The 72,089-nt window shown below is 41.0% G+C and overlaps 1 protein-coding gene and 1 pseudogene across 1 annotated transcript; both read right to left on the reverse strand.

Moving 5' to 3' along the window:
- Positions 1 to 8,204: 8,204 nt before the first annotated feature.
- Positions 8,205 to 32,338, reverse strand: LOC131401244 (nuclear RNA export factor 2-like; annotated as a pseudogene).
- A 19,252-nt stretch (positions 32,339 to 51,590) lies between these two features.
- Positions 51,591 to 54,538, reverse strand: LOC131401247 (melanoma antigen preferentially expressed in tumors-like). Its single transcript, XM_058536365.1, is given in 4 exon segments — positions 51,591 to 52,104; positions 53,185 to 53,669; positions 53,671 to 53,788; positions 54,249 to 54,538. Coding segments are annotated over 4 exon segments (1,407 nt in total).
- Between the last annotated feature and the right edge of the window lie 17,551 nt (positions 54,539 to 72,089).

Here is a 72,089-nt window from a genome sequence, read left to right on the forward strand (position 1 = left end):
CTTCAGCATTTGTGAGAAATAAGAAGGACTTTCAGTAAAGCCCTGAGGTATTACTGTCTAGGTGAATTGTTTTTCTTCCCAAGTGAAGGCAAAAAAGCATTGGCTCAGGGCCGACCTGGTGGCATAGTGGTTAAGTTCATGCACTCTGCTTCGGCAGCCCGGGGTTCATGGGTTCGGATCCTGGGTGCAGACTTACACACTGCTCATCAAGCCATGCTGTGGAGGCATCCCACATACAAAATAGAGGAAGATTGGCACACATGTTAGCTCAGCAACAATCTTCATCAAGTAAAAAGGGGAAGACTGGCAACAGATGTTAGCTCAGGTCCAATTTTTCTCACCAAAGATGGCTAGCTTCATCAACTAGTATACTAAATAATGTGCTGCATAAATCAATTACAGTAAAGAATTTTCCCTCAGTTAGGATGGATGTCAGCAGCATATTAGGGTTAGGAACAACCTGGTGCCATGGGGTGACAATGTTATTCATTACTCAGAGGTCCTGGGCAAACCTCCATCCTTGGGTATTGGGTTTTCTCACACACAAAATAGGAGTGTTACAGGGATTAGTGCATGGGACAGTAAGGCCTTGAGCCTTATAGTCCTCTTTTTATCAGCTTAATGCCCTGGAGGACCTCTATTTATAGGTTATTGATTAATTCTGGGAAGAGGCTTTGAGGGATCTATTTGGATCTTAATAGGAGGTGCACTGTGGATTCTGCCAATATTGGTTGTGGATTGTTCCCATAAAGAGGGTGCTTGCTGATCTAATAGGGACAAATGACTAATGTTTTTGGAATTAGCTTTAATTTCATCAGAGATGGAGCAAGTAAAAGATGTTGAAGGTCCATTTAATTCACCTAGTTGAATTTTGGTTGTTGCCATCAGATTCTAGAATTATTTCCTCCTTTCAGGAGAAAGAAATTCCAGCATGGCATTCTTCTAAGAAATCTCAGCTCAGTAAATGAACAGGAGCAGAGGAACTAAGGAGAAAAGGGTGGGTATCTCCCTAAACACAAGGGAATGGGTTTAGAGACAGGGACCTTTTGAGGTTTGTTTGAGACTCCTACTATCTGAACTGTTTTACTACTCTGAGGCAGGGGCTGTTTAATAACAGTGGGGTTCAGTACCAAGAGTGTGGCTCCAGTGTCAATAAGTAGAGGGAAAAATTCATTCCCAATCTGGAGAGTGGTTTCCCCAAGTTGATTAAGGGGAAGGATTAGGAAAGGCCCTGTGTTTCTTCAGAGCCTCATCATTGGGGATTAAGAAGGCATTGGAAAGGGTGGTTAGAGGGCTGAAAAACCCTAGAGGGCTTGTGCTTGAGGCAATCTCTCTTCAAATGCTCTGGCTTTTTACAATAATAGAATAGACTAGAAAATTTCTGGTTCTGTCTAGGGGCCTCTATTTGTTGAAATTGAAAACTAAGGATTTTTGTGGTCCTCCTTTTAGATGAATCATCTAGGATGTGAGTGAGCTGATTTGCTGGATTGACCAAATCTGGAGTGGACAGAGTCTCCCATTTTGTCCTAGTCCTTTTGACTAGAAGAGAAAAGTCCTGGTTCAGCCCACTAATAAAGATAGAATTAAAGGCTACCAGAGTGGACTTAACATCCATGGGAAGGCCAGAATTTTTTCAAAGCAATCAGAAGCCAATTATAATAGTTATGATCAGGTTCATCAGGTTTTGTGTGCAAGACTGCATTTTGTTTCAATCAACAGGCTTAGGAAAAGCTACTGTAATTGTTCAGTGAAGCTCTCCAGCGAGTGTTTGAGTATCTTGCTAAAAGCTAGGGGTCTGTTTTTCTAAATCCCTTTCAGGGTTTTTCCGTCAGGCAAATTTCATCCAATGTTGGGCCTGACCTTCACCAAGAGGCTTGTGGACTAATTGATATAAATCTGAGAAGCTGTGTTGATAAGTTTGAATGACTATGTTAAATTTTTCAGCAAACCTATGGGGGTCCTCAGTTACTTTGGGAAACTCTTTAACTATGGCTTGCAATTCAGCTTTAGTCCAGGGAATGTAAGAAATTTGGAGTTTATTTGGATCCTCAGAAGACTTAACTTTAAAGGGTCAGGCACTGATAGGTTCAGAGGAGGAGGGAGCAGGGAGAGGTTCAGAGAAGAAGGGAAGTTTGGCAAGAGAATTAAAATGGGGAAGCAGAGGTGAGGGCGGTGCAGAAGGGAAAGATGACGAAGATGGCATCAGAGGTGGAGCCTGAGACAAAGAAGCCAGGGGAGGGGAACACAAGTCTTCGGAAGCCATTTTGTTCTCTTTTAGTTGTTGGTTGTCTCAGTTAATTTAGATATGGTGTTTTGCAGAGAGGCGATTTTAGAGTCCTGAACATGTTTGGAGGCCTCAAGGTACCAATTAAAATAGGCATCCCATTCAATCTGTTGAATTTTAGCACCACAGCTTTCTAATTTAGTTCTGAGAAAAGCAAGTTTGGGGAGATCAAAAATTCTCCAAAATGGCCATTGGTGTTCTAAATCATTTTTGGCTAAATTGGTCTATTTATTTAAAAATGCTCGTGAAGAGGGACCATAGTTTTTAAACATAAAACCACCAGGATCCCTGAAGGAGGGCTGCCCTTATAGCATTTAGATGACTGGGATTCCGTTTCTCAATTTTTTCCAAGAACAAGAAAATTCCTAGCTAGCTTGACTCCAAAAGGAAACTTACCAAAGTTTCAGTGCACTTCTGAAAGGAAAATAACTGAGTACTCACCAAGGATGAAGTTTTGAAAGCAAGGACAAAGCATTGAACCAGAAAGGACAAAGCCTTTAATGATCCGGAAAAAAGTCAGAGAGCTCAAAACGCAAGGAGAGCAGAGCTCGGAATCTGAGAGGAGACTTAGCAACCAAAAAGTAGGCAGCGACTCATGGAAGTGAGGAGCACAGAGGCTCAATGTGAGTACCTCGCTTGATTCCAGGAGTCACCATCACTTGGGGGTCACCTTCCTTGGATCTCACTTTCTGACACCATTTAATGTCAACTTTAAAATAAAACAGCCATTTACCTTACCAACAAAATAAGCTTATTTGGAAATAGCCAGAGGAATTGCAATGCAGGAAATGCAAACTACAGCAGACCATAGGCAAATCCAGAGGGCAAAGGAGGGGAGCTTGCTTTTATAGAAAAAAGGGGGAAGTTGGGAGGGGCTGTTCTAAATGAAAATTCATTGGAGGAAAGTAAGAGTTCAGGGTGGCAATGGATTCTCATGGGCTGAGCTGAGGCGCTTCTCATTGGCTGGGCTGTTGCTGGGCAAAGAGAAAATCTTTTTTCCTCCTGCTGGAGTGCTAAAGTAGTTGCACTTCCTGCCCAAAATTGTAAAGTAAGTTTTGGTGGAAGGTGTGGGTGTGAGAGCTCCCCCTACAGGGTTTCCCAACTCCATGTTATTTTTTTTAATTTTATTTTTTTGTGTGTGAGGAAGATCAGCCCTGAGCTAACATCTGATGCCAATCCTCCTCTTTTTCCTGAGGAAGATCGGCCCTGAGCTAACATCCTTGCCCATCTTCCTCTACTTTATATGGGATGCCGCCACAGCCTGGCTCACAAGCAGTGTATCAGTATGTGCCCGGGATCTGAACTGGTGAACCCCGGGCCGCCACAGTGGAGTGCATGCACTTAACCGCTTGTGCCACCAGGCCGGCCCCCTCCCAACTCCATTTTAAATGAGGTTTCCCTTTATTGATTTTCACACTATCCTTCAAAGATGAAGGAGAAATTAAGACATTCCCAGATAAATAAAAGCTGATGGAGTTTGTTGTTTGTATCCCAGGCCTACAAATAACACTAAAGGGAGTCCTTCACACTGAAATGAAAGGACATTAGACAGTAACTTGAAGCCATATGAAGAAACAAAGAACTTTAGTAAAGGTAACTACATAGGTAAATAGAAAATCAAGTATTATTGAATTTTGGCTTTGTAACCCCTGCTTTATTTCCTATATGATTGAAAAGGAATTCCATAAATCAATAATTATAAATCTATGTTAAGGGTCACACAAAGTATCAAGAAGTAATCTGTGGGAATAACAACACAAAGTGGGTGGCATGTGTCTATACAGAAACAGACTTTGGTATGCCGTTGAAGTTAAGCTGGTGTCAATTCAAAGGAGAATCTTTAAAATTTAGGAAGGTTAATTATAATACCCATGGTAACCACTAAGTAAATTACACACACACACGTGACAAGTCAATGAAAAAGATAGGCTAGAAAAAATCAATCAACCACAAAATAAGCCACTTTAGTAGGAACTGAGGAACAAAAAAGATATAAGAAATATAAAAAACAAATAGCAAAATGGCAGAATATTCCTTCATTATCAGTTATCGCTTTAAATGTAGTGGCATTAACTTACCAATTAAAAGACAGAAACTGGCAGAATGGATTTCAAAAAATTATACTGCTATATGCTGTCTACAAGTGACTGTCTTTAGATCCAAAAAAAAGAAATAGGTTGAAATTGAAAGAATAGAAAAAGGTATCCCATTCAAATAGTAAGAACAAGAGAGCTGAGGAGGTTGTACCAAAATCAGACAAAATAGACTCTAGGTAAAAAATTGTTAGAAGAGACAGAGAAGATCATTAGATATTGATAAAAGCATAAATTAATCAAGAAGATATAATAATTATAAACATATATGCATCAAACAACAGAGACCCAATATATATGGAGCACACATTGACAGAGTTGAAGGGACAAATAGATGTTCCACAAGATAGCTGATGAATTCAATATCCCACTTTTAATAATGGATAAAACATCTAGACAGAAGATCAATAGGGAAACACAGGATTTGAACAATACTATAAATCTACTGTAATTAATAGACATGTATAGAACACTTCACCCAACAACACTGGAATACACATTTTTCTCAAGGGTACATGGAACATTCTCCATGAAAACCATATGTTATGCCACAAAAGTCGCTCTCAATAAATTTCAAAAGATTGAAATCATACAAAGTATCTTCTCTGACCACAATGGAATGAAGCTAGACATTCATAACAGAAGGAAAACTAGAAAATGCACGAATATGTGAAAACTGAACAACACACAGTTAAACAACCTATTGGTCAAAGAATAAATCATGAGGGAAATTTAAAATACCTTTAGATAATTGAAAACAGAAACACAGCATACCAAAACTTGTGGGATGCAGCAAAAGCAGTGCTTGGAGGAAAATTTATTAATTGTTAGGTAAGAGCAAATCAAAACCGCAATGAGATGCCACTTCACATCAACTACAATGGCTATAATTTTTTAAAAAGGAACATAAGAAGTGTTGGTGAGGATGTAGAGAAATTGGAACTCCTGTACATTGCTGATGGGAATGTAAAAGAGTTCTGCTGCTACGGAGAATGGTTTGGTGGTTCCTCACAAAATTAAAGACAGAAGTACCATATGACCCAGCTACTCCACTACTAGGTGTATACTCAAAAGAATTGAAAACAGGTGCTCAAACAGATTCTTGTACACAAATACTCACAGCAGCATTATTCACAATATTTAAAAGGTTGAAACAACTCATAGGTCCATGAGTTGTCATCAAGGGATGAATGGATAAACAAATTGTGGTATATACATACATTGGAATATTATTCATCCAGAAAAGGGAATGAAGTACTGATATATGCTTCAGTGTGGATGAACTTCAGAAACATTATGCTAAGGGAAAGAAGCCAGACACAAAATCTCACATACTGTATGATTCCATTTATGTGAAATTTCCAGGAGAGACAAATACATAGACAGAGAAAGCAGATTGTTTGCCAGGGGAGGCAGGAGAGGGGGAAATGGCAGTAACCGCTTAAAGTGTATGGGGTTTTATTCTGAGGTGATGAAAATGTTTTGGAGCTGGATAGAGGCGGTCATTCCACAACATTTTACATGTACCAAACACCAATATATTGCTCACTTTAAAATGGTTAATTTGGGGGCCAGCCTGGTGGCATAGCGGTTAAGTTTGTGTGCTACGCTTTGGCTGCCTGGGGTTCACAGGTTTGGATCCTGGGTATGGACCGACCCAACACTTGTCAAGCCATGCTGTGGCGGCGTCCCATATACAGTAGAGGAAGATGGGCATGGATGTTAGCCCAGGGCCAATCTTCCTCAACAAAAAGAGGAGGATTGGCTACAAATGCGAGCTCAGGGCTAATCTTCCTCTCACTCACACACACACACACAAAATGGTTAATTTTATGGTATGTGAATTTCACCTCAATTTTAAAAAAACACACCACTATAGATCCCACAAAATCTTAAAGGACAATAATAAGCAAATATTATAAACAAATTCATGTCAATAAATTTGACAGCTAAAATGGAATGCATACAAAATGTATCTGCATTATAATTCTCTTTATATAAAAATGAGTGTACATACATGTGTGCATTTATGCCTAAATTGTTCCAAATCATTCTAAAGAATGGCTATGCCAATTTACATGCTCAGATACAGTGTATAAGAGTAACTGTTGCCCCTCAACTTCAGAAATAATCTACCAAAGCACACATTTTGCCTCAGCGTTTATAGTTCCAAAAACTTGTCCTGCAGGACAGTTTGCACAGACACCTGTGTATGAGGAGGAAGACAGCAGGGTTAGCTTTTGCCCAGGTCATGGGACCAAGGGAATTGAGGGAATAGCAGGAGAATGAGTGACTGGAAGACCATGGCATCTGAGCTGGCTAGGGAAGGAGTCCAAAGATGTGGAAGCCTGATGACGTACAGAGAGGAAGTAGAGGGGCCATGTGATGGGTTCCATGGTCCCTGCCCACGAGGGAACTCAGACAGCTCAGAGAGCCTGAGTTGAGCCAGACACTGCGACTGTTCGCTAACATGTGAGACTGCCTTTATTCCTCACAGTGCAGCTGAGAGGTGTGCACTGTGCTCTCTGTTCTCTAGGTGAGAAGGCTGAGACTAGTCTTTGATCATTGAGGTACTATGTGGAATAACATGGGATTATTCCTTACATAACGACAATTATCCCTTAGTTCATATTTTTAAGACATGCACATGCCAATATATGGATCCCTCATGTAAATATACATAAAGAAAGGAAAAGTGGCAAGTGGTAGAAAATAACACATACGAGACCCAAAGATAGAGGCATAATTTGTAAACAGGTGGTACCTCACCTATGTCATCATTTATAGGATTGTTAAGTTGAAATTTGGTACTACTATTATCTTAATTTCAAAAATTATGCCTGCTTGTCATCGGAAGTGCAAACATCAAAGAAGTGTGGAAAATAAATTATGCAGGTGTGTGTTTCGACTCTTGCCTGCAATTCTGAACTACTATCTGCCAGTTGATGAGAAAAGTCCCACAGAACTGACCAGAATGTGAGATCAGGTGCCACTGTGGTTTGTGTGGAAGTGAAAATAAAGCACATGGACATGGAGCACCCGGTGTCAGCTCTCTGAGAAAGGCACTGGGCAGACAGGCTGCCTCTCCCACCCTCTCAGGCGCTAAAGCGAGATCCCTCCCACAGGGCACCTTCAGAAAGGAGGAGGAGGCAATATAGTGGATGGATGGATGAGAAGACAGATGGAAGCATGGTGAGAGCTGTGCAAATCATGAAATTGTTCACGGTGTGGTCTTTGAAAACATTCAAATGACTGGGAATAAGAAGTGAAATATGTGAGTCCTCACCTTCCTTCCTTCCACAGCCCTCACCAGCCAGTAGGCATCCCTTGCAAAGCCCCTTTGTGCCAGGTCACACGCCTGCTTCTGGGGGCCTCCAGGTAGAGCATCAGGCTGAGTCACACTGTCTCCAGAGGCCAATCCCTGGAAGCAGCACATGTCCCTTCTCATAGGATTTACTGACAAACTACCTATGGAGTCAAGCCTGATGTATCTGCTAGGGACTGCCAGGGTGAATGGAGGGCGGGAGGAGAGGGCAGGGCCTTTCAGTCCTGGATCCATTGGCTCATGGTTGGGGCAGGGGAAGAGCGATCCAGGACACACAACATACAACATGCAACATCACTCTTTATTATGAAAATAAACACCCATCATGAGTGGGGAAAATACACAGAACAACTGACCCTTCAGGTTGTTATGTTACCTAGCCTACGAGTTAACTTTGGGTCCTTGGTCAGCCAGGCCTCCACCCCCAGTCATGGGCATGGCCTTAGGATGGACAAAAGAGAAACAAAGATGATGTGGATGAAGACAAAGACGACATCCAACGGCTCCTTTTAGGGGATTTCTTTGAAGGCCTCCTCTGGGATCTTGCCCTCAGTCTGGAGGGAAGGAATCAGGACGTCAGAAGAGCCAGCTCCCTGAGTTTCATTCCCAGGCCACCTGCCTCCACCTTCCTGGCCTTCCTGAAGGCCCGGAAACGGCCTTCTTGATCCCACTTGATTCCCAGACCTCACCTTGAGCATAGTGAAGACCTGACCAGCTCTGGTGTAGTTCCACTCATTGTCCTGAAGGCACCTGGAGTGGGAGAAGAACAGGTGATCTCCGTTAGTACCGCAGTACAGACACGCTGACCATGCAATGCCGCCACTAAATCTATGCCACATATTTGCTGGGACGCATGTACCAGAATGATCACTATGTGTGGTCAGGAAGAAAGACCTAGTGAAAACCAAAATGTCTATCACTAGCATTCATGCCACCAGAATGCAAAGCTGAGTAATAGAGCTGTTCAAAAGAACAAGGGAGCTTAATATATATTGATAAAGAAAGATGCTCAAGAAACTGACAAATGAAAATTTTAAAAACACAAGCTTCCAATCGTTGTTTATTGAGATATAAAGCACATACCATTTTAAAGTGTGCAATTCAGTGCTTTTTAGTATATTCACAAGATTGTGCAACCATCACAACTATTTAATTCCAAAATAATTTTATCACCTCAAAAAGAAACTCCTTAACCATTAGAGATCACTCACTATTCTTCCCCTCACCCCAGAACCTGGCAACCACTCATCTGCTTTGGTCTCTGTGGATTTGCCTATTTTGGAAATTTCATATAAATGGTATCATACAATATGCCACCTTTTGTGACTGGCTCCTTTCACTTAGCATGATTGCAAGGTTCATCCATGTCATGGCATATATCAGAACTGTATTCTTTTTTATGACTGAATAGTATTCTACTATATGACCATACCAGATTTATTCATCTGTTCATCAGCTAAAGGACATTTGGCTTGTTACCACTTTGTGGCCATTATGAATAATGCTGCTATGAACATTCCTGTACAAGTTTTAGAGTGAACACATGTATTAATTTCTCCTGGTAGATACTTAGGTGTGGGATTACTGGGTCATATGGTAACACCATGTTTAACATTTTGAGGAACTGTCAAAATGTTTTCCCCAACCACTGCTCTATTTTATATTCCCACCAGTAATACATGAGAATTCCAATTTCTCCACATCCTCACCAATGCTTGTTCTCATTCATTTTATCGATTAAAGCCATCCCAGTGGGTGTGAAGTGGTAAATCACTGTGGTTTTAATTTCTATTTCCTTAATGACTAATGATGTTAAGAAGTTTTTCATGTGCCCATTGGCTATTTGTATATCTTTTTGGAGAAATGTCTATTCAGATCCTTTCTCCATTCTTTTAAATTGGGTTGTTTGTCTTTTTATTGTTGAGTTGCAAGGGTTCTTCATATATTGCTAGATATGTGATTTGCAAATATTTCCTCCCATTCTGTTCATGGGATTTTCTTTTTTGATAGTGTCCATTGATGCACAAAAGCTTTTAATTTTGAGGAAGTCCAATTTATCTTTTTTTTTCTTGGTTGCTTGTGCTTTTGGTATCATATATAAGAAATGGTTGCCTAATTCGTGAAGACTTACACCTATGTTTTCTTCCAAGAATTTGATAGTTTTAGCTCTTACTTTAAATCTTTGATCCATTTTCAGTCTATGTTTGTAAAGAGTGTGAGTGAGGGGTCAAAATTCATTGTTTTGCATATAGATATCCAGTTGTCCCAGCACCATTTGTTGAAAAGGCTACTTTTTCCTCCATCGGAGTTTTTCAGCATTCTGGTTGATAATCAATCGACCATAAATGTGAGGGTTTATTTGTAAACTCTCAATTCCATTCCATTGATGCATATACTGTCCATATGCCAATAGCACACAGTCTTGATTACTGTAGCTTTGTAGCAAGTTTTGAAATCGGGAAGTGTGAGTCCCCTAACTTTGTTCTTCTCTCCCAAGATTGTTTTGGTGCACTTCCATATGACATTTAGGATAGCCTTGTCAATGTGTGCATGTACGGATTTTGATAGGGATTGCATAATTCTGTAGATTGCTTTGGGTAGTACTGACGTCTTAACAAAATTAAGTCTTCCAACCCATGAAAATGGAGTGTCTTTCCATTTATTTATGACTTCTTTAATTTTTACCAACAGTTTTACAGATTTCAGAGTATGAGATTTGTGCTTCTTTTGTTGCACTTGTTTTTAGGTACTTTGTTATTTTGCTACTATTGTAAATGAGCTTGTTTTCTTAATTTAACTTTTGGATTGTTCATTGCAAGTACATAGAAATACAAGTGAGTTTTGTACGTTGATCTTGTATCCTGCAACCTTGCTGAACTTGCTTATTAGTTCTAGTAGTTTTTTGGTGGATTCTTTCAGATTTTGCATATACAAGATAATGTCATTGAGCATTGTACTATTTTTAGAATCCTTTACATATATAATAGTATGATACCTTTTTAATGGGCCCAATTTTTTTTTGAAGCAAAATATCCAAAAAGTTATTTTTCCAAATTGCCTGCAAGTTTCCCTGGTTCACTCCCCAGCTGTCCCAAATCGCTCCTATCCCCATGCACACCCAGTACTCACTTCTGAGACCACTGTAGGTTCATCCCAGACTGGGTGGAGAAAGCCTGCACCATTTCTTGCTGCTCCTGGGAGATGGTGGGCATGCAGCTGGAGGTGGGTGTGGGAACTGGGATGAAGACTCCACTCTGACGCTCGTTGAGGGTGGCGTCCGTCACAAACAGCTGGTCATTCATGATGCATAGACTGGAGGAAAAATGAGCCCCCAGATATTACAGATGGACAACCCCACACCCCCAACAACGATCCTGCGCCCACTGCCACTCTGCAACCAGATTCTTTCCATCACCCTATACTGTGCCGGCCCCCTAGATTCCTTGGCTGGTACCTCTTCCCCTCTCACAGAGCCCATCTTTGGAGAGATTGTCTACCAGCTTCACTGGATTTGTACTTTACTTGCAACACAGGGACAATTTTACGCTCGTATTTACCCTGTACAACAGCCCAAGGAGTGGACAGTGTAATCTCCACGTTCAGAGGAAGACACTGAGTCACAGAGAGGTCATGTGACTTGACCAAGGTCACACAGCTAGTGAGTGCTGGGGTCAGGAAGAGAACCCAGTGTTATGACTCCAGGGCCCATGCTTTTACCCACTAGGCTAGACTGCTCCTTGGATCTACCTGTTGGCTTTCCACAGTTTTGAGAAAACCCTGAGGTCTGCACCACCACATTCCCACACCACTGAGCCCAGGCTGGGATGGGTTTTCCCACTCATAACACAGTACTCACCTGGAACTGCTGGCAGGGATAGCGATGAATGTCCGTGTGAAGGCATGGACAGAACTCTGAGACTCTCCTACCACATCAAAACCAAACAACAAACAATACCTTTTTAGAGTCGCACGTGCTTTACATGCTCACACAGTGTTGCCCAGTCAGGGTCTGACTCGACACTCATGCTGAAGGGGACAGTTGTTCACTGGGAGTCAGGGTGTTGGAAATGGGGAGGGCAACAATAGGAACAATCTGCTCCCAGTGACAGGGACCCTACTACGTGCCGGGCTCTATGACGACTACTTTACAAGTTTATTCGATTCATTTTTCACAGCTACCCAAGAGGTGGGTACTATTAGCCCCATTTTGCAAATGACTGGTTAAGTAACCGGCCCAAGTTCACAGAGTACAGATCCAGGATGACAGCGATCAAACTCCACAGCCTGTGTCCCTAATGCCTGATCTGTGAGGGGTAGACAGGCATGGAGGCAGGTCAGACCAGGATGGTTTGGAGGCAGAGTGGGGACTGAAGAACACAGAGGGAATAGGAAGAGAGGGGAAGAGATCAGGGAAGCTGGGAGAGTACCAAGAGGGAGCCCAGCCAGGGGGAGGGAGCAGTGGGGCATCTGGGGTGGGGACTCCACACACACTCACCTTGCTTGAACACCCCATAGACAGAGAAGCAGAGCATCCTTTCCTGAAAGGAAAGAGCCCAGGTGCTCAGTCACCACCTAAACCCCTGCCCACCTGCGGCTTTCTGGGCCTGCCTGAGGGAGGAAGCAGGTGCTCACCGTCTGGAACCAAGTTTCCACCGAGAAGGAGCTGAAGTCATGCTGAGTTTTGGGCAACACACAGAGGGAGCGCACGATGTCATCTTTTGTGTGTTTCAGCAGCTGAACCCGCAGGTCTGTGGCGGGAGGAGAGCGAAGGTCAGGGGCTGCCACACCCTGTGTCCTATGATTGACCCGTCCACGCCCTCTTTCCCTGCCCAGTCTTCCCCATCACACACGCACAGGGATCCTTGAGCTTCTTTATATTCCTGTTATCCTTGAAGTACTCGCACAAACTGCTTCTAGGAGAGAAAGAGAAACAGGAGGTGGTGGTCTGTCCAGTGTGAGTATTTCCAGGAGATGCCCTGTGTCTGCTGGGGAGCCACAGAGCCGAGGAGCAGAGTCTGAACTGTGATACTCACGAGGCTGCATCCTCGGGGTTGAAGGGAATGGTCAGGGAGAAGCAGGCCTCGTCGTGGTAAGCACCGACAAGACCCTGTCTGTCTCCAGAGTCATAGATCAAATAATACCTGTGGGGGAGCAATGAAGACAGTCTATCTCTGTGGTCTGGACCTCAGATGAGACTTGAAAATTCCCACAAGCAGACCTGTGCTTGGGTGGCCATGCCTGTCCCAGCCTTCCCCATTCCTCGTGGTCCCAGGAGTACTTACTCCTGCAAGAATTGCAGGACTAGATTCTTCAGGGTCTCGGATCCTTTATAGCTTTCCTGTAATCAAAAGACATTTGAGACCGTGTGGCTGATAAAGCCTCCCTTGTAATACCTCACATGTTGTTTGATCCTTCTTCCTCACCTTGCAGGGCTTTATTAAGTAGGGGGTGTCAATGTCAACGATAATTGGTTGGAATAACTCCTGGCCATCCTGGAGAAGGGAAGAGGAAGTCAGCAGTGCAGACCAGCGAGATGGCCCTGGGTGATCAGTCAAAAGGATGGGCCCAAGAGAGGGTGAGGGTCAGAGGTCAGGCATGAAAGGGCCCTGGAAATTCCATGGGCAAGACTACAGTGGGCGTCTTCATCATGAGGTCCTGGAAGTCTCTACTATTATATGCAACGCTTGTCTGTTTGTATGGACATTTTTCCAGAGAGTATGTTCATGTCTTTTTCAGGAGTCCATGTCCCCTAAAGTGGATAAGGGTCTGATGCAAACCTACAATCTAGGTGAGATCCAAAGGGCTTGAGGGCAGGTGTGGAGGTCATCAATGTGAGTAAGGGACAGTGATGAACATAGGCACTTACCAGGCGTAACAAGTCCGGGAAATATTCCTTGATGGCACTGTCCAAAACCAAAAGTAGAAAGTGGTGGTTGATAGTTTGGGGCTGCAACGCTTCCTTTGACTTAAAGCACTGATACCATAAACAGAACCCAGTGTCTTCTGCCCATCCAGAAGCCCCCTTTGCCCACCTCAGCCTCTGATTTCAAGGGTTTTGGGTCCACTTCCCTGCTGAGCACTGAGCATCTGCCATATGGACTGTCTGAAAGGTATCGTCTCTTCATCTCTCTCCACAGCTTCACATTCATATTCCCTTCCCCACTTCGCTCAGTCCCCCCCTCCCTGCCTCCCTCTCCTTCCTCCTTGGTAGCTCTCACCTAGAGTGCTCTGACTCCTTTCCCATGCACAACACAGCATTTGAAGCCCAGGCTCCAGGGCTTCCTTCTCCACCTTGCCTCCCTTCTTTTCTCCAAGTCCCCACTGAAGGCTCCAGAGAGAAGAGGGAATGGGGTGGGAGCCCAGGGCTCTGCTACCTCAGTGGGGGTCCAGCATTCTGCCAGGACCAAGACAGCCCCAATAAATGGCCCAGCATGTTGGGGCAGGGAGGTGAGTGAGGCTGGGCTCAAGAGGCAGGGAAGGAAAAGAAGGGGATGTGGACAGAGAGGGAATGAAGGCAGTAGGAGAGAGATGAGAAAGACACAGGAGAGTAGAGATAGGGAGAGAGGGAAAGTAAAGGAGAGGGAAAGAAGCTCTGCCATGGTGGTGGAGGTCAGGGAAGAAGAGAGAAGAAATGGGTAATGGCTTCCCTGCTGCAGCCCTTTCCTTTATCTGCCCTGCCTGGCCCTGGACCCAAGATAGAAATGGAAAACATGCACTTGTTGGGCTGTGGGCCCACTGGATACTGGTTGACACTCTGTCACCTGTGTGAACTCAGTTTGAGCTGGGAATGGGAAATGGAGCAGCCCCAGGGGTAGAAGACCTTCCCCGGAAGAAGCCAAGGGTCAGGCCCCAGCTCAGCAATGGGGTTGCAGGTCTGTGGCCCCTCTTATAATCACTGCCTGCTCTCCTGATGGCCCCTGTGCACCTGTGCCTGTCTTAGTTGATTCCTTGTCTGAGGAATCACACCCATCTTGGGTGACCCAGGGCTCCTCTGAAGGACCAGGTAGGATGACGTGATGTGTGGATGGAGGGAGGGGCATGTCCCTCAGAGGCCTGTCCTTCTGTCTCCTCAACCACCTCTGCCCTCTGCCCTCCACTCCTGCCTCAGGGAGCCTTCTCACTGGCGGTGGCCCACTTCTGTCCCGTTGACTCTGGGAACTCAGGTTTTTCCCAAGTTTTACGCAGCTCCTGGCATTGCGCCAGAGGAACGGATGTCATGACAGAAGCCAGCTGGGAACTCAGGCTTCAGCATGGGGTAGGAAATCCCCCATGGAAGCCTGGGATTGGAGAGGAGACCCTTTTGGAGCAAGGGAAAGAGGACCCCTCTCAGGGCAGGGGAGGCAAACTCCATATTGGCTCAGAAGCAGGAAGGCCTGTGTCAGCATGAGACCTTGGTCTGGAGGACCCTTCTCAGTCCAGGGCACCAGCATCTGGCTCAAGGCTGGTCACTCCTGGTTCTGGTGAGTAGAGGGAGCCCTTCAGCCTGGAGCATGCTCTTGGGAGAGCATGCTAGAGAAAGCTAGGTGCAAAGTCGGGAAACAGTCCCCAGAGCACCTGAAGAGGTGAGCTGGTCAGAGGAAGGAAAGTAGCCCTCTAAGCACAGATGAGGGACACAGAAAAGAGAAGGCAGGGCCTGTGGTCCTCCCAGAGGACCAAGGCTGCCTCCTCTTGCGGAGGGGCATTTTCAGGGGTCGCTCAGGCTCCTATGGGTGAAAGTCCCCAGGAAGAGTGACAGGGGTTCACACTGACCTTATGTAGGTGGATTGGTCTCGAAAGGTGTCACACAAGGGGTTCCCTTCCAGCCACAGCTCTTCAAGTCTCAGTCCTCTCATCTTGTCCAACTCCCTGGCTGACTTCAGCTGAGAAATATGGGGAGGAAAGTGGAAAAGGAGTCTCAGAGAAAGAGAGACACCTGGGCCCCTGCCCCTCCAGGCCTGACCCTCCCCACAGGTAACTTCACCTGCCTCCTGCCATGACTCTGATGAGCACCACCACCCACTCTCAACCAACTTTGATTGGCTCCCTCTTCCCACCTCATTTTTGGAGAGGTTCAGAATCTTGACTGTGGGGGCCTTCTGTATAATGTCAGACAGGCCATCCAGCCTGTACACTTTGTTGTCGCACAAGTTCAAGGACAATAGCTTGTGAGGAAGAAGAGTTAGTGTGATGGTTACTACCTAGGGCCTGGGAGACAAATCTGCCCTCCAGCCCATCTGTTCCACTCCCTACCATAACATCAGCACTAGGCCTAAAGCCTCACCTTGGGGAAATTCTTCTCAATGATCTGTAGGGTGGCAGCCATGCAGTTTCTTCGATTCAGGATTATATCAATATCATGATCCACCAAGTCTTCAGAAAGTCAAGAAGAGAGAATCAGAAGGCTGAGAGAGGTCCAGGGCCAGCAACCAACCCCTCCCCATGTTACCATCCCTAAATCTCCCTCCCACGCAGATCTCTCTGCCCTCACCTACGCTAGAATTACTGCTGTTGGTCATACCTGGGTCAAAGCGAATCCTCTGGAGGTCAAGAGCTTGCTGGGAGACATCATATCGTTTGTTCATGGTCAGCTGCAGAGAGAGATGGAGAGAGCTGCACTGAGGCTGTAGTGGTGACAGGGAAATCGGGGGCTGGGGAAAGAAGAAGTGGGTCTGGCTGTGGGCACAGTGTACCTTGAGTCTGCGTTACCTTTAGCTGCTCCATTTCTTTGGGCTCCAACTTATACTGAACAGAGTAGGGCTCAGCAGAGGGACTGACCAAGATAGATATCTGCAGGAAGGAGAGGTAGAATAAGCACCAGGAACTCTAATTGCAAAGATGACAATGGGCCCCTGGCTGTCCTCCTCCCTTGAGACTGGGTACAGGTAATGCCCTCCAGAGACACCTTTCGGTTCTCGTTGTCACAAATCTTGTAGCTGACTTCCATTAATGCAGAGGCAACACCAGCATCCTGGACAAAGAACCGAGCCCAGTTTTTCACATAGTGGAACTAAGGAGATTAAAGGCAACAGCAATAGAGTTAGAGGCCAATGGCCCCTGCTGAGCCAGGTCTCTCCCCCTTCCCTGTGCCCACTTATCTGCCTTCACCATCTTCTCTTACATCCACTGGAGTGAAGGGGACACTGCAATGGCTCTGGACTGAATCCATTAGCCACGTCTTGTCATACTTTCTCCCATAGGGAATCTAAGGGTGAAAAGAAGGGATGGGAGAGAAGAGAGACAACATGGAATTAAGCCTGGAGAACAGACCCAGCGGTGTTCTTTTCCAACCTTCCATTGAGCTTTAAAGGATTTGAAAAGAAGGGACTACTGACATGATTTCTTATGTTTGTGCCAAATATGGGTTTCCTAAATTCCTTTTCTCTCCATCCAAAGCTCTCCTCCAAATAATCAACTTAAGGTATTAGGCATGGTCTACCTTTTATAAAGTTCCAGGTGATTCCACCTAGTGCAGACCCTGCTTACACCTCAGGCAGGGTCTCCAGAGACTCGACACCAGATCCTCCACACTCAGCTTGAACCTAACTGAGACATCCATTGTGGAGCTGCTCCATCTTCTTGACAGTAGTTTCCATCTTTGCCTGTAAGCAGTCTGCTCTGTTCTCCCTACAGTCAGCCTGTTTCCTTTACATGGCTTCTCTGAATTTGCCCTTAGATGAACAAGAATGTTAACTCCTTGTAACAAAAAGGACAGATTACAAAGGAGTGACAACAGCATCATGGCAGAGTGAGCTTCCTCCATTGAACTTTCCCCCTCTAAGACACAACAGAAAGGAAATTCACATTCCAACAGAAGTTATTCACACAACACAAGGGACGTCTGAGGCACCCACGCAGCCATACACCCAAGGGCTGAGGTGCTGGAATCCCCAGAGAATGTGGAAGGAGTTAAGAGGACCTCCCTTCCTTCTCCAAGGTCTACGACCCTGAGATTGAGACCACGCAGCTCTCAGAAATGGGAGGAGGTGCAGCCCTCCATGGGAAAACCGGCACTCTCCAAGACCCCTCTCAGCTGGTGGGGAATCTCCCTTCAGAGGGGGCGGAACTGTTGTGAGGGTACTTTCAACAAGCAAGCCCTTCAGGAGAGCAGAGAGCCACAGGGAAGCGAGAAACCTCTGGGATGGGGGAGGTAAAATGTAAGCACCCCTGCCCACACCCACCCACCTGGTGCTTGAGCACAGCAACCCTGCACCATTAGCTCAGCACACTGCAGGTCAGCCCCAGACCCAGTGCCGGCAGTGGAAGTGTGCCCCCAGCAGCGGCTCCCCCGAGCCCTGGCACCAGCATCGGGGGCACACCTGCCCCCAGGTGCCAGCAGCAGTCCCCCCCCAGCACCCCGGCCCCACCAGCGGCGGTGGCATGCCTGTACCCTGGTACCAGGCAGCAGCTCCCCAGAGCCCCAACCCCAGCAGCAGCAGCCTCCTGGAGCCCTGCCACCGGCGATGGCAGTGCACTGATGCCCCAGCTCTGCTGGAAGTGAACCCCAGAGCCCCAGCCCCACTGGAGGCAGTGGCTTCCCAGAGCCCCCGCACCAGTGGCAGTGGCACACCTGCACCCAGGCACTAGTGGCTCAGGTACTACTGTGCCCAAGCCCCAGCTGCCCCGGCTCGACCGCGCCATGGCCCCAGCTGCCCCCTGCTTGACCGCGCCACAGCCCCAGCTGCATCAGCTCAACTGTGCCACGGTGAAAAGCTGCATTGACTTGACTGTGGCCTGCCCCCAGCTCCATTGGCTGGACTGCACCCTGGCTCCAGTTGCTTTGGCTCGGCTGTGCTAGGCTCCAGTTGACTTGGTGCCAGCTATTTCAGCCCAGCTGTGCTCCAGTTCCAGCCTCTTCAGTCAATTGGTGCTCCAGCTCCAGCTCCTGCTTCTTTGGCCCACCCACACTTCAGCTACAGCTGTTTCAACCCAACCGCACTCCAGCTCCAGCTGTATCCACCCAGCCATGCCCCAGCCCCAGCTGTTCCTGTGCTACAGCTCCAGTTGCTTCTGCTCAGCTGTGCTTCAGCTCTGGCTTCCTTGGCCCACCCACACCCAAGCCCCAGCTGCTTTGGCCTAGCCACACTCCACTCCAGCTCCAGCAGTTCTCATGCTCCAGCCCCAGCAGCCTCCACTCAGCTGTGCTTCACTTCAGGTGGGCTTCAGCTCAGCCATGCCTCAGCTCAGCTGCAGGCCCACCAGAGCACCTGCGGATTGAGGCAGGCACAGAAGACACAGCTCTTGACCCTCACCCAGCGGCGGCAAGAGGAGCTTGGACTAGATATTTTCACTATGAGGAAAAATAAGCCAACACTGACAGGCACTATGCAAAGGTACATTAAATTTCCAGACCAAAAGGAAAACGACAAGCACCCCGAAATCAACCCTGAAAGCACAGAAATGTATAACCTTAATGACAGAGAATTCAAAATAGCTATCATAAAAAAGCTCAATGAAATACAAGAAAACAAAGATAGACAATTCAATGAAATCAGGAATTGCTTCAAAAAGAGATTGAAACTATAAAGAAAAACCCAAAGAAAAACTTAGAGATGAAAAACAAAATAGAGGAGATAAGACAAATCTGGAAGATTTAAGCATCAGAGCTGACAATATGGAGGAAAGAATTAGCAATATTAAGGACAGTAATGAAGAAATGCTCTGGATGGAGGAAGAAGGAGAACTAAGACTAAAAAAAAATGAAGAAACTCTCCGAGAAATATCTGACTCAATTAGAAAATCCCACATAAGGTTTATAGGTATTCCAGAGGGACAAGAGAGAGAAAAAGGAGCAGAGAACTTGTTCAAAGAAATAATAGCTGAGAACTTCCCAAACCTGGAGAAGGAGCTGGAAATACAAGCGAATGAAATCAATAGATCTCCTAAATATATCAACACAAAAAGACCCACTCAAAGGCATATAGTAGTAAAGCTTGCGAAAGTTATTGACAAAGAAACAATATTAAGGGCAACTAGACAAAAAAAAAAAAAAATAACAACGTACAAAGGAATTCCTATCAGGCTCTCAGCCGATTTCTCGGCAGAAACTTTACAAGCTAAGAGAGAGTGGAATGACAGATTCAAAATTCTGAAAGACAAAAACTTCACCAAGAATACTCTATCCAACAAAAATATCCTTCAAATATGATGGAGAAATAATAACTATCCCAGATAAACAAAGGCTAAGGGAGTTCATTGCTACAAGACACCCACTACAAGAAGTGCTCAAGAAGGGCCTCATGCCTGAGAAATAAAAGAGAAAGGGGATACGAAGTTTTGAACAAGGAAGAAAATAGGTTGACAAAACCAGGAAAATTGAGCTCTCTATCAGAATAGATTAGCAAACACTTAATTATAAAACCAAAGATCAAGGGAAGGAAAACACCAAAAATAAATATAATCTCATCACTTTAAACACAAACTCACAAGACAAGATGGTATACGTTGTGACAACAATAACTTAGACGGGGAAGAGGAAAGGGATCAAATCAACTTAGTCTGAAGGAATAAGAGGCAGTCAAAAAATGGACTATTACATCCATGATATTTTTTATAAATAACTGATGGTGACCACTAACCAAATAACCAGAACAGAGTCACACACGATAAATAAAGATAAAACTAAGAGAACCTCCATACAGAACTACAAAACTGAATTGCTGGTCCAAAACACACGGGACAAAAAACAAAAGAAATACAAAAGAACTGGAAAATGAGCGATAAAATAGCAACAATAAGCCCTCATATATCAATAATTACTCCAAATGCAAATTACTCAAAACTCTCCAATCAAAAGACACAGAGTGGTGATGGATTAAAAAACAAGCCCAACAATATGCTGCCTCCAGGAAACATCTCAGCTCTAAAGACAAACACAGGCTCAGAGTGAAAGGATGGAAGACAATACTCCAAGCTAATGGCAAACAAAAGAAAGCAGTTGTTGCCATACTTATATCAGACAAAGTTAACTTCAAGATAAAACAGGTAATGAGAGACAAAGAGGGGCAATATATAATGATAAAAGGGACACTCCACCAAGAAGACATATCACTTATAAATATATATGCACCCAACACAGGAGCACCCAAGTACATAAAGCAACTATTAACAAACCTAAAAGGAGATATTAACAACAACACAATAATAGTAGGAGATCTTAACACCCCACTTACATCAATGGATAGATCATCCAGACAGAAAACCAATAAGGAAATAATGGACTTAAATGAAAAACTTGACGAGATGGACTTAATAGATATATATAGAGAGCTCTCCATCCAAGCACAGCAGATTACACCTTCTTCTCAAGCACGCATGGAACATTTTCAAGAATAGACCATTTGTTGGGAAATAAAGCATACCTCTATAAATTTAAGAAGATTGAAATCATAACAAGCATCTTTCTCAACAATAACACCATGAAGCTAGAAATCAACTACAAGAAAAAAACCAGGAAAATGACAAAGATTTGGAGACTAAACAACATGCTACTGAACAACCAATGGATCATTGATGAAATTAAAGGAGAAATCAAAACATATCTGGAGACAAATGAAAATAGAAATATACCATACCCACTCCATAGAGGATGCAGCAAAAGTGGTCCTGAGAGGGAAACTCAGCAATACAGGCCCACCTTAACAAACAAGAAAAAGCCCAAACAAGCAACCTCAAACTATGCCTAACAGATTTAGAAAAAGAAGAACAAACAAAGCCCAAAGTCAGTAGAAGGAGGGAAATAATAAAAATCAGAGCAGAAATAAATGAAATCAAAACAAACAAACAAACAAACAAACAGAAAAAAACAGTAGAAATGATCAGTGAAACAAAGAGCTGGTTCTTTGCGAAGATAAACAAAATTGACAAGCCCTTAGCCAGACTCGCCAAGAAGAAAAGAGAGAAGGCTCAAATAAATAAAATCAGAAATGAAAAAGGAGAAATTACAACGGATACTGCAGAAATACAAAGGATTATAAGAGAATACTATGAAAAACTATATGCCAACAAATTGGACAATCTAGAATAAACAGATAAATTCTTAGACTCATACAACCTCCTAAAACTGAATCAAGAAGTAAGAGAGAACCAGAATAGACCAATCACAAGTAAAGAGATTGAAACAGTAATCAAAACCTCCCAAAAAATAAAAGTCCAGGACCAGATAGCTTCTCTGGAGAATTTTACCAAAGATTCAAAGAAGATTTAATACCTATCCTTCTCAAAATATTCAAAAAAAACAGAAGAAGATGGAACACTTCCCAGCACATACTAAGAGGCCAACATCACCCTGATACCAAAGCCAGACAACGACAATACTAAGAAGGAAGACTACAGACCAATATCTCTGATGAACACAGATGCAAAAATCCTCAACAAAATACTGGCAAACCGAATAAAGCGATACATGAGAAAGATCATACACCATGATCAAGTGGGATTTATACCAGGGACACAGGGATGGTCCAACATACACAAATCAATCAATGTGATACACCACATTAACAGAACGAGGAATAAAAACCATAAGATCATCTCAATAGATGCAGAGAAGGCATTTGACAAGATACAACATCCCTTTATGATAAAAACTCTCAAAAAATGGGTATAGAAGGAAAGTACCTCAGCACGACAAAGGCCATATATGACAAATCCACAGCCAACATCATCCTCAATGGGGAAAAACTGAAAGCCATTCCTCTGGAAACAGGAACAAGACAAGGGTCGCCACTCTTATTCAACATAGTACTGGAGGTTCTGGCCAGAGCAATTAGGCAAGAAAGAGGAATAAAAGGAATACAAATGGGCAATGAAGAAGTGAGACTCTCGCTGTTTGCAAATGACATGATCCTGTACATAGAAAACCCTAAAGAATCCATTGGAAAACTATTAGAAATAATCAACAACAGCCACTTGCAAAAGAATGAAAGTAGACCATCTTCTTTCACCATACACAAAAATTAACTCAAAATGGATCCAAGACCTGAAAGTGAGATCTGAAACTATAAAACTCCTGGAAGAGAATATAGGCAGTACACTATTTGTCATCCGTCATAAAGGGATCTTCTCAAATTCCATGTCTACTCGGACAAGAGAAACAAAAGAAAAAATAAACAAGTGGGAATTCATCAGACTAAAGAGCCTCTACAAGGCAAACGAAACAGGATCAAAATGAATAGGCAACCCACCAGCTGGGAAAAAATATCCACAAACCATATATCTGACAAGGGTTTAATCTCCATAATATATAAAGAACTCACACAACTGAACAACAAAAAAACAACCCCATCAAAAAATGGGCAGAGGAAATGAAAAGACACTTCTCCAAAGAAGATATACAGATGGCCAATAGGCACATGAAAAGATGTTCAACATCACTAATCATCAGGGAAATGCAAATCAAAACTACACTAAGATATCATCTTACACTTGCTAGAATGGCAATAATCACCGAGACAAAAAACAACAAATGCTGGAGAGGCTGTGGAGAAACAGGAACCCTAATTCACTGCTGGTGGGAATGCAAACTGGCACAGACTCTATGGAAAACAGTATGGAGGTCCCTCAAAAAATTAAAAATAGAAATACCTTTTGATCCAGCTATCCTACTACTGGGTATCTACCCAACGAACCTGAAATCAACAATCCAAAGAGGCTCAGGCCTGCCCCATGGCTTAGCAGTTGAGTGCGCGCACTCCGCTACTGGCGGCCCAGGTTCGGATCCCGGGCGCACACCGACGCACTGCTTCTCCGGCCATGCTGAGGCCACGTCCCACATACAGCAACTAGAAGGATGTGCAGCTATGACATACAACTATCTACTGGGGCTTTGGGGGAAAAATAAATAAAAATAAAAAACAAAAAAAAAACAAAGAGGCTTATGCACGCCTATGTGCACTGCAGCGTTATTCACTATAGCCAAGACATGGAAGCAACTCAAGTGTCCCTTGACTGATGAGTGGATAAAGAAGATGTAGTATATATACACAATGGAATACTACTCAGCCATAAAAAAAGACAATATCATCCCATTTGCAACAACGTGGATGGACCTGGGGGGTATTATGTGAAGCGAAATAAGACAGAAAGAGAAAGACAAACACCACACGATTTCACTCATAAGTGGAAGATAAACCAACACACAGACAGAGAGAACTGTTTGGTGGTTACCAGGGGCAAGGGGGCTGAGGGGTGGGCACAAGGGGTAAAGGGATACATTTATACGGTGAGTGAGAAAAAATAATGTACAACAAAAATTTCACAGTAAAGAAAATAAATAAATAAAAATAATTAAATAAATAAAAAGATAAAACAACAACAACAATAACAAAAGGACAGATTAAAACTGACCCCGGTAAAGTATTTGGCAGCTCTACATGAGACCAACACCCCCCCCCCCACCTTTCCTGCACATTCCATACATTCTTTTAGGATACTCACTGTGACCTTGAACCAGCTCCCTGGGGTTCCATCTCTTGTGTTCCCCCCAACTTCTCTCTCTAGAGGTTTTCTGTTTCTCCACACAGCCATATGGATATGGTCTTCATTATACCATATCACTCTTCTGTTTTTGCGTCGAATGGTATAGGGAGTGCTGCAGGGGGGAAGTGGAGAGAAAGTGGGTGGCCATAAATGCTAAGAAAGTCTTCTATACACCTTTGCCTCTTTGACAGAAGGACTACAATTAGGATTGCTCAACCATTATTCCACTTCCAGTATTCTTCAGCTTTCCAGTGAGAGAAGAAAAAGACCATGGAGAGTGCAAGAGCTGCATAGTCCCAGGGGCTGCTACATGCAAACCAGGATGCCTGGTCACTTACCGTCTTACTTGGGGGTCCTCCTGGACATCCCTCATCACCATGTTTCCATCATCCTCCCGGCGGTGTGAAGGCCAAGGCTCATATCCACCATGTTCATAACGAGGGTTCCTTTTGCCAAAATTACCTCGGAAAGAACTCCAATTTTTATTTCTTCCTTGAGGTGAGCTACCACCATCATTGTATTCTGAGAAGGGGAACAAAAATACACGTTTGAAGACACATCAGTGGTCCACTTACCATGTACTACGTCTTAGGCTAACACCATGGGAGGGCAAGCAAAGTGCCAATCTGCCCTAAGGGACCAATCCCACAAACCCCAGAAAGGAAACTCCTCTGCCTGTCCAGATAGGAGAGCATTATCTGACAGATGGCACTCTCAGGGAAGGAATCTTAGAGGAGAAGGAGCAGGAGGAGGGGGAGATGGAAACCGTGTTGAACCTTTTAAATAATGGAGCAGGATTTATAAAGAACAGAGGTGTGTGCGTCAATGGGTTAGACTGGACACCAGCCATACACCAGGAAAGCATGTGAATCTTGCCTTCTCTCAGGCCTCTCTAACAACCACACCAGTACCCTGGAGGGAACCTCTCTCCCGCTTCCCAGATCCAATCAGCCACCAAACTGATGCCACTAACAATCAGCAAGCTGTCCTTCCTTTGCCAGCATAGGACAAGCTTTAACGTCAGGTGGGACTGATGTAACAGCCTCCAGCCTTGCTCTCAACAATATTCTGTTTGAAATATCCAGAGTGAGCTTTCCTTTTGCCCAGCCTGACATGCCTTTCAGCTCAGGAGAGAACTTTTTCTAACTTGAGCTCTTCTACAACAAGGGTCTGAATGACCAACTGGAATGATGTATCAACTACCTTATCCGAGTGTTCAGGGATTCTTCTTTTTTTTTTCTATTACTGGTTTCTAATTTGATTCCATTATGGTCAGAGAACATACTCTGTGTGGGTTCAATTCTTTTTAAATTTGTTGAGATTTGTTTGATGGCTCAGGAGATGGTCTATCTTGGTAAATGTTACATAACACTTGAAAAAAAATTGTACTCTGCTGTTGTTGGGCGCAATGTTCTATTTATGTCGTGCAGATCCTCTTAGTTTATCGTGTTGTTCAGACCTCTTATATCCTTGCTGGTGTTGTCTCTAGTAATTCTATAACTTGCTCAGTGGGGGGTGTTGAAGGCCCCAACACTAAGTATGGACAAAACAGTGTACCAGCAGATAATAATCCTAGTGCTTTGGGGGGAGGGAGGATTATTCAGGTAATTAGGCTGTTAGAAACCAGCTTCCTTTTGGGTTCTAATATTTAATTGGGTTCTAATATTTAAGGTTCTCTAGGTTTGTGTGTTGTGCATGTTGTACATTAATCACTCCATGTTGTCTGAGGGCACACTTATGAGTAAAAGTCCATTCACCGGCTGATCACTCCACGATGTAGTGATTGTAACCAGACCTCAGATGAACTCCTCTGGGAAGTCATTGCTTTCACTGTGTGGCCGGCTTTCAGGGCAATCCTGCTGCTCACAACCTTTGGGACCTTCTCTGTGTGGCGCTGGAAGTGAAATTAGACATAAATCGAGCATTTGACCCAGAAATGCCACTTGCTCAGTCCCCAGAACTTGGAGGCAGCCTGGAGTGTTCTCTCTCTCTCACACTCCACATCCAATTGATCAGGAAATGCTTTTGGCCCCTTTCGCAAAGGATATCCAGAATCGGGCTGCTTCTCACCACCTCCATTACTACCGCCCTAGCCAAGAAATCTATCTCCTGGATTAGACCACCTTCCAACTGGTCCCTCTGCTTTCATCCTTGCTCCCTCACCATCTGTTTTCAACCTGGCAGCAGACCATGAGTCAAATCATTTCACTCCTCTGCTCAAAACCATATAACAATGGTTTGAAGCCCATCACCATGTTAAAAAGCCATGACTTCATAAAGACACTAAACAACAAAGAGGACCCTTATTGCTGACCACTGGAGAATGCCAGGCAACCAACTCGTTTTCCTGACAATCCATCAATTAAAGTAAAAAATCAAATATTAAAGGGAGGAGTAAGGGCACCCGGTCAACACATGGCATATAGGAAGAGTCAGAGTCATTTTCCAGAACTAACATTACTTCAGAAATACCATCGCCGAGGGGGAGTGTCCAAGTGAGCCAGCTGACGGCTACAGCAATCCCCAGACTGACCAACTAAGTCGGGTGCCCGAACAGGGCCAGGGCCCTCCCTCATCAAGGTGATTCAGACACGAGCCATCTCAGGCATGGCCTTGTTTTGGGAATCTCACAGGAGATTGCGAATGTGACAAAAAGCCACAGGGGCACCAGAGACCCCACATCGACACACAGACATGCATCCACTTACTGTGCGTTTGCATCTCCGCACAATCCCTGTCTCACAGTTGTTCTGCCAGAATCAAAGGCGATAACAGGAGTATTATAAAGCAGCTAGTGCCTGTCACCCAGGCTGCCTGCGTTCCCCCTCAGGCTCCACCATATACTAGCTGGTCCTCCCACGAAAAAATAGTCGTGAGTATCCTTTATGACATCATGAGAGTTCATACGGCTACTTCTTGCATCATTTTGGAATTCTACCTGCATCATTGCTATGCCACTGAGTGCATGGCAACAGCATCCCTGCTATGGTAGGGAAAAAATGGGATGGCAAGTAAACAAGCACTTGCCCAGCGGCAACCAACTGTTGCTCAGTGGTGTGCAGACTCACTAGATTTCTTATATGGAAATTCTTATCAGCATGGCTACGTGTTTATTGTTATTGGAATATTATATGTATTTATATTAGAATATTATCATTCTAAAACCACAATTGTAAGATTTTAAAATTAAATATTGTGAAATACTCACACTCTCATCATTTAAATTGTTCAGGTAGTTCTGAACCATCTTACATATTAGAGCCACTTGGGGAGATTGAAGAAATCACTAGCACCAGTCTACATCCAGAACAATTAGAGCAGAATTGGAGGCAGACCCAGGCAACCACAGTTTTAAACTCTTCATGTGATTGTAGCATGCAACCAAGTTTGAAAACCACTCTGCTGAAAAGCATCAGCTTTTGGTTGATGCTTACCAGAAGACTCTAGGAATGGCTGCCACCTCATTTTGCTGACTTCCTACTCTGTGCTGTTTTGGGGACCTAGTGATTCCATTAGCTTAGAGCAGGGACTGATAAACTGTTGCCCATGGGCCAAACTTGGCCCATAGCCTGTTTTTGGATGGCCTGCAAGCTAAGAATGGTTTTTACATATTTGAATGGTTGAAAAAAGTCAAAACAAGAATATTATTTCCTGACACGTGAAAATTATTTGAAATTCACATGTCCGTGTCCATACATCAAGTTTTATTGGAACGTAGCCATGCTGTGTCTATGGCAGCTTTTGCTCTACAACAGCAGATTTGAATAGCTCCATCAGAGACCAAAAGGCCCGCAAAGCTTCAAACGTTTATGATCTGGCCCTTTCCAGCAAGTTTGTTGAGCTCTGGCTTAGAGCAAGTGTCCTAAACCGAGTGGACAGTATCTGAGGTAAATGGCCGGAGATCCCTTTGGCTAAGCCCAGGAAGAAGAATTTACTGTAGTTACTTGTGACTTCACTGTAGTGTCTTTCTTCAGTAGTCCATTCGTTCACGGTGTTGTGGGTCAGGTGTGGGAATTGAGTAAGGGACCACTGTTTGCCATCAAGATGGCTCAGGTCACCAGATCTAGTTTTATTTATTTATGCTTTATGTTTTTGTACTTTATTATTAATAAATATTCATTTATATTTTATTTATGTTTACACTGATTAAATGCAACTTTAGAGAATGTTCAGATATTTCAAGATCCAAGGGATCTGTTGATCAGTTAGCCACCTTCAAATGTTACTGGAGGTCAAACCAATGTGACTGTCCTTCCATCTCTGCTGCCTATTAAGGTAAACAGCACTCACCTTGACCCAGGAGGTTAAGTGCTTCTATTTGGCCTGTGTCTCCAGGATCCCAACCTCCCCACTGAACTGAGGGTGACCATGTCAATGGCAGGATCTCCCATCTCACCTGTGGCCTGCACAAGTCAGCCACATCAGAACACTTCAGAGGTGAAGATGCCCTCCGCACCAATACGTGTCTCAATACCGTGGGGAAAGGAGTGTCCCCTGAGTCCCTAACAGCAGCTGCTTGGTCCACTGACACATTGACTTCAAAGGCATTTTTTAATTCAAGTGACCACAGGTGATAACTTTTGCAACTCTTTCACCATTGGTGCCACGGAATACCAATATTTCATCCTCTTATGGCAACTGGATCCTTAGTATCTTCAGATCCACACAGGTCACACAACCTATCCCAGGTCCCCATTTCCCTCAGGGCCCTATGCTTGCAACCAATTTTGTTGTCAAGCACTCTATTAATCAAGGTTTCCACTTGCCTATGCCAGAATTCATTCTAGTTATTTTAGAAAAGATATATTAATAAAATGTATTACATAGCTTATGAAAACTCTGTGAGGGCCAGAAAAGCAGGCTTGGATGTTGCACACCCAGGGGAAGCTCACTCTCACTGTGGGACTGTTACAGCTGAAACACCACTGCTGCCTGCCCGCTACTTGACATGTATGACAGAGACTGAATCCTAGGCGTCTGCTACGGCTGCTCCACACAACCCAGAGACCTCTCCCATCACACATAGCTGACCACCTCATGGAGCCATACGTGGCTCCCACATCATGCAGTTACATCTCCAAGTCTCAGGTTGGTGCCTATGCTTGATACAACCAAGATTCCATTTGGGACCCTAGCTGCAAGGGGCTCTGGTTAATGTGTGTATCACACACACACACACACACACACACACACACACACACACAGGTTTCCTTTCATGTTTTAAGCTTTCTAGTCTCTATAGAACAGGAAAGCATATAAGAGTGTTTACGGATGTTGGAATGGTCACCAAGGAAGCCAATTCACAGTTTATTTCACAGAATGTTATCATTTTTGCTATCGTAAATGGTATATTCAGAATGAAAATGGTACTTTCTAGTTGTTACAATTATTTTGTGTATATCAGTCTTACACCCAACAAACTTACTAATCTCTATTTTTAATTTTAATTTTCTGTAGTTTCTCTTCAATTTATATGAAGATAACCATATCGTCTTGACAGCTTTGTTTATCATAACTTGTATACACTTATTTCTTGATGTAGTATATATGCATGTATGTATTTTGGCTTACTGTACTGCTTAGGAGATGCAGTATGATGCTGAAGAGAAGTGGTGGTATGAGTCATCTTTGTCTCTTTTCTGATTTTAATGGGAATGCTTTTAATGTTTCACTCTTAAGTGTGATGTTTGATGTAGTTTGTTCTTTTTTAATACTTGTTTTCAGCTTAAAGAAATATCTTTCGTTCATTAATTGCTGAGAGTTATTATTGTTGTTGTTTAATTCTGATTCGTTGTTTGTTTTTTTGTATATCTTTTCTTACTGGATATTTTGCGATAATCATCCTTTCCTCCTTCCTTTATTCCACTCTGTGTTAAATTCCAGCATGGATCTCCTAATGTTAAACCAACATCGCATGCTTGGGATTAAACACAACTTTGTCATGCTGTATTACCTGTTTTAGCCATTGCTGGATTTAGTTTGCTATTAATTTATTTACACTTTTTTGTGTTTATGTAACTAATTGAGATTGGCTAATAATTTTGCCTTCTCATGTATTTCTTATCAAGAATAATTTTAATAACATTAAGATTTTTCTATTTCTTCAGTATGGAAAGTTATATTTTTTCTGGGATTTATGTATTTAACCTAAATTTTAAATTTTATCAGCATATCTTTTTCATAATATTATCTTACCTCTTAAATCTTTGCTGTAAATGTAAGCACATAACTGTATGCTTTTTCTTTCCCAAAGTGGCTTATCTGTGCCTTATCTCTAATCAATTTCATTCTGCTCTTATTTTTATTATATTTCCTTGACAATAGTGGAAAGACATTAGATTAATTTTTATTAAGTAAACAATCAATGAACAGACCTTTCATCTACCATCAGGTTTTATTTTATAATTTTTATTCTCAACTATAACGGACACTCAAAAGTCCAGTACATTCATTTGTTTGGAAGAGACCTGCAGCTTAGCAATGATGTGGTTTTTAGCCAATGCCTTCATGTCTATTCGGTTCCACTGTTGGAACATCAGATGATTAAGGAAGAGGGAACTGAAGCATTGAAGTAATGGAATCTCTATTGTAAATATATATGAATGTTATTTAAGAGAATAGCATGCAATGTCAAAAGGAGTATAGCAAGAGCATCGACTTTGAAAACATACTTGTCTGGATTCAAATCCCAGCTCTGTCACTTACTGCCTATGTGATTTTAGGCAAGCACTCAATCTTTCTGAGTTTCAGTTCCATCACGCAGTGGTTGGTGGTGCTGTTTGCCAAGTGTTTCCATTTCTCCCCTGTTCCAGGCACCTGGCAGAACTGCACTTCTTGCTTGACCCCCTTTGTTTGAGCAGAGCCGTGTATGTGACTAGTGCTGGCTAATGGGTTGGTGGTGACGTGTTATTTCTGGGCCAGAACCTATGGATGCTTCTTTGAGACCCCCCAGGGCCCTCTTGCCCTCAGGCATAGTGACTGACAGTTTCCTAGATGGTGGCTGCTTTTTCAGTTTGGATCTCCAAGTCATTCCAATAAGACTTGCTCAGACCCCCAACATCCACCATCCTGTGATGGACGTGCACCTGTCGTGGACATGGAATAGGTGTGAGGAATAAGCCACGGAGATTTGGGGATTGTCTGTTACCATGGCATAACCCAGCCTCTCCTGACTCAGATGTCTCATCTGTAAATTAAAATAAATCCTCTCAGGATTTTTCTGAAGGTTAACTGAGTTAACTTATATGACGAGGGTATCACAGTGCTTGACATATACTAGAGGCTCAAAACATGGCAGCTATAATTATTAAATAATAATAACAAACTGTTTTGAAGAAGTGTGGAATATTTGTTTTGTTTTGAGGAAGATCGGCCCTGAGCTAACATCTGCCAATCCTCCTCTTTTTGCTGAGGAAGACTGGCCCTGGGCTAACATCCATGCCCATCTTCCTCCACTTTATATGGGACACTGCCACAGCATGGCTTGACAAGCAGTGTGTTAGTACATGCCTGGGATCCGAAACGGCGAACGCCGGGCCGCTGTAGCAGAGCGCGTGCGCTTAACCACTTGCGCCACCAGGCCGGCCCCAAGAAGTCTGTAATATTTGTATAAAATGAGAGGCATTGCGTCTGCTGATCCTGATAGATAAGTTGTATCTTGCTTTCTAGACGGGGGCACTATGTTTATTGCTACAGATAAGACTTCCTAATGATTTGCACTTATGCACTTATTTTTGCCACCATGCTATCAGAAACATGCTTAGAAATTGGGGTTATCTCTGAAGAATGAAAAACTGAAAAGATTTAAGCAGGATACAGACTGGCCAATGAGATAAGAGAAAATGAATGAAAGAGCAATAAGTAATTTGTTAATGAAAATAAGAGTAGATTATAACTATTATAAACACACATTTCAATGCTCTTAGTAAACAAAGGCACAAGGTTTTAAAGTGGTAAAGGACTTAGTTTAGACAGGGTTTCCCAAAATATTTTATGAAGGACACTAGATGCTCTGTGGAAAAATGTTCCATTCCCATATAAGTTGGGGAAACTATCCTTCCCTTTGAGATTCATATTGCATATTAGCATATTCTCTAAAAAATTCCTAGTATATAAAATTCATTTACCTTCAGTCCTGTTTGTCCTATACTTCTTTAAAGTAGAGTACATTTTTGTTGTTGCTGTTTCTCTGCCCTAGTGTTCTGCAGAACAAACGTGGAAATGCTGAAATGAGAGAAAAATAAAGTGTATTATTTAAGCCTCATCTAATATAAACTATCAAAAGTGACAATACTCTTGAACCATGTGTCAAGAAGTACTTAAATCCTCGATCAATGTAAGCACAATCTTGCTATTTGCTCACCTTTATTCATTCAATACCATTTTCATGATGTACCAAATGGAGTATCACCTACGACTTGACTGAATATTTTCTTAATCAATTCACTATTATTTTCCCAGTGAAGGAAAGGAGGGAGTTTTCAAGAAGGAGTCTAAGAAGCAATGGTTAGGAAATCAGGGGGGAAACCAGAAACGGATAGTGTTTGGTTGAACTACTTTAAGCCACTCAGAGATCCTAAGTGCAAAAGAGATTGTTGCCCAGCTCCCAGATGTACTTTGTAAAACTAATGAACTTCAAATTAAGTATAAGGAAGTGAGTCTGAATCTTCACAGCATGGCTACTTTGACACTTTTACTGAAATATCAAATTCTCGAAAATAAATTCTCTCTCTCTCCTATCCTCCCTCCTTCCCTCCGTCTCCCCTTCCTCCTGCCCCCTTTCTATCTCCCTCTGGCTCTACTTTGCTTCTTTCTTTCTTTTTTTGCAGGGGAAGATTCGCCCTGTGGTAATATCTGTTGCCAATCTTCCTTTATTTATTTTTCCTCCCGAAAGCCCCAGTGCACGATTGTTTATCCTAGTTGTAAGTCCTTCTGGTTCCTCTCTGTGAGCCGCAGCCACAGCATGGCAACTGACAGGCGGTGGTGCGGTTCTGCTACTGTGAAACGAAGCGCACTGCCCACCTGGTGAGTGCTGAACTTGAACCACTAGGCCACGGGTGCTGGCCCTGCTTTGCCTCTTTCTTGAGCACATGTTTAGAAGGTTTGTGAGGGAAAAATACATCAAGGGAATAAAGAGAATCGTTACAAAATCAAATACGTGGCAGAAATTAGGATCAGGTTTGGAATCCTCTATACAAATCGGCATCTAGGAGGTCTCTGGTGTCCTTAATCAGAACATGGTCAGAGGAGGCCATCACACCACACGGACAATGAATATGGCAGGGTGATAAGCAAGGGTAAGGCTTTGGTGTGGGGGCAGGGAAGGGGGTCCCATCGGGCTTCCAGAGCCCAGCTGCTGAGAGATTCCATACAAGCCCACGAACCCCGGCCGCCCCCTCCACCGCCGCCCCACCCTCCGAGGCAGGATGTTCTCCTCCTCCAATTCCCTCTGTAGGGACAACAGCTCCCGTGAGTCCAGGATCAGGTCGCACACACCCACAGGCTTTCTCTGCCAGACGTACGAAAGTGAGGCCACATTCAGAAGTTCTCCCCCTACCTCCACCTAACCCCCTCTTGAGCCCTCTGCCCTTTGCCGAGGCCATGGCCCGAGGCCACTTGGCCGCCCACAAAAGCCCAATTCTCTGACTAAACTTCTAGTCCCGGCTGCAGGCCCCGCTACCCGACTACTGCTCACTGCGGCAGGATATAAAAGTTGGTGGAAAGGTTGGGATGTGAGCCACAGTCTCACCAAAGTTCTACCTGAGCAAGGGGGCGCACCGCAGTTCTAAAGTCTTCCACTCCTAATGGCCGCCCCGCCTCAGAAGGCCACGCGGAACTACACGACCACAAGGGGTCGCATGACGTCGGGATCCCCGTGACCTTCAGGGTTCAGGAGCCCTCAGTCTTCACGTGACTCAGACGGCTGACTCTCGCGTGATCGTATCCTGGCATGTGACCACAGGATCCACGTGACCACTAGCGGTAGCTGCAGTGCTCACGTGACTACAAGGGCTTTGTCTGCCACGTGTTGTAGGAGCCACATTGTTGCCTGTACATGGATCTGCAGAGTTCAGTAGCCCACGATCTTCACGTGACAGAGACGGTTAAGTTGCCAATATGTGGATCTGCAGAGTTTAGCAGCCCACGATCTTCATGTGGCAGAGACAGTTGAGTTTCACATGTACCATGGGGGGTTTACATAGCCATAGCATCGACAGGACCCTAAGCAGTAGGTCATCTGTATGACGTCAATGGTTTAGGCTTCCACATGTTTGTGGCCAGTAAGAGTCACATGAGAGAAGGATCCATGTGACAGGCAGGGTTTAGGAGTCCAGGATGCTCTCGTGACTTGAAGAGCTGGATCTACCACATGACCATAGTGGCAACAGGGCCAAAGAGACTGCATGACCTTTGGGTTTAAGAGCTCCAGGTGCTGACATGACAGGTAGGGCAGGGACTGCCACATAACTATTGTCCACATGATGGCAGCATCCACATGACCCATAGCCTTAGGAACCCACAATGCTCAGGTGCTTGGGAGGGCTGAGTCAGCTTCCTGATAGTAGGGTCCAAGACAGTAGGATTCTCTTGATCTGCATGTTTCAGGAAAATATCTTCAGGAGACCCGAGATCTGAGATTGCCCACGTGCCTGGTCTCCTCTGTGAGGTTGGTGCCTCCAGGTGACCCTCCACAGCACTGCAAGCTTGGGCTTTACCTAATCCCATCTCTGCTTAATGTGCTAATTTTATGTGATTTTTCCCTAATGACACATGAAATTTAATACAGAACAACGAAATACATCCTCCCAAAAACCATAATCGTGGGTGTACTGTAGAAACTACTTTAAGAGCCTAAGCAGTGGGTACAGGTAAGTGTGGTTGACTTGAATTGCATGCAAGCCTAAAGGAAATTAAAGCAAATCTAATGAGTTTTAGTTGTTAATTTGAAAAAAATATGTACCGTGATTACTGTGGGCCAAGCACTTTAAAAAGATGACTCATTTAAGAGAGGTAACTCTATAGAGTGAGTAATGTTACAGAAACTTACAAATGAGGACATAGAAGTGCAGAGGTATTAAATCACTTGCCTAAGAGGTCACAGATATTGTAGGTGGCAAACCAAGAGTTGCCTATAGGCAGTCTGGCTCCAACTCGGCGTCTGGTCACCCGCTAGGTTCCTTGACAGAGAGTAGTATTAGTTCAGCCTTACCAATTCAGAAAACCTGGAAAACCAGCCCCAGTTAATGAAAAGTTGAGATCATGGGAGATCTCTGAAATGTCACTTAAGTAATTTCAAGTACGATCAGTAATTAGACCCAGTCAAAGTTGAGTCTACTTAACGACCTCTAACTAAGGTTTTATGTATAGATATAAACCTGTCACTAATATGTGGAATATATGTATGTAAGAGTGTGCATAAAATGCTTTATGTTAGTTGAAAACATTTCCTTTTAAGTAAAAACTGAAAAGGGAACTATCGTAAAGTTTAAACATCACACCTGTTCCCTTGCCGGCACTACGACAATTAGAAATGAGTGGAATCTGAATTCATTAGATTTTGCTGTATTTATATTGTCTGTGCCTCCCCAGAAAAGGACAGATAAAGGAGAAGGAAAATATATACTGTAGTTTTTTAAAATTGCAATTCCACAAACACGTCTTTTGCTGACTACTGTGGGAAACTGCAGCTTCGTCTATATGTCCAAACAAATTTTCATTTGCTGTTTCTGGTTTGCTGGCTTAGGCAAACAATGCTATACATGTGTTGGGATTATTTTGCTAGGTCTCTGCAGTGTGCCGTGGCTACATAAATAAGCTGAAGAAAATGCAACAGACCAAATTTTCCACTGCGGTTAAAGGTGAGGAATTTAGTCAAGACAAGAGACTGTGTTTGTGCTTCTAGGCCTACTGAGGAAAGTCAAAATGTTTGGAGTGAAGAATAGTAAGAGAAGACAGTATTTGTGCAAGTCAGTGTGTCTCCTGTAATTGTGGAGAATTATTTGTGGGACACACATAAATTCAAGATACAAAAATGGAGGCACATGTTTAGTTACCATAGAGCCTATTAAGAAACTTTAAGTTGGATTTTGCAAGCATCTATATACAGTCACAGGAAACCTGGTTCTTATAATTACAAACAAATGAACAGGTTGACAGTGTAAGATGCAGAAGAATTTTGTCTAGTCCACCTATGCTCAACTGATGGTGATTAGGATCCACTTTTTTCCCCAAAAGACAAATCGTGGGGTTCTAGTTATAACTCTTCTTTAAGTCAGATTTTGATCCTGTCAGACTTGAAACTCTAATCAATCATTCTTTCTCTGAGAAGACTATCAAGATTTTCTTAGGATCTTTCGGAAAACATTTGGTTCCATAAGTGGGTCTCTGTCAGCACTCTCCACATTGAGGAGGGGCAGGGAAAAAACTCTATGATTAGAGATCTGTGTGTCTGGGGTCCAATCTAGGCATTGCATTTATCAGGCACTCTGCTTATTTAGGTAAGGCAGGATGATAAGCCATTTCTCTTGCCTGTGATTTGGCAGGATTTAATGGGAACAACTTTTCCTTCTTTTATCTTTTTTGTTTTGTGGTGGACATTTTGGAGGTCAGAGCTAGTGGCTTTGGGAGGAGTGGCTTTATCTAACAGAGAAGTGGGAAAGGGGAACAACAGAATAGTTGTGATGCTGTTAACTTAAATATAAATACTCAAATGCTTTTGGTTCTAACACAAATATGTACAACTGAACTAGATGTCCTATGTGAATTTACTTTGAGAAAGCAAAATTGACTTACCTAGCAACTGTATACAGGAGATGGCATCAGATGGGGCTGTATCGTTATGGAAATTGCATTCAAAACATGTTTTACTTTGTTCCTTTGTGGAATTCATTACCTTGTCTAGACGTAACTTTATTGTCAGTGTTAAGCAGTGGGAAAGAAGAGAAGCATTTGCAGGTAGTGCTCCCTGACCAAGTGCTGTATATGCCCACCCACGCCCCATCACAATGTAAAATTCAGCAGCTCTAGGTGATAGGCTCATTCTTTGGGGACTACCACGGCATGGAAATAGAAGATTACATCCACAATGTAAACTCCTTCCAGGCAGAAGACGGAGAGATGTGAGAAGGTAAGGATTCTATATAGGGTGTTTATTCATGAGCTGTGTCATTTGTGATGATATGACTCTCTAGTACATTTTGATGACCCCCTCCATGTGCAGAACATTAAAGGAAACAATTGTGGTTCACACATTCGTATATGATTAGTAGAGAATCAACTGTTTCCTGGACTGCCTCTTGTTATTCACTCAAAGTATTTTTTGCCATTCAAAAAATAGTTCTAGAGTGTAATGTCAGGAAGTTGGTAGAATAGTTTTCAGCCCTCATCCACCCAAACACTTACTTTGCCAATCAATCATGGACGAGAGTACATTTGTGCAAGCTCCAGTGTCCAGTGGAGAAATACCAGCACCCTGTTGGAGGAAAAAAATCTAAGAACAGACTCATTGATGAGGGTAAGAACAGCTTTCCTTGACAAACGTCAATCCTCTTCCAAGGTGGCACACCTCAATGCTGAGAGAGACCCCCTCGGCCTGCAATGTCTCCCATGGGAAAAAGTGAGAGTGTAGTCAGTGCTTGGCTTCCTCAGCTGTGCTAGACATCTCCCAAGAGGCCCACTTCTTTCTTGCCACACCCAGAACACAGAGAGTATGAGCACGGCTGAATAGTCTGCGGAGAGCAAGGAGCAGGGAAAAGGGGCAAGGGCTCACAGCAAACAGGGCACCAAATTTGACAAAGGGCTGCAGTTTCTACTAACCCCCTCACAGACTCTTCCAAGAGGCCCACTCACAAACCTCATAGGACACATCACCCACAGAACCCCCAACTAGCCCACAAGCATCCCCAGCACTCCATGTGCCACTCCCCCCACCCCAGGGCCAGTGCCCCACGTGCACCTCGGCAGACGGTGCACTCGAACCTCTGCAGATATTGCGCAAGAACACAAAGTGAACTGGCTGGGCTCTGCCGGATTGGGAGAAGGCACATAACCTTGAACACTTCAGGGCACTGCCTTAATGAAAATCAACAGGACGCTCTCAGCAAGTGGCCGGGCTTTACGTAATTGAGAGAAGCACACAATTTTAACACCTCCTCCACAAGAGTGAACAAGACATGTGGAGTGGGTGCATCCGTAGAAAAGGCCTCAGAGACCCCCAAAATTCCTATCCTGGCTGACTGGTGAAGGTCTTTCTCTCCTGAAGAAAGTCAGTAAATACTGGAGGAGGTGATTGCTTCCTCATATGTGAAGACTGCAACACAAGACTTCAGGAAACATCAAAAGTCTAGGAAACATGACACCACAGAAGAAACGAGCTAGTTTTCCAATAACCAACCTCATAGAAATGGAGTCCATGAATTGCCTGACAAAGAATTCAAAATAATTGTTTAAGGACATTCAGCCAGCTACAAGTCAACAGAGTTAGACAACTCCATGAAATCAGGAAAACAATACCTGAAGAAAACAAAGTTCAACAAAGAAATAAAAATCATAAAAAAGACCAAAACAGAAACTCTGGAGCTGAAGAATACGATGAATGAAATGAAAAATACAATCGAGAGCTTCAAGAGCAAACTCTGTCAGGCAGAGAAAAGAATTTATGAACTCAAAGCTAGGTCACTTGAAATTATCAAGTCAGAGGAGAAAAAAGAAAAAAAATAATGAGAAACGGGGAAGAAAGCCTATGGCATTTTTGAGAGACCATCGAATGAACTAATATATGCATTATGGGTGTCCCAGAAGGAGGAGAGAGAGAGAGAAAGGGGCAGAAGCTTGTTTGTAGAAGTAATGGCTGAAAACTTCCCAAATGATTGGAGGGATATGGACATTCAAGTTCACAAAGCTCAAAGGTCCCTAAACAAAGTCATCCCATACAAGATTGCACCAGGACACATTATAGTCAAAATATGAAGTCAAAGACAAAGAGAGAAGTTTGAAAGCAGCAGGAGAAAAGTCACTTGTCGCATACACTGGAAGAGCACAAAGCTATCAGGACATTTCTCAGAAGAAATTTTGCAGGCCAGGAGAGATTGGGTGAAACATTCAAAGCGCTGAAAGAAAAAAACCTGACAACTCTGTTCCTAAAAGCCGTTCTTCAGAAATGAAAGATAAGTAGAGACATCCCCAGACCAACAAAAGCTGAGGGAGATATTCACCACTGGACCTGCCTTATGAGAAATGCTAATGGGAGTTCTTTAAATTATAACAGAAAGACACTAATAAACAACATCAGAACATATGAAAGTATAAAACTCGTTGGTAAATGTAAGCACATAGTCAAATTCAGAACACTCTAACACTGTAATGGCTGTATATAAATCACTTTTAACTTTAGTATAAAAGTTAAAAGGCAAAAGCATTAAATATAAATATAGCTACAATAATTTTTTAATGGAACCACAATATAAAAAGATGTAAACTGTGATATCAATAATGCAAATGGGGGTTGGGGGAAGTAAAATTGTGGAGTTTTGTAAACGATCAAAGTTGTTATCAGCTTAAAATAGACTTGTAACTATAAGATGTTTTACATAATCATGGTAAGAACAAAGCAAAAATATGTAGTAGATACAAAAAAGATAAATATAAAGGAATACAAAAAAAATCATCAAATCACAGCAGAAGACAGCAAGAGAGGAAGACAGGAACTACAAAACAATCAGAAAACAATTAACAAAATGGTGATAGGAAGTCTTTACTCATCAAGAATTCTTTTAAATATAAATGGACTAGATCTGCATCAAAAGACCCAAAGTGGCTAATGGATAAACTAAACAACGTCAAAATATATGCTGCCTACAAATGACTCGCTTTAGCTTAGAGGACCCATAGGCTGAAAGTGAAGGGATGGAAAATGATATTGCATGCATATGCTAACCAAAAGAAAGCAAGAGTGGCTGTACTTATATCAGACAAATTAGACTTTCAGTCAGAAACTGTCACAAGAGTCAAAGAAGTCATTATATAATGATGAACAGGTCAACTCACCAAGAGTATATAACAGTTATTATGTTTTCATATATGTATGTATTGTGAAATGGTTAATGATTACTACACTCAAGCTAATTAACATTTACATCACCTCACATAGTTACCTTTCTTTTTGTGCTAGGACACTTGAGATCTACTCTCTTAGCAAATTTCAAAGAACAGCAAGGTATTATTAACTATAGTCACCGTGCTGTACATTAGACCTCTAGAACTTATTCATACTGTGTAACTGAAACTTTGTATCCTTTGAACAACATCTCCCAATTTGCCTGACCCCCCAGCCTCTGGTAAACACCATTCTACTCCCTGCTTCTATGAGGTCACCTTTATTCAACATTTTTTTAGATTCCACTTATAGGTAAGTGATATGGTGCAGTATTTGTGTTTCTGAGTCTGGCTTATTTCACTTAGTGTAATGTCCTATAGCTTCATCCATGTTGTCTCCAGTGACAGCATTTCCTTCTTTTTAAGGCTGAATAATATTCTACTGCATGTGCGTTTGTGTGTGTGTGTGTGTGTGTGTGTTTGTATACACTCTGGAACTCGAATGCACTGTTGATGGGAATGTAAATTGATACAGCCATTATGGAAAGTTGTATGGAGGTTCCCCTAAAAGTAAATAAATAGAACTACCATATAATCCAGCAATCCCATGTCTGGGTATTTATCCAAATGTTCTGAAAGTGGGATATCAAAGAGATACCTCACTGCTATGTTCATTACAGTATTCTCAATAGCTGAGATATGGAAACAGCCTAATTATCTGTCAACAGATGAATTGATAAAGAAAGTGTGGTATAGGGGCCAGCCCCATAGCCTAGTTGTTAAGCTCACTGTGCTCCACTTCAGCCACCTGGGTTTGGTTCCCCGGCGCGGACCTTCACCAATTGTTGGCAGCCATGCTGTGGCAGCAACCCACATACAAAATAGAGGAATATTGGCACAGATGTTAACTCAGGGTGAATCTTCCTCAGCAAAATTAAAAAGTGTGTTATATATATATTACTAACAATACTGTACTGTATAGTTGAAATTTCACAAGAGAATAGATCCTAAGTTTTCTCACAAGAAAAAAAAGAAATAAGTATGTGACATGAGGGATATGTTCATTAACTTGATTGTGGTGATTAGTTCACAATGTAAAAGTATATCCAATCATCCACTCATATGCCTTAAATATACTCAATAAAAATAATAAAATAAAGAAAAATTTTAAAAGAATAGTATCAGAAACTTTAGCAGAACAATTAGGCAAGAAAAAGAAGTAAGATGCATGCAGATGGAAGGAAAGGAAGAAGTAAAATATCTCTCTTCACAGATGACATGATCTTATATGTAGAAAACTCTCAAGATTCTAAAAAGGAACAACTGGAACAAATATACAAATGCAGCAAAGAAGCAGGATGGAAACATCAACATGCAAAAATTAGTTGTGTTTCTATACACTGACAATGAATAATCCAAAAAGAAAATTAAGAAAACAATTCCATTGGCAATAGCATCAATATGATAAAATACTTAAGAAAAAATTAACCAAAGAAGTAAAAGACTTTTACACTGAAAATTTCAAAACATTTCTGAAAGAAATTAAAGAAGACATAAATAAATGGAAAGGCATTCCATATTCATGAATTGGAAGACTTAACACTTATAAGATGTAGATACTACTCAAAGGAATCTACAGATTTGATGCAATCCTTATCAAAATGCCCACAACTTTTTTTTTTGCAGGAAAAAATCCCATCCTAAAATTCAGGAATCTCAAGGGACCCAAGTAGCCAAAACAATCTTGAAAAAGAACAAAAAAGTTGAGGGACTCACAAATACTGATTTTAAATCTTTCTGCAAAGCAACAGTAATTAAAACAGTGTGGTACTGGTATAAGGACAGACAAATAGACCAATAGAACAGAACAGAGAGCCCACAAAGAAACCTTTGTATATTTGATCTAATGAATTTTGACAAGGGTGCCAATACCATTTAGTAAGGATAAGTTAATCTTTTCAACTAAATGGTGCTGAGAAAACTGGATATCCACATGCGAAAAATGAAGATGGACTTTTACCACACACCACATATAAAAAGTAATTCAAAATGGAACAAAGACCTAAATAAGAGCTAAAATTATAAAACTCTTAGAGTTTTATAAACATAGAAGGAAAGTTTCATGACATATTTGGCAATTTTTTCTTGAATATGTAACCAAAAGCACAGACAACAAAAGAAACAATATATATATTGGACTTCATTATATAATTAAAAACTTTTGTGCATCAAAAGACACGATCAACAAAATGAAAAGGCAACCCTCAGAATGGGAGTAAATATTTGCAAATCATATATCAGACAAGGGATCAATATTCTATGTAAAGTGCTCCTAAAACTCAACCACAAAAATCCCCAAAGAACCCAATTTAAAAACGGGCAAAGGGCTTGAGTAGACATTTCTTCAAAGAAGATATATAGATGTCCAATAAGCACATGAAAAGAGGCTCAACATCAGTAAATCAGTTAGGGAAAGGCAAATCAAAACCACAATGATGAACCACTTCAGAGTCATTGGGATGGCTATTATCCCCCTGAAATAACAATAACAGAAAATAAGTGTTGATGAGGATGTGGAAAAATTGATACCCTTGAGCATTGCTGGTGGGAATTTAAAATGGTGCATCCACTACAGTACAAAGTATGGCAATTCAAAAACATTACACAAGATGATCCAGTAATTCCACTTTTAGGTATATATTCAAAAGTATTAAAATCAGAAACTGGAACAGATATTTGCACACAAATATTCATAGCAGCATTATTGGCGATAGCCAAAAAGTGAAAATAACGAAATTTCCATCTATGGATAAATGGATAAACAAAATGCAGCATATACATACAGTGGAATAATATTCTGCATTAAAAAGGAATGGAATTCTGATACATGTTACAATGTGAATGAACCTTGAAAATGTTATGCTAAGGAAAATAAGCCAGACACAAAAGGACAAATAATGTATGATTGCACTCACATAAGATACCTAGAATAGTAAAATTAATTAATAGATAAAGTAAAGTAGTGGTTCCCAGGGTCTGGAGGGAGGTGTGATTGGGGAGTTACTGTTTAATGTGTACAGAGTTTCAGTTTGAGATGATGAAAAAGTTCTGGAAATGGATAGTGGTGATGGTTTCACAACAATGTGAACGTTTTTAGTGCATAATGTGAATTATGCACTGAAAAATGGTTAAAATTGCAAATTTTATGGTATGTATATTTTACCATGTTAAAACAAAGTTTGAGTCCCTTCTCTCCCACAAAGTTTCTCGGTACAAGCAGACTTTTCATTAAAGTCACTGATATTAGGGTAGATGGAGAGGGACGAACGTGTGACATGGAAGAGTGAGGAGCATCCCACCAGTAAGAAAGGCTTTGCATTTATTTTTATTTTCAGCTGTTCTGTGGTGGGCCAAGCTCAGCTAAATGAAATTCTCCTCTTGTTCCACCCAAAGCTCTTATATCTTAGTATTGACACTATCTAATTTATCTTTGGGGCCCCTTGATTCAGCAGTGACAGCCATGTTGCCTTTTGAATGGGGCTTCGGGGCTTGCTGCCCTGTTATCGTGACAACATCCTTTCCTCCTCTCCCATGGGGGAGAGTGAGCGTCAAGCAAAGAACCACTCATTGCAGCTTGTTTCAACCCTGCCTCTTGCCACTCCGTGTCTATACATTCATTAACAGGTAGGACAGTTGGGAACCTTTAATCACCCTCATGTACCACTCAGGATGAGAACATTCAGTACCAGATTCTGGGGAGCCTTCTCATATCCTCTAACCCAGGACAAAAGCCCTTGCCCTTTCTTCTTTCAGAAAACCACGTCTTTGTCACCATCCTATCATTGTCATCAAAACTTTCAAGAACTAGGAAGGGTGTGTGATTTTGCTCTACTTGCAAGTTAGAAGTTAGCCTGCCATAGTTTCATAGATGCTGGAGAAGACACGAGACTTCTGAGTCTGAGAAGAAGGAATTTATTACTGACAGAACAGCAGGCAGCATGAGCTTTATGTTTGTGCTGTTTCCCCTTGAATTTTCCTCCCCCAATTCCCACACAAGCGACGCTGAGTAGCCCAGGTGAAAACTGTGCACACAGTGGGTTTGCATCACAGATGAGGAATCCTGAGATTAAGAAACTCCAATCTTTTGTAATGGGACTACTAGCAACCATACCTAACCTTTGCCTCAGAGAGAGACATGGTCTTCATTATCCTGGACAGAAAAAAATCTGTCCTCTGCCCTGGAGGGAAACTATCTGTCCCTTCTAAGACAATTCACTAAAAATAAAAGTCCTGGAAAATATAGCCCAATACAGAAAAGAGGCAGAGGTGTGAGAAACTCATGGAGAATTACCTCCTAACACCATTATTGTTTGTTTATATTCTAGTTTAGAGGAAAATCTAATCAGGAATTGAGCTGAGTTTTGCTTTTGTTGTCGACCTGATTATCTTTGGTGCACCACAGGCTTCAAATTCCTCTAGTGTTACTTTGTTCTTACAGTGCTTGATTGGGTGACACAGGTTGGTTTGTTGTTGTGTTGTCAGTGTTCCCCCTCCATCTTCCACTTTCAGCCATCCCTGTATGCCTGCACCAGAGACAGGGTCTGTTTCCTCACTGTCACACCTCCCCTGGTAGTAAACTTGTGTTGCTTTTCCTGTGGTGTCTGCTAGCCTGATGGTAGTGGGCGGGGTTTTTCTCCATTCTATTGGTCCAGGCTCAGATGTTTTTCCAGCTTTAGTGAGGTATGATGGACAAATAAAAATTCTATATATTTAAGGTGTACAACACGATGTTTTGATATATGTATACATTGTGAAATGATTACCACAATCAAGCTAATTTACATATGAATCAACTCACACTTACCTTTTTTGTGGTGAGAAACCTAGAGATTTACTCTCAGCAAATTACAGTATATAATACATTAATTATAAGTATAGTCACCATGCTGTACATTAGGTCTCCGGAACTTATTCATCTTATAACTGAAAGTTTGTACCCTTTGATTGATATCTCCCCTCTTCCCCCAAACCCCGAGCCTCTGGTAACAACCATTCTACCTGTGTTACCAAAGTAGAATGAGTTCAATTATTTTTTTAGATTCCACATATAAGATTTTACCAAAAATGAGTTCAATTTTTTTTAGATTCCACATATAAGTGAGATCATACAGTATTTGTCTTTTTGCATAATGTCTTCCAAGTTCATCCATGTTGTCACAAATGACAGCATTTCCTTCTTCTTTAAGGCTTTATAATATTCACATATCTATCACATTTTCTTTATCCATTCATCTGTCGGTAGACTCTTAGGTTATTTCCAGTTAGGCTGCTGTGGATAATGTGAATAATGCTGCAATGAACATGGGAGTGCAGATACTCAAGGTACTGATTTCATTACTTGTGGATATATGTCCAGAAGTGGATTTGCTGGATCTTATGGTAGTTCTATTTTTAATTTTTTGGGAAACTTCCATACTGTTTTCCACAATGGCGGTACCAATTTATGTTCTCACTAACAGTGTATAAGGGTTCCCTTTCCGCCATATCCTCACCAAAACTTGTCTCTAGTCATTTTGATAAAAGTCATTCTAACGGGTATGAGGTGATACCTCATTGTGGGTTTGATTTGCATTTCCCTGATGAGGTGAGCACCTTTTCATGTACTTGTGGGCCATTTGTATGTCTTCTTTGAAAAAAAAAAAAGTCTGTTCTTGTCCTTTGCCCATTTTTTAATTAGGTTATTTGCAGCTTTTGGCTGTTGAATTGTGAATTCTTTATATATTTTGAACGTTAACCTCTTATCAGATAAATGGCTTGCAAACATTTTCTCCCATTCTGCAGGTTGCTTTTCTGTTTTGTTGATTGTTTCCTTTGCACTGCAGAAACTTTTTAGTTTGATGTAGTCCCGCTTGTTTATTTTTGCTTTTGTTGCCTGTGTTTTTGCTGTCAAGTGCAAAAAATCATTGCCAAGTCCACTGTCAAGGAGCTTTTCCCATATATTTTCTTCTAGGAATTTTATAGTTTGAGGGTTTATGTTTAAGTCTTTAATCGATTTTGAGTTGATTTTTGTGTATGGTGCCCAAGATAAGGGTTCAATTTCATTCTTTTGCATGTGGATATCCACTTTTCACAACACTATATATTGAAGAGACTATCCTTTCCCCATTGTGTATTCTTGGCACCTTTGTTGAAAATTAGTTGCCCTTATATGTATTCATGTGTTTATTTCTGGACTCTCAATTCTGTTGCGTTGGTCTATATGTCTCTATATGTCTGTTCTTATGCCAGTGCCACACTGTTTTGATTACTATATCTTTGTAATATAATTTGTAATCAGGAAGTTTGATGCCTCCAGTTTTGTTCTTCTTGTTCAAGATTGGTTTAGCTATTTGGAATGTTGTGCTTCCATACAAATTTTAGCATTGTTTTGTATTTCTGTGAAAAATGCCGTTGGAATTTCGATAGGGGTTGCATTGAATGTGTAGATTGCTTTGTGTAGAATGGACATTTAAACAACATTATTCTTTCAATCTATGAGTATAGGATGTATTTCCATCTATGTGTGTCTTCCTCAATTTCTTTCATCAATGTTTTATAGTTTTCAGTGTATAGAACTTTCACCTCCTTGGTTCATTTTATTCCTAAGTGTTTTGTTCTTTTTGGTGCTATTGTAAATGGGATTGTTTTCTATTACGGATAGCTTGTTGTTAGTGTATAGAAAGTGTAACTGATTTTTGAATGTTAGCAACAGCTAACACTTCAGGGTCCTCAGTGGTGGAAGATATGGAGGGTCTCTGGGGGCCTGTTGAGGTCATCAGTGGAGAAGGCCTCTGGGGTCCTCTGTAGAGCAGGCCACTGAGGACCGTGGTTGCTCCTGCCACGTGGCTGATACTAATAGCCCCTGCCCTTCTTTATTCCTAGATGTCTCCAGACGTCTTATTCTGCCAGTCTTCCCAGCGATCTGGGTGGGGTGAAACTGAATCAGGTCCTTCACGCCTTATTGGACTGGGGCAGCTGGTCACTCAACCTGCTCTTCTTTTCCCTGCGAGGGGAACTCTCTGGCTGGGGAGTTGCCTCTTGACACTGAGCAGTACTGGTCTGGGGGATAGGATGATGCAGGCAAAAATGAAACTATTCTTCCTACCCTTTCTGTGTGGTTATTCTCCGTTTTTTTGCTCCCCCATGTTGCTGCAGCTCCTTAAGTGGAATCCTGAGTTCTCCCAGAGCTATTTTGGTTCACTGATAGCTGTCTAATTGTTGCTTTTGTAGGGGAATGGACTTTGGGGTCTCCTACTTTGCCATCTTGCTGACATCACTCCCAAGCTCAGTCTTAAGCAGGCCCTATGTGCCTAGGCTTCTGGGGTTGGGTCTTCTCAGCATTCCTGTCTCTCCTCCATGTAGCAGCCAAACTCTGCCTGTATTTGTGATTGATTGTGTGCAGGAGAGTGTTTCCTTTTTCCACCTCCTCGGTGGTAGGAGATTTCTAATGTTATTGGCAAAGGGTAATGAGCCCTGGGCTTTTTCCTGCATCTCATCTAACGGTAGAGGGTTCTTTCCTTTTGCCTTTCCCATGACAACAACATGTGACCTGTTGGTAATAAAGTTTGCTTAATGTTTTTGATTCATATGAGAGAATGGTATGGACAGGGTTTGAAGGGGTTGAAGATTCATGATTTTTCTGCAGCAATGACTTATCCTCTCCAGCAAGCTTGCACCACTCAGGAGGGTTCTCTCTGATCTCCTATCCTGCTCCCAACCTTTCCTGTGGGCACCTAGTAGAGGTCCGTGGATAAGAGCTTGCAAATGACTGTGAACTCCCTTTGTGTCTGGCACTCTCAGGGGTTTTATGCTGTCAAACTAGCCCACACTTGATCTTTAGCAATTCATTAAAAATGTTAGGTAACTTCATTTAACCCACTTACACAGCTGGCTAGTGCTCCTTCTTCCTGTGTTGTGTCAAAACTCCATGCATCCAGTCTTTCCCTGGAGAGGCTTGACCCTCCTTGGAATTCAGTCTACTTGGTTGCCCTACAATGACTTCAGCTCTCTGACGGACCCCAGTAAGCTAATGATTGTGTAGTTTATTTGGCTTTTTCTTCTTGATAGGGTGGGAATGATGCTCTTTCCAGCTTTCTGCAGCTTACAGCAAAGTGGAACTCCTCACCCTGAAGCTTCCTTCTTTGAGACTCTATTGCTTTAGTGGGAGGTAATGTAGCAGTTCTAGTTTCCTAATGAAGTAGCTTTCGGAGTGAGTCCTAAGTAATCAGGCCTTCTGCAGGAAACAAAATGAATTCCTGGCCTTATGTCAGTCTGTGTTTGTGACCCTAACAAATAGTAATAGAAAACATTTGTGTAGAAATAGCAGTCTGTTCCTTGAATGTCTTATGACATCCTCCAAGATTATTTTTAATGATCCTCTATCTGACAAGTCATTTTATATCATTCTTCTAATCTGCCAGAAGCAAAGAATTGGGAACCACCGGTCTTGCAAAAGAAATGTCTAAACATGTCATTCACATTGTCAACACCACACCAATAATGTTCCTTATTATCCCTTTGCTTAGTGCTATAGAAGCTTTCACCTTTATTGTGGTTTCCAAGGCAAAGGCAAGGCAAGGTATGTTCGATAGAGTTAGGATTAGCTAGTTTGTGCATTTTCAGTGGGCACTGGGACATAGGGCTTGTCCCTAGTGGTCCTTGGGGTGATTAGGGCAGGGGAATAGTAGCCCAGAGTGTAAGAGACCTGTGAGAGCCCACAAAGAAAGTGACTGGGGGCTAGGGTTCTGTGTTGGCCGGTTTGCATAAGAAAGGCATGCTCACAGGCCAGTAGGTTGCTATCTCTAGGAATTAGCTAGCCTGGGGGGGGGGCAGTCTCTCCCGTGTCAGCAAGGTCCCCAATGTCAAAACATCACAAAACAGAGAAAATAAAAAGGCGTGATTAATACATAAACTAAACAGAAACAGCCTCTGCCTGCATGGAGCTTGTGGTCTAGTGCCATGTTGTCCAATAGAAATATAATAGGAGCCACGTCAAAAAAAAGTAAGAACCAAAAGAAAAAGTTAAAAGGAACAGGTGAATTTAATTGTAATAATTATTTTATTTAACACAAAAGTTAAAAAAATTATAACTTCAACATGGAAACAATATAAATAAATGGTTAATTTTATACTTTTTAGTAAGTCTTTGAAACAGTGCATTATTTCAACATGTAAGCAACATGAACAAATTATTAATTTTGCATTCTTTTTTTCTTACAAAGTTTTTGAAATGGTATGTGTTATCATTTCAACAAAGAAATATACACAATTCATTTATTAGTTATTTTAACGTTTGTCTTTGTAAGTCAGAAATGCAGTGTGTTATTGCAAAAGGAAATAATAAGAACAAATTATTAACTACATTAATGATTGATTTTCACATTCTTTTCTCTAAGTCTTTCAAATGCACTTTGTTGTCATTTCACGGTATAAACAATACAAAAACTAATTTTAAATTATTTGTTTACTGAGTCTTTGAAATGAGTGTGTTATCATTTCAACATGGAAACAATATAAACATATAATTAATTACTATTACATTCTTCTTTCTTACTAAGTCTTTAAAATGCAGTCTGTTTTCGTTTAAACAAGGAAACACTATATACAAACTATTAATTATTTTTGATTCTTTTTTGGTTACTAAGTCATTGAAATTCAATGTTATCAGTTCAACATGTAAGCAATAGGAAAAAACTATGAATTTTACATTCTTTTTTCTCAATAGGTCTTTGAAATGCAATATTTTATTATTTTGACATGTAAACATGTAAACAGATCATTAATTAGTTATTTTAACATTTTTTCTTAGAAGTCTTTGAAATGCAGTGTTATTGTTTCAACATATAAACAATGTAAACAAGTGAATTTTGGGCCGGCCCCGTGGCTTAGTGGTTAAGTGCATGCGCTCTGCTACTGGTGGCCTGGGTTTGGATCCCAGGCGCGCACCAACGCACCGCTTCTCCGGCCATGCTGAGGCCGCGTTCCACATACAGCAACTAGAAGGATGTACAACTATGACATACAACTATCTACTGGGGCTTTGGGGGGAAAAGAAAAGGAGGATTGGCAATAGATGTTAGCTCAGAGCCACTCTTCCTCAGCAAAAAGAGGAGGATTAGCATGGATGTTTAGCTCAGGGCTGATCTTCCTCACCAAAAAAAAAAAAAAAAACAAGTGAATTTACGTTCTTTCTTCTTTACAGTCTTTGACATGCAGTGTGTTATCATGTTAACATGTAAACAATGTGAGTAAATTACCAGTGATTCTACATCCTTTGTTTCTTACTAAGTCTGGGACATACAGTGTGCATTTAACACTTAGAGTACATCACATCTCAGAGCTGCCAAACTTCTACTGCTTAGTAGCCATGTATGGCTAGTGTGTACCACACTGAACAGTGCAACTCTAGTGGAAGAGCAGAGGGAGAAAATACATAAGGAATGGTGTGTACCATGAGGAAAACGTACATGGTCCATTAAGAGAGAGCAACAGCAGAGTAAAGCTACTTAAACAGGGAAGTAAGAGAAAACCCATCTGAGGAGCTAACATTTAAGCCATGACCTGGGGGTCGAGCAGCTATCCAACAGCAAAAAGAGGCCAACGTGGATTGAGCAGAGTATGTAAGGGAAAAAGTGAAAAAACTCTGGAGTTTCAGGGAATAAATAATTTTCCTAAATGCCCTAAGAAAGTGTGGAGAAACTGACAAATCACAGGAACATGTGTACTCTGGGTGGTTTGAGAGCAGGGACTTTATTTTTCTTAGCACCTGAAACAGTATCTAAATCACAACAGATACTTGGTGAATGTGTGTGAAAAAAGGAAAAACTGAGCCAGGGGTCTCAGACCCGAGAAAGCAGGTAGCAACATGTTGATGCAGACACCAGTAGGTAGTGGGCATGGTTTGTTTCCTTTTACTTGCATTTGGTTTCTCATAAGCAACCTAAGGCAATCATAATACAAGACGTTTGCAGAACCCTAGAGGGCAAAATTATTGGCTTCAACAACTACCACGTCCAGGAAGAGTTTCAATTGATCTGACTTGTGTCAAGTGCCCATAAGTGGGTAAATGGATCAGTCAGTGTGGACAGGGAAGTGATGTACCACAGGACCTTTCAAATTCCTCTATTTTTTTTGACAGTTTCCTCTTTCATAGATGTCAGTTACATATTCAATCTCCATAACCCCCGTTTCCTGGAATGGTAGAATTTTACATATGTGTCTCCACAAACTTGAGCTTCAGGCAAAACACTGAGTGCTTTAACGACCACACATCAGTGTTGAAACAACTCCTCATACAGTGAAATCAATCAGGACAAGTGGTCCAGTTCATGTCATCCCACTGTACTGCCTGCAGCATCGTCTTCAATTGGGCCTGCACTTCAGCAAGTTTCTGTGGGTCCAAACTGCCAAGAAAATTCCATTGTTCATAGCGATGGACAGGGACAGGATAAACTACATGCTTCAGCTCCATCAAGGATGTTAAGTGCTGCAGAAGGCTCGTGAGCACAGGCATTGTAATGGGGTTGAAGGCAAAGCTAAGGACACAGAGATGGGAACATTGGCTCAGGGCTGGGAGGACAGCAGATAGATTAGAATCAGTCATCAGGCAATTATCTATCTCCAGATGCTGCAGGGTGCCTGAGATCTTCTCCAGTAGAGTCTGGAAGGGCTCATAATCTTCTGAGAATATCTGGTTGTTACTGAGATTCAACAGCCTTAGGTGGCTGGCCTGCGAGCTCTGGGACAGGACGGTGGCATCTCTGTTAGAAAGGCCACAGAAAGATAGACACAATGTATCCAACTGAGGTGGCAGAATTCTATAGAGAGAAAAAAGAAAGGTTATTTCAGAAGAATGAGGATTGGACCAGGGCAGCAAGCCCCGAATTATAGGTACCTAAGGCTCTAGAATAAACTACTTTCTACATATTTTTCAACAGTGGTTAATCATGTGGGCTTTGAAATCAGACTTAAGAGATGTGTGATGCTAAGGAAGTTACTTTTCCACTCTGAGATACAGGTTTTTAATCATTAAACTGTGTACAAAAGTAATTATTATACAGGGTTGTGGAAAAGGTTAAGTGAAAACAATTGTATGCCCTTAGGATATACAACATAATCAATGGTGAGTCTTATTCACTTATTTGGTGAGGATAGGTCTGGGAAAGCAGCCAACTGAGGGTTCCCTTTGACTAGTTCCCAGATGACAAGTTCTCTATTTAGGGTCTAAGCCTTGGGGAAAATACAGGAGCAAAACGATAGGGCAGTGTTAACTACTGTGGCCAGTCCATGGGGATGTGCATCAGTGCTACAGCATAAAACGTTTCTCCATCTGAATTCCTCCTCTTCCTCTTTAGAGAGCTATAAACGCCAACAGGAGAAGGCCTGAGTCTTTTTCACCAGTATATTTACAGACCTATGATAGTGTCTGCACATGGTCAACTGACTGACTGACTGAATGAAAGAATGAGCACAGCTTCCTTTTCTTTTTCTTTTTTTTTTATGAGTCTTTTTATTTATTTATTTCCCCAAAGCCCCAGTAGATAGTCTTATGTCATAGTTGCACATCCTTCTAGTTGCCGAATGTGGGACTCGGCCTCAGCATGGCCTGAGAAGCGGTGCGTTGGTGCACACCCGGGATCCGAACCCCGGGCCGCCAGCAGCATAGCACGCGCACTTAACCGCTAAGCCACGGGGCCAGCCCACAGCTTCCTTTTCTAATCTTGTCTTTCTCCTCACCATGAGGCACCTCTCTCTAGCCTGGCCAGTTTCAAACTCCCAGCAGTGCCCATGCTGAGGTGGAAGGAGAAATAGGTTACAAGGAGCTCAGGAATATCCAAGCATGGTCTCTTCTCCTGTCTGGGTGTTCAGGGAACCCAGGTTCCTTCCAGCCCCCTCACCTGAGCAGTTTATGCAGTTGATCGGTGAGGTGGAAGAAAGCCAAGCTGAGCTCCTGGAGGTTGTCCAGCCGCCCAAGCCAGATGAGAAACGTCCTGAAGTTTCTTCCCTTACAAGATTTAGAGGGGATGTTAGACAGACTAAGGCTGTTCAGGTGGATGGTCTGAGCCAAAAGGGTGGTGACTCTACTCAGATAAGCCTGATGCACTTCCAGGTGATCAGTGCATCCCAGATCCAAAAACTGCAGGAGACTTTTGTGGGCAGACAGTTTATCGATTTGCAAATGTCTGCAGCAGAGGTGCAGGCACCCAAAGCTCTGCTCAACCTTAATCCGAAGGAAAGAAAAAAATTGCTTTGTTCTCAAGGTATCATTGAGGGAAAGGTCCACTAATAATTCCATGGGTTCCCAGGGTGACTGAAGCTCAGACTCTGAATTAACAATTCCAAGGCACCTGATGCTATGCTGGGCTTCTTCTCTTTTAAGGATAAGAGTGCTGAGAATAAACACAAGACTGAAAACAGAAAGGGAATGTGGTCTTGATCTCCAAGCATGTTGTCCCACAGTCCACGTCCTGCCTTAAATCTAGGATCCTCAGTTTTGGCCCCCTGTAAGGAGAGGAGGAGACAGAATATGTGAGAGATAGACGACTTGAATATAATCCAGCAAGATCAATGATGGGAAGCAGGACAGAGCTCTTTATCCCTAGTTTTCACTCCATATACCATTCACCAAGAAGTCCTTTCCATACAAATTTAGCATCTTTTATTCTTTTCCCCACACTTTCTTCACCTCTGGTCCTCCCCAGTCTCAGTACCCATGTCCTTCTATGTAATCACACTCAGAAGGTAAATCCAACCACGGTATCCTCCATCACCTCTATTCTATAATCAACTCTGTAAGACATTGGAGTCCCTCAGGTGACTCCAATTGTTGGACCAATAGGCCCACAGAGCTCCTCAGCATTCACCATTGGCTTCTTTTGGGAGACTGTTAGGTATTCCCCTGCCCCAGGCCCCAGCATACCCTCCGGCTGACTCACAGTGTCTCTATCGGACATACTCTTACCAAGAGGAAGAGTTCTGGACAGGGAACATCTGCAGACGATCAATCATGGCTTCCAAGTTTTCATAGTATGACTCTCGTATGCTCACTGTCCCAAGATGGAGACAGCGAAAGGGTCAAACCCTCACCATTGCCTTTAGTATCTTCTTATGCCCACCCAAGAAGGCAGCAATGAACAATGGAACAAAGAGGTCTCTTGGGAGCTCTTCCAGGGCAAGGATAGCTGCAGGATCATTACTCAGAAGATTCTTTGCAGCAAGCTCTAGCAGTGTGGCTGTGGCCTTTTGGTGCATCTTGGTAAACCTGATTCAGGGTGAGGAATATTTAGAAATCCTGAGAAGACATCTACAATCTCTTGTTTGCCTGTGAGGTTAGCTATGGAGAAAATATTTATTGAATGAATATATGGTGGATCAGACAGCCACCTCAGATGACTTCTACTATAGGAATAGAATAAAAATAGACTTGTGTGTCTAAGTATATATGTGCATACACACACACACACATATATATATATTTACATAAGATAAAATGCCATGTAAAATCACGGGTAAGTTAACAGAAGACAATGTTGACCACCTAGCTGCCTTCCTCCCAATATTTCCTCCCAAAAGGCTACAAATCAATAAGAAGGAAAATGTAAATCTACACAAAATCCACACCCTCATCTTTGCTTTAAAATGGAGAATGCCAAAACTTCAAAATAATTGTGAGCAAAAAAAGAACATTCATGCATTCCTGACATACAGTCTGTCACACCCCCGTCACTAGGCTCTGTGGCAAAGCAAAGACAAACGGAGAAAAGATACAAGAGATACAGAGTAAGGAAGACGGTGAGGAGCTTAAAGCTGATCTCAAACTACAACAGAATTACTGAGCACTGAATATGTCTGAAAATATTAAAAAGGTGTCCTGGAAGATGAGAGCAGGAGTTACAGGGAAGGGACTCCAAAATATGAACCCTGAAAGGGGTAGGGATGATTTAAAGGTGCAGTCTTTGAAAAACATCACTTCTAGGGAAGAGCAAAGGCAAAGAGGAAGGGAGAAGTATCCTCTGGCATTTGGGTAATGATGGGGAAATGAAAAAAAAAGGGAAATGAAAGGATCTTGCAAGACTAAGAGAACCACAAAATCAGGGCACTCACAAATTCTCCCTCCATCACCAAAACAAATAAACAAAATGAACAAATGATGTGGACTTTGCTATACTGGCAGAAAATGACATCATTAAACTAGGAATCTTGTGAAACAACCCAATTTCATACAAACGAACAAAATGAAGGGGAATTGCATAGAAAAACATTGCAAAAAAAGATGAGGAAACAAAATTTCACACATATTTAACAACCACAAAACAGAAGGAGACTGTAAGTCAACACTCCAAACAGAATTAATTATATTCAAGCAAGCATTTGAGGATATGAAACCTACCTTGAATCAGAATATTTTTAAAAATCTAAAAACAGAAATGGACTGGAAAGAAAGTCTGAAGAAAATATTTTATATCCAGCTGGGGTGTCCTTCAAATATCACAGCCTATAGAAAAACAGTTTTTCAACATAGAGGAACTTAGGAAATTCTGTACCCCTCAGCCCTCCCTGAGGAATCTACTAGAGCAGTGGTCTGCAAACTGTGGCCCATTGTGCCAAATCTAGTCCACTGCTTGATTTTGTAAATAAAGTTTTATTGGAACAAAGCCATGATCAATCATTTACGTATTGCCCATGGATGCTTTTGCACTGCAATGGCAAAGTTGAGTAGTTGTGACAGAGGCACTGTGGCCCACAAACTTAAAATATTTACTATATGTCTCTTTACAAAATGTTTGCTAGGTAATCTTCTAAAAGATGAACTGGGATTGTGATCCCCCATTCAATGACAGAAAAACCTTCACTAAAATATCTGATGGTGAGCATTTTACATCTAATACTAAAATCAAGGTGGAGGAAAGGGGGGAAGACTAATGTACAAATGCTTTATGTTGTGGGAAAAAACAGAAATTGTGGAACTAAAAATGAGAGAAGGCAGAGGAATAGAAGAAAACAGAAAACCTTTTTGTCATAACACAGTAGGTGAGTGTTAAATGATACTGGGTGGAGGGGGGGGAACCGAATGGACCACATAGTAAAGTGTTAAGAAAAACAGGTGGTTAAGTATGATTTTTTAAAAAGCATTAAACATGCGAAAGAACATGTCTTAATGATAAAAGCCAAGATTCAACATGAGGATATAACACCTAGGAATACTTACGCACCAAATAACACAGCAATCACCTTGATAAAGGAAAAAGGCAGGGAGATTTAGATAAAAACACAGTAACAGTAGGAGTACACCAAGCTCAGTACAAGACATATCAAGTGGTATAAAAGAAGAGCAGGGATACAGAAAACCTAAACAACTTAATCAATAGGCTAAACTGTATATATACATACATATATACATATAAATATATTTTGAGACTAGAGAATATATTTTTGTGTCAAAAGTTGATCATAATTATCTCACAGAAATGACCTCATTAATTTCCATAAAGTAGAAATATTACAAACAATCCTCTCTAATCACAATGCAGCAAAAGTTAAAATTAAAAGAAACTGAAAACAGAAAGGCCTTTCTACCTGGAAATTTTTTAAAAGCCTCTCCTAAAAAATGTGGAGTTAAAGAGGAGATACAAACTGTAGTTACAGAAATTTTTTTAAAAAATGACAATGAAAAACTACACATCAGAATCTATGGGATACATTTAAAGCAGTGATCAGAGGCAAATTCAGAGCACTAAATACTTTTATGACTAAAAATGGAAGACTGAAAATAAATGAATTAAAGTGTGACCGCAAAAAACTAAAAAAACAAAAACAAAAACAAAACAACTAAGTAAAGCACAGGAAAGCACAGAGAAAGAAATAATAAATATAAAAGCAGAAATGAATGAGATACAGAATAGAAAAACAAATGAAAATCCTGTTTTTTAAAATAGACAAACCACAAGGTAGCTTGATAAAGGAAGAAAGGAAGAGACCACAAATATACAAAATAATGAATGACAAAAGATAACCATTCAAACAGAAAAAAGAAAATAAAAGAAATTACTTTGCAAACCTCTATGCAAATAAATTTGAAAATCTACATGAAATACATAATTTCCTAGAGAAATACAGATTACCAAAATTCTAATTTTCATGGTAGAAAGCTTAAATTAGCCAATTTTCATAGAAAAAATAAAGTTATCAAGGAATTACCCCCAAGACGCATCTCACTCAGATGGTTTTACAAGTAAATGCTAGTAAACCATCAAAGATCAGATACTATCAGTGCTCTATAAATTATTCAAGAGCATTAAAAAGGAAGGAAAATTTCCTAACTCTTTGTATGAAGCACGTATGACACTGATAGGTAAAATGTAGATATAAAAATACTAGCAAACATACAACAATACATTTAGAAATTAATATACTGTGACCAAGCGGGATTTATCCCATTAATACAAGGTTGGTTCTATATTAGGAATTCCATTGATATTGTTCACCAGAGTAATATAGTTAAGGACAAATATATGATTATCAGCATAGATGCTGAGCAAACCTTTGGAAAAATTCAATATCCACTCATGTTAAAAAAAAAAAAAAAACCTCAAGAAAATAGGAATCAGAGGATGCTTTCTTAACATGATAACAGATATATAATCAATTCCTAATGCTAATATTGTATTTAATGGGGGACCATGAGCAGTTTTCCACTAAGGCCAGGAACAAGGAAAATATGCCCACTACTTCATTCCTATTCAGTCTTGTACTGTAACTATTAGTAGGTTGACTAGAGAAATCAATTAGATTTAGAAGAATGGATAAAAAAAGTAATGCCATCTCTCCATGCAGATATTACAGTATATCTGAAAAGCCCTATAGAAACAATGACAAATTAACTGAAACCATCAAATAAATCAGTAAGGTAGCAGAATATAAAGTTAACATACAAAAATCAATAGTCTTTGTATACATACACAAAAACACCATTTGAAATACACATTGGTAGAGAAAATCCCATACACAACAGTAACAAAGAAGATTAAATGCATAGGGATAAACTTCATCAGAACATCTATATGAGGAAAATTTTAAAACACTCCTGAATGACAACAGAAGAAACTTGAATAAATGGAAAGATATTCACTGTCCTTGGATAGAATAACTCAGCATTAAAAAAAGTCAATTCTCCCTAAGTTAATGTATAAATTTAATACACTCTCAAAAATATCAGCAAACATTTTTATGGAGTTAGATAAGTTGGTAATACAGTCCATATTTTTTAAAAAAACATGCAAGAATAGCCAGAATATAGGCGAAAAAGAAAACCTATGAGAGGGGAGTAATGATATCAGACATTAAAGCATACTATAAAGCCTGTGTAATTACAACATTGTGGTTCTGGTACATGAATAGACAAGTAGCCCAGTGGAACAGAATAGAAAACCCAGAAATACACTCAAGTACATATGGAAATTTTAGTACATGATAAAAAGGGCATGTAAAATCACTGGGGCAAAGATGGACATTAAATAAATGGTGCTTGATCAATGGAGACACTTGGGAAAAAGTTAAAGCAGACCCATTTCACACACTATACACAAAAACAAACTACAAATGAGCTAGGGATCTAAACATAAAAAATGAAACCATAACAAGCTCTCAAAGAAAACATGCCAGAACTCTTCTTTAACCTCAGTGTAGGGAAAGGCTTTCAAACTGTGACTCAAATTCCAGAGGCAATGAAAGAAAAGAATGATCAACTTGACTAACACGAAAATGTTTTTTGTGTATGGCAAACACATAATATACATCATAAATAAATCTAAAGGCAACTGACAAACTGAGATAAAGTATTTACAGCATACACCAGAGACAAACAGATAATATCTCAAATATATATAAAACCCTTAAATATCGAAGAACAAAGGGCTAAAAATTTTATAGAAAAAAGATATGCACAGATAATTCACAAAAAATATATAAAACTATCCTCAAACATATGATGAGTCAAAAGTTACAATTTGACAAATGCATATGAAAACAATGCCGAGATACCATTTCTCACCTACCACATCAACAAAAGTTGAAAAAGTAGGGCAACATGTTGTTAGTGAGACTGGGGGGAAAGTCATTCTTATACATTGCTAGTGGGAATAAAAACCAGTACAAACCCTTTGGAGAGAAATTTGGAAATACCTAACAAAACTACATATGCACTTAACTTTTGGCCCAATAATCCCACTACTGGGAATAAAACCTGAAGATGTATTCCACCAATACAAAAACAGTTATGTCCAAGGTTACTCATTGCAGCATTGTTTGTAATTGCAAAATGTTGAAAACAATTTAAATGCCCATACATAGGAGAGTGGTTGAATGTGAGTGATCCAGCCACACAATGGAGTCCAGTGCAGCTATAAAAAAGAATGATGAAGCACTCTATGGAATGATGAGGGAAAAGAAAATGTGCAAAGGAGTATGTATGGAATACTATCCTTCACTTAACAAACAAAGGCATATAAAGAAACATACATGTATCTGCTCATTTGTGCAAAATAAATACAGGAGAAATTAAACCAGAAACTATCTACAGGGGGAGTTGGGAAAGGAGTGGAAAGAAGTAGGGGATAGGAAAGGGGTAGAAAGGATGAGGAAAGAGTGACATTTCACTGAGTAGACGTTTTTGTATAGCCCTGACTTTTTGAATCATAGGAATGTTAAAATTAAATAAACAATTAAAATCAACCAGGATGTGGGGAGAACCCAAACTCAAATTATAACACCAACAAATTAACCTAACTATACTACAAATGAATATCTTAACCACACCGAAGAGGTGAGGAAGAATAGCTAAGCTAGGAAACCTGAGAAAACAGTATTTTGACTGCACCCTCTGAGGCTAAAGACAAAAAGAACTGTACTCAAATACAAGTTAGTAAACCTATTTCTAACAGGGGTATTGGGTAGCATTTCTGCAAGTACTTTATGTATACATCAGGAAGTAAATCTTGTAGATAATGAGAGCAAGGTCAGATAAAGAAGTTACAAATAAAGCTGGAATGGATTGAAATCAGAAGCGTCAGTATGAGCTCCTGGCTTTTAGTATCTATACATATAGGTAGGTACAGAAATAAATGTAGATGTATCTGTAAGCACGGGTGATTATACATACAATATATTTCCTAGTTTTGAAGACAGAGATGGCCTAGCAGCAATGAAACCCCAGTAGCAATGAAAAACACATTGAGATATTAATTTCTAAATGTCATTCTCCAAGAAAACGAACTAGGGCCCCTTGCAGAAGTGGCTTGATTCCAGGGCTGGGGTGGGAAAAAAAACACCAGATGAACAAGAACATCTTATAGTAAGGAAGGAAATATACAAAAAAGGATAGGGTCATGTCGAAAGAACACAGAACCAACCAAAAGGAGATCCCAATAACCAAAGCTGGAACAATCCAAGGAACAAAATCAATAATGATATAATTTGATTATAACCCATAGTAAAACATAGTTCATGATTCAATACTGATACAAATAATTTGAAATAAATTTTATAAAATAATTTTTATAAATAACTTGAAAATGTATAAATAAGTGAATGAGGGAGAAAGGACAGCTTTTCAGGAGAATTCCAATGCATAAATGTAGTAGGAATGAAGAAAATAGAAAGTCACCATTAGTCACCACAATAATTGTTGTAGGTAAGCTTCCCAGACGGATTATAAAAGTAGTGAATAAAAAGTCTGAGAAGAAATAGGATATTTTCATAGTCAAAGTATTTCCTAGATGATATTTATTACTTACAAATGGGAAAATAGTACCATTACAATGGAGCAACGTAATTGCCACCATCTTAATCAAGGGATCAAGATGAATATTATCAGTAATACAACATAAGGACATCGTGTACCCCTGACATGAGGCACAGAGAAGAGAACAAAATCACTTTTGCAGTATTGCGGTATAAGACCTAAAATAAGGCCCAATAATATGTATGCCTTAACATCTAGGGAAAATCCAGAGGGCCTCGAACAGTCTAACTACAGCTTCTCCTCCTTACTGTGCTCCCTTGAATAAGGTCCCTTAGCCAAAGAACCTTTCTTATCACGGGAACTGGGCACTGTGCCTGCTTATCCCTGAGTAGCAGGTTTCAGTTCCCCACCAGCCCACAGAATTATTCAAACAAGCCAATTACATTCTCCTAGGTAAACCAAGGGTCGCTTCATCCTCTTGTTACTACAAAGGCTGCCCCCCCCCCCCCCCCACAGCCCCTGCTTCTTCACCCTCTTCCAGAGCGTGGCACCGTGAGGCTCTACCTGGTGTGTAGTGTCCTTCCGCCTCCAGGCTGTGAGTAAATGTTACTAATAAACTGCTACGGATCTCACCTGTCCAGTGTCGGGTATGATGTGTTCAGCCACACCCATAACACTAGCGTGGAAATCCCTCCATCACCAGTGGAGTGAAGGGGAGGAGAATAAAACAGGTATTCTTGCTAAAAATGTATAAGTTCAATCTAATCAGAAGAAAACATCAGTCAAAGCCAAGTTGACAGTCTATGAAGTACCTGACCTGTATCTTCAAAAGTGTCAGGGTTGTGCCAGACCCAGGAAGACTGAGGAACGGTCAGCCCGGAGGAGACTAAGGAGAAATGACGGCCAAATGCAATTCAATATCCTGAATGGGATCCTTGAAGAGAAAAAGGACATTAGTGGGACAACTGGTGAAATTCAAATAAAGTATCTAGATTAGTTAGTAGTACCGCATCAATGTTAACTTCCTAGTTTGGCTGATTTTTCTAAGGTTATATGAGATGTTAACATTACGGAAATCTGGGTGAAGACTTTCTGTACTATTTTTTGCAACCTTTCTTTAAGTCTAAAATTATTTCAAAATAAAGAATTAAAAAAGCCAAAATCAGTAGTTAAAGGAATGGTTATCCTATAAGCGACACTGTTTAATAACAGTTTAACCAACTAAAATATAGTTAGGAGGATGGATAGAAAGATGGATAAATGCTTCTATCACAGTCATCCATTAAAAAAGGAATTCAAATTTCTTTAGAGAGCCTATTACAAGAAATGAAACTAGTCATCTCCAAGATGTGGATGAACGTATTTCCCTCTTAGTATGAGAAAAGCATTTTTACATATAAAAGACATGAAATGCAATAGAAAGAGAAATATATATATAATTCAACATTTACAATTTAAAGTGTCGGATATCAAAACTAAGCGCAAACAAAACGAAATGTATTTTTTTTAAGAAGAGAAAGGCTGAGGGATTTTAAAGAGGGAGCATGAAATAATTAGCCATACAATTGAAGCGAATTACACGTGAGGATAGAGGGATGCATAGACGGTGGAGAGGAGAATGGATTACTAAGCAGTCCAGCTGGATTGCCTTTTTTACTAATCCCTAAACCTTGACCCTGGGTAATTTACGCTAATATAGGTGTAAGTTACAGAAAGGATACTGTTGTAATTTACATAATTGGAAGAAGAGTTGGGGAAAACTTGGAAGCCGTTCAAGACCTCACCAGTGGGAGCCCCTCACCTTCTCTTGTGAGCTTCCCACAAACAAGACCTAATCTTGATAGCGCTCGGCGTCTTAAAGATTCCTTCTCAAACTTAAACTAGCCGGAAGAGGACTTCAATGGTGCAGCTTAGGTCAGACGATCCCCTTTCAATCAATCAGCTCTGTCCCGGGAGGCGGGGCCAGACTCGTGACCCGCCCTGAGGAATAGAGTTCTGTCGATCCTGGCAGGGATGAAAGGATTGTCATTACACGCGCGCCCCCCACCGGCTTAGATCTCCTTCGGTGGAAAGCGAGGCACAGTGTCTCCGCTTGTGGCCTGGGCACTGCCCTGCCAGGGTTTCTGCCAGGCCGGGTCTCAAAACCAGAGAACTAATGTTCAAAATTATTGGCTATGCTGCACGAGGTGTTAAACATGAGTGGCCGCTTGATGACAAAAAATTGTCTGATGTTAGTGTCCCTGGTGCTCTGATACATTAAACAAGGAGTCGAGTCCCCACCAAAGATAGGAAAAATGTGTTCTGACCTCTGGGCAGTGAAGCCAGCATAGCATTTACATTGACACGTGACAAAAGCAGCGCAAAGGAGAAAATTTCCGTCCATGTAATAACAGTCCTATCAGTTACAAGGATAGCTAATATTTGTTGGTTTCCAACCCTCACCCCACACTCCTGATTCCACTTCTTCCCTATTTGTTTCTTTTTCTTTTCCACATTATTTACCACCTTTTGGAATACAGTATTTTATTCATATGCTGGTTTTTTAATTGTCCATCTCCCATAGTGGAAAAATATAAATTCCAAGAGGGCAGAAATCCTTGTTTATTGTTCGTTAAGGTATCCCAAGTGCCTATAGTAGTGCCTGGTTCAATGGATACTTGAATATTTGTTGAAAGAACAAATGAATTTTTCTCCAGCCACGTGAGCCTCTTTTTTGTTCCACAACCGGTAACTCACCAAGCATGCTCCCATGCCATTATGTGTTTTCATGTAACAGCCTGACCCCAGATATCCCTATAACCACCTTCTTTACTTAATTCACATCTCTGGTCACCTTATCAGACAAGTCTTACTTGTCTTCATGACACTTGGTGTGCAATCATAGTTTTTGGTTTATTGGCTTTGCTTTAGTTGTTTTGTTTTGTTTTGTTTTTCTGTTTTCTTTTGTAGATGTTTCTTTCTTATGTTCTAATTGCAGGTAAAGAAGTAGACCAGCCATGACTTTTCATTTTTGCAGTGCAATGTCATCTTTTGGTAGATGGGATAATGGCATCAGATATCTTAAGATTAGGTCCCCAGCTTTATGGCTTTACCACTTAGTAGCTACATGACCTTGGCCAGGTACAGTAACTCTTCCAAGATTTCATTATCCATCTTTAAAATGAGAATGGCAATTGATAGGGCTGTTGATGGGGTTTCATTTGGATAACACATATATAGGGCTTAGCAGAACACTTGGCGGTGTTGAAAAATGGATTATCATTGACTGTAAGTTATCAGAATTGAGGGTCAGGAGATCTGGGGTTCTTCCCAGTTTCTATATCTTAAAGACGTTTTGTGGAAGATTAGCTGTCCATAGATGTGTGGTTTTATTTCTGGCTCCCAATTTTGTTCCCTATATCTGTGTGTCTGTTTTTCTGCCAGTACCATGCTGCATTGATTACTACAGTAATTGTAGTATATTTTGAATTTGGGGAGTGTGATACCTCCAACTTTGTTCTTTTTTCTCAGGGTTGCTTTGGCTATTCGAGGTCTTTTGTTGTTCCATATAAATTTTAGGATTCTTTGTTCTATTTCCGTGAAGAATGTCATTGGGATTCTGAGTAGGATTTCATTGACTCTGTAGATTACTTTAGGTAATGTGGACATTTTACCTATGTTTATTCTTCCAATCCATAAGCACGGAATTATCATTCCATTTCTTTATGTCTTCTTCCATTGTTTTCAATGATGTCTTATAGATTTCAGTGTATAGGTCTTTCACCTCCTTGGTAAAATTTATTCCTAGGTATTTTATTATTTTTGTTGCAATTGTAAATGGGATTGTATTCTTGATTTCTCTTTCTTCAACAAAGGAGCCAAGAACATACAATGGAGAAAGGAAAGTCTTTTCAATAAATGGTGTTGGGAAAACTGGACAGCCACATGCAAAAGAATGAAAGTAGACCATTATCTTACATCATACAGAAAAATTAACTCAAAATGGATTAGAGACTTGAATGTAAGACCCAAAACCATAAAACTCCTAGAAGAAAACATAGGCAGTGTGCTCTTTGACATTGGTCTTAGTGGTATCTTTTTGAATACCATGTCTACTCAGGCAAGGGAAACAAGAGGAAAAAATAAACAAATGGGACTACATCAAACTAAAAAGCTTCTGCATGGTGAAAGAAACCATCAACAAAATGAAAAGACAGGCCACCAACTGGGAGAAAATATTTGCAAACCATATATCTGACCAGAGGTTAATTTCCAAATCATATAAAGAACTCATACAACTCAACAACAACAAAAAAACAAACACCTGATCAAAAAATGGGCGGAGGATATGAACAGACGTTTTTCCGAGGAAAATATACAGATGGACAACAGGCACATGAAAAGATGTTTGACATCACTAATTATTAGGGAAATGCAAATCAAAACAACAATGAGATATCATCTCTCACCCGTCAGAATGGCTATTATTAAAAAGACAAGAAACAAGTGTTGGAGAGGATTTGGAGAAAAGGAAACCTTCATACATTGCTGGTGGGAATGCAAACTAGTGCAGCCACTGTGGAAAACAGTATGGAGACTTCTCAAAAAATTAAAAGTAGAAATACCATATGATCCAGCTACTCCACTAGTGCGTATTTATCCAAAGAACATGAAATCACCAATTCAAAAAGGTATATGCACCCCTATGTTCATTGTAGCATTATTCACCCAAGTGCCCACCAATGGATGAATGGATAAAGAAGATGTGGTATATATATAGAGTGGAATATTACTCAGCCAGAAAAGACAAAATAGTACCATTTTCAAAAACATAGATGGACCTTGAGGGTATTATGCTAAGTGAAGTAAGTCAGACAGAGAAAGGCAGACACCGTATAGTTTCACTCATATGTGGAAGATGAACAAACACATAGATAAGGAGAACAGATTGGTGACTACCAGAGGGGAAAGGAAAGGGAGTGGGGGGAGGGAAAAGGGGTAAAGGAGCCCATATGTGTGGTGACAGATAAAAACTAGACTATTGGTGGTGAGCATTATGTAGTCTATACAGAAGGTGAAATATAATAGTGTACACACAATGTTATAAGCCAATAATACCTCAATAAAATAATTTTTTTAAAACAAACAACCCGATCAAAAAATGGGCAGAGGAAATGAACAGACACTTCTCCAAAGAAGATATGCAGATGGCCAATAGGCACATGAAAAGATGTTCAACATCACTAAGTATCAGGGAAATGCAAATCAAAACAACACTAAGATACCACCTCATGCCCGTTAGAATGGGTATAATCACCAAGACAAAAAACAACAAGTGTTGGAGAGGATGTGGAGAAACAGGAACTCTCATACACAGCTGGTGGGAATGCAAACTGGTGCAGCCTCTATGGAAAACAGTATGGAGATTCCTCAAAGACTTAAAAATAGAGATGCCCTATGACCCAGCCATCCCATTACTGGGAATCTATCCAACGAACCTGAAATCAACAATCCAAAGAGGCTTATGCACCCCTATGTTCATTGCAGCATTATTCACCATAGCCAAGATGTGGAAGCAACCTAAGTGTCCCTTGACTGACGATTGGATTAAGTGGTATATATATACCACTTAAATGTGGTATATATATACAATGGAATACTACTCAGCCATAAAGAAAGACAAAATTGTCCCATTTGCAACAACATGGATGGGCCTGGAGCGTATTATGTTAAGTGAAATAAGCCAGAAATAGAAAGACAAACACTGTATGATCTCACTCATATGTGGAATATAAACCAACTCATGGACAGAGAAAACTGTACTGTGGTTACCAGGGGCAGTGGGGGTGGGGAGTGGGCACAAAGGGTGAAGGGAGTCATATATATGGTGATGGACAAACAAAAATGCACAACCCAAAATTTCACAATGTTAAAAACCAATAAAACATGAATAAAAAAAGTATTTTATGATTTCTAAGACATTACCTTAAACCAAGCTGTGCTTTAGATTATTCTTCAGCCGAAAAGAATAATAAGCCCTGTCATTACTATTTACCATAAGTAGTTTAAGGACAATTTAAATCTTCAACTCATCATGAGCCCAGTAGCACTTTTTTAGTGGGTGATGAACAGTTGAAGTGGATGGGGTGTCCAGAGAAAATCTTCAACAGTGATAAATACCTCAACAGCGATAATGAGAAAGCCTGTTTCCCTCCCTCAAAGGACAGAACATTAGCCCAGCCTAATGTCAGGTACTGCCCAGAGAATCCTGAACAGAAACAATTGAGAGGCAAATTGGAGTCCCGCTTGTTCTGAGGGGAACCAGGCAGGGTGGGATGATAAACCACTTAACAGCTTTCTCTAGGGGGAGCATTGCTTGGGGCAGATCAGAACAGCAGTGACTTTTCAAAAGCGGAATTTTAAGGTAATGTTTTTTTCTTTTGCTCTCATATTCCCTAAAAGAACTTCAAAAACAGCCTCTCATATTCTTAATTTTCAAAGGATATAATTTCTTCTATATCGCATATTTTATATGTGCTTTACATATCCTTTTTCTAAATCTCGGTCCTCCAAATATAGTTCAATCAATTTATGGAAAATGTTCAGCATATTACTCAATTGGAAAACTAGTCCTCACTGAAAAAAAATCGAATCTGATCAGAATTACCTTTTATAAGACAAAGTCTGATTTCATTTGTCAATCTCAGTAAATGTATAAATGACTGTACATGACATCTTCCATCTGAATCCTAAATCTAATATTGGTAGGTGGATAGTAAGATAAAAAGTTAGATAGAAGAAACCCACCTTGCTGCCTTAAAACTCTCTCAAGATCTCAATTTCAATAAGAGAACTACTAGATGTTTCTTCCCCTGGAGGAATGCAGCATAGATTCAGGATAAATGAAATGAACGTCCTTTCGTTTTTGTAAAAATAATTTTAACTTTTTATTTTCAGATAACTGTAGATCCACATGCAGTTGTAGCTAATAATACATAGAGGTCCAATGTACACTTTATCCAATTTTTCCCAATGATAACACATTGCAAAATTATAGTATAATATCAGAACTAGGATATTGACACTGATAATCTCCATTGATCTTAGATTTTTCCAGATTTACTTCTGTGTGTGTACTTAGTTCTATGCAGGTTTATCACGTGTGTAGGTCCATGTATCCACCACAATAGACAAGAATCTAAACAACTCCATCACCACAATGATCTCTCTGGTGTTACCATTTTATAACCACACCTATCTCCCTTCTAGAATATTCTCCATACCTAACCTCTGGAAACTACTAGACTATCTCCATTTCTAGAATTTTATCATTTCAAAAATATGTAAATGGAATCATGTGGTATGTAACTTTGGGGATTGGCTTTTTTTCACTCAACATAATTTCCTGGAGATCCATCAAAGTTCTTTCATGTGTCAAGAGTTTATTACTTTTTCCTGTTGAGTAGTATTCCATGATATGGATATACCAAAATTTATTTAACCATTCACCCATTCAAGGACATTTGGGTTTTTCCAGTTGTTGACTATTACAAATAAAGCTGCTGTGAACAACTGTGTACAGGTTTCTGTGTGAAATTAGGCTTTTTGATTCTCTGGTCTAAATGCTCACAAGTGAGATTTCTGGCTTGTATGTTAGGTTCATGTTTAATTTTCAAAGAAATTGCCATACTGTTTTCCAAAGTGGCTGAAGCATTTTACATTCCAACCAGCAGTGTATGAGTGATAGTTTCCCCACATTCTTGCCAGCATTTGATGTTATCACATTTTTAAAAATTTTAGCTGTCCTAATATGTGAGCAAAGATAGCTCATTGAGGTCTTAATTTGCACTTTTCTGATGTCTAATGATGTTGACGATATTTTGATGTGCTTATTTGCCATCTATATGTCCTTTTTGGTTAATTTTTGCTCATGTCTTTTTCCCATTTCTACTTGGATTCTTTGGTTGTTGATCATTGAATTTTGAGAGTTATCTCTATTTTTTAGATACTAGTCTTTTGTTGGATACATGGTTTGCAAATTCTTCTCCAGTCTGTAGCTTGTATTTTCACCCCCTTCAGAGTCTTTCACAGAGAAAAGTTTTTAATTTAGATGAAGTCCAATTTATTGATTTTTTTCTGTTATGGATTGTGCTTTTGATGTCAAGTCAAAGAACTCTGCCTAGCCCTAGATCCAAAGACTTTCTCTTGTGATATTTTCTAAAAGTATATAGTTTTATATTTTACATTTAAGTCTGTGACTCACGTTGAGTTAGTTTTTATGCAGGGTGTGAGGTTTAGGTCAAGTTTCATTTTTTTTCCTATGGATGACCAGTTGCTCCAACATCGCTTGTTGAAAAGTCTATCTTTTCTCCATTAAGTTGCTTTTGCACCTTTCTGAAAAATCACTTGAGCATATTTGTGTGTGTATATTTGTGGGTTCTATATTCTGTTCCATTGATATATGTGTCTGTACCTCTTCCAATGCCACATTATCTTGATTTCTGTAGTGGTGTTGTAAGGTTAACATCATATGAAGTGATTCCTTCTACTTTATTATTCTCTGTAAAGTATCATTTAGCTATTCTAGAGTTTGTGTCTTTCCATATAAATTTTATAAAAAGCTTCTCTAAATCTACAAAAACCTCACTGGGATTTTGATAGGAATGACATTAAACTTGTAGATCAATTTGGGGAGAACTGATGTCTTTACTATATTGAGCCTTCCAATTTATGAACATGGTATGTCTCTCCATTTATTTAGGTCTCTGATTTATTTCATCAGCATTTTGAAATATAGAAGATACAGATCTTGTACAGGTTTTGTTAGATTTATACACAACAATTTCCTCTCTTTAGAACATTTGTAAATGGTATTGTATTTTGCATTTCTGTTTTCACAGTTTTGCTGTTAATGTATACAAATGCGATTGATTTTTTGTGTTAATCTTGTATCCCATCAACTTGCTGAACTCATGTATTAGTTCTAGGAGTTTGTTTTTGTAGAGTTTGTAGTTTGTAGTTTTGTAGTGGATTACTGACTCACGCTGCATCGGTGGAAGCTCAACTCCCACGCATGCCTTGTTGATGCCTTTCCAACGAAAGAGAGACAACAATTCACAATACTTTTTTGCCTCCAAGTGAGAGTGTAAGCTCAGTTTTCCCCAGGTCCTGCTGACACCAGGGAAGAGGGAGGGGAATGGCAGACTCAATAATTTGTGGCTGCAGGGTTGGGGGCAGAAGGTTAGCTAGCTTTTCACTGGTCTCTGAGGACATCTGGGGAAGAAAGGGAAAAGCTGAGTGCCAACCAACCCTGTCTCTGACTACTTGGTTCTGTCTTGATGATGGGTGGAAGTGGAGGCTCAGCTCTGAATATGGTCCAGCTTACAAAGAGGGGTGAAGGAAAAAGTGGAGTGTTGATTGGTCCCACCTCACACCACCTCATTAATGCTGTATGGATCTGGAGGTTCAGCTTACCACTGGGCATCACTGACACCAGAGATGGGGATACATGGAATGCTTACTAGTCCCCATCTGCACTGTCTTGTTCAGTGCCATTGGTGTTGAGTGGAGGTGGAGGCTCAGCTTGCTGCTAGACCTCACTGACACACCTGGACAAGTGAATTGGGTAGTCACCACCTGCTTCAGAGAGGCAGGGTAGAAGATTAGCTCTCCTCTTGGCCTCTGAAACCTCAAGGGATGGGGTGAGGTTTTTCTATTGGTGTTTGCCTGTAGTTGGGGAGACAGTATTGCCAAAAAGATTTTCTGTTTTTAGACTACTCTTTTCCTGGTCATTTGGCTAGAGGAATAGACTATTCTCAGAGCTTTGTGTCTGTGACTGTTGGTGGTTCTGAGTTGGAGGCTTCTGCAGTGCCCTGTCTGGGACATTTAGGAAAAAATAAGAAAAATGAGGAAACTCACTCTTGTGTTCTTGCTCAGGTCCCTAGGGCACTAACAAGTCCATATTCTCCTTTCCTACTTTTAGAGTTTCCTTTGCTTGCTTGCTTGCTATGTTATATCCAGGGTGTTTTCATATAGAGAGACCACATGAGAGGAGTGGGACTACTCAAGCTTGGCCAGAACTGGAAGTTTCTAGGACATCAATTTTAAAAATTATATTTTGATGTCTCTAGTAGGCCTACCAGATCTGCTCATCTCTTGATCATTCACTGGATTGGAGAGCAGTTTCTTGAAAAGAAAATGTAACAACAAGCTTGCCTTTGCAATTCTGCGTTTCTCCCTGAACTTCCTGATGCCTGACCTGCTATAACCTATGACGGGTTCTTTCTGAAATGTGGCAGATCAAATGCATTTTCTATGCTTTCACGTTTCCGAGAATGATTCCCATTTAACTCTATAAGTCATATTTGTTTTTTCAAAAATATGTTTCTCTAGGTAATGACAGAACACTAGTTGCAAACTGATAAGTTTTACTTATCCAAGTTTTTTTTACAAGTGGGAGTCTACAATGTCTGATCTAGAGAGACTAGAGAACTTTTCTTTCAGTTTAGAGACTGTGTCCTGGCTTTGATAACAAGGTTCAAGACTGAAAGCCTATGAAACCTTCAAAATGTGAAAAAGGGTATTGTGTTTCTTTTGTTTAATGAATTCCATGGGTTGGAAGGGTCATGAAATTCCTGAGTGAATGGGAGAGAATGAAGAGACTATTATCTGAAGAATGCAGAAAGCTCCTGTAAAAATGATTAAAGTGACCAAGTAGGTATTTATTCTCAGTCATCTCTTTGCAATGATTATTATTTTTTTCCTGCAGAAATTTTTGCATATATATTTGTGTATGAATTTGCATTTGACTCTTAGGTCAGGTTGTGGCACTGAAACTGTGAGCTCTCTGTGTGTCTGTGGGTTGGTAAATGAAAAATCTTTCCTTCCAAGGCTGTGTGGGTGTAATATTTTAATATGCCTAGGAGGGCTTAATAAATTTGATTATTTTCTTAAAATTAATTCATATCCTATTCTGCTTGGCTTATTGCATCTGAAAAATGCTTAAATAGTTCTGATAAAAAGGAACACAGTATTCCCAGAGAAGAAACTGATCTTCCACTACTTTAAATGTGCTGGCCTTTCAGG

The sequence above is a fragment of the Diceros bicornis genome, chromosome X (genome assembly GCF_020826845.1).
Source record: "Diceros bicornis minor isolate mBicDic1 chromosome X, mDicBic1.mat.cur, whole genome shotgun sequence".
In the NCBI taxonomy this organism is placed as follows: Eukaryota; Metazoa; Chordata; class Mammalia; order Perissodactyla; family Rhinocerotidae; genus Diceros; species Diceros bicornis.